The sequence below is a fragment of the Amphiprion ocellaris genome, chromosome 9 (assembly GCF_022539595.1).
Source record: "Amphiprion ocellaris isolate individual 3 ecotype Okinawa chromosome 9, ASM2253959v1, whole genome shotgun sequence".
NCBI lineage: Eukaryota > Metazoa > Chordata > Actinopteri > Pomacentridae > Amphiprion > Amphiprion ocellaris.
Genome location: NC_072774.1, coordinates 19,916,961 through 19,971,232, shown reverse-complemented (window position 1 = coordinate 19,971,232; position 54,272 = coordinate 19,916,961). Strand labels below are relative to the sequence as shown.

General features: G+C 39.6%; 2 protein-coding genes and 1 long non-coding RNA gene across 3 annotated transcripts; 2 read left to right on the top strand and 1 right to left on the bottom strand.

The window, feature by feature from the left end:
- Positions 1-6,165: 6,165 nt before the first annotated feature.
- Positions 6,166-34,266, bottom strand: fhl3a (four and a half LIM domains 3a). The gene is made up of 6 exons (XM_055014002.1): positions 34,064-34,266; positions 12,210-12,382; positions 11,006-11,180; positions 8,692-8,861; positions 8,360-8,546; positions 6,166-7,650 (listed from the first exon to the last, which is right to left on the bottom strand). Exons 2-6 carry the CDS (start codon positions 12,363-12,365, stop codon positions 7,499-7,501), a joined length of 840 nt encoding a protein of 279 aa, XP_054869977.1. The 5' UTR covers positions 12,366-12,382; positions 34,064-34,266; the 3' UTR covers positions 6,166-7,498.
- A 6,660-nt stretch (positions 34,267-40,926) lies between these two features.
- utp11 (UTP11 small subunit processome component) lies at positions 40,927-44,715 on the top strand. Its single transcript, XM_023278786.3, has 8 exons — positions 40,927-41,121; positions 41,235-41,296; positions 41,397-41,499; positions 41,622-41,741; positions 43,657-43,750; positions 43,932-44,062; positions 44,230-44,340; positions 44,436-44,715. Exons 1-8 carry the CDS (start codon positions 41,062-41,064, stop codon positions 44,517-44,519), a joined length of 765 nt encoding a protein of 254 aa, XP_023134554.1. The 5' UTR covers positions 40,927-41,061; the 3' UTR covers positions 44,520-44,715.
- Positions 44,716-48,519: 3,804 nt separating this feature from the next.
- LOC129349611 (uncharacterized) lies at positions 48,520-53,590 on the top strand. Its single transcript, XR_008602671.1, has 3 exons — positions 48,520-48,631; positions 49,531-49,631; positions 51,481-53,590. It is a non-coding gene; the product is annotated as an uncharacterized LOC129349611 (long non-coding RNA).
- The last annotated feature ends 682 nt before the right edge of the window (positions 53,591-54,272 follow it).

Genomic DNA, 54,272 nt, shown 5'->3' with positions numbered 1-54,272 from the left:
CAATTTCAAAGTGAAATTTCCATAAAGAATAAAACTTTACTGTGATAAAAACAGACACTAACCATTTAGATTAATGATACTCACGAATATTGACTGTAACCCAGGTTAATGGGAGCTGAAGTTGCTTTGAAGAGATTTTTGTAAAACCGGCAGCATCAGACAGCAGCATGATAGATAGATTATAGAGCAGTGTCAGACCTAAACGAACATGTTGAGTCTAATAATTAAATATGCAACATCAAGTTTATTAGCTCTAATGCACAGCTGCCACATTAGAAATAGACAGCTGTATGAAGGGTGGTAAAATAAATTTATTGACTAATGAGTTTACACAATGAATAATGTTTTTGTCACCATTTCTGTGTTGTCTAATTAGGAGCAACACTGTTGCTTTTTAGCAAGGATTTTTTTTAATCCTGTTTTAATTGTTCCTCATTCCTTTTTTTTATACCGTAGACAGCATACAATCTGTCCTTTTTTGTGAGACGTGTCAGATGATACATCAATCACCTCCTTTGTAAGAACTTGCACACAGAATGATGGCAGAAGCCTGGATAAACACAGAAAGTGGATATCCATTATTTTTGATTGGGGATTTAGGATATGTTGAGCCAGCTAACACAAACAAAGCCTGGCTCTGTCGAACTTGCTTTATAGTATACCCCTATCAACATCTAATTGAGACACACTTTCAGTTCTATCTAGTAAGGAAAGAAATGAGGCGATGGTCTTTAATCATATTCTGTGGGTTTTCCATAATAGGACCATTGTAAGCAAGTCCAGTGTTCACGTAGATCTTCTTAGTTATAGCCTGTTAGCATGCAGACGTTTGCTAATTAAATTAGACAGTTGGACAAAATGCATCTTTAGTTGAACAATAATGTCTGTACCCAATTTCAAATATTATTCAACCAAACTGCTATAGATTCACTGACAGCCAGAAAAGTGATCACATTTTAATAATAGTATGTTTCCTCTAAAAACAGCACAACAAAAACTGTACGGGTGAGTAAGCAGTGGGCGACAGTGAGTTATCAGTTTGTGAAACCATTGTTTGGATTTCATTTTTACTATATCTAAGCTATCATAGCTTACCCAATGGGGATATTTTAATACCTCTGTGAAACTCTGAACTGCTATGACTGATAACTCAATTTTATTCTGACTCTGCATCACCCCATTCTCCAATGTCTCCAGTGGCAGACGTGTAGTTAAGTAGTCGCTGAGGCATGCTGAATTACCACTGAAAGCATAATCTCTCAGACATTTAGGGTTAACCTGTGTCTGCTGAGGTTACATGCTACAGACTTGACTGCGGTGGACCAGCACGCTTTGTCAAGTGGACGCAAACGCTAAACTGAATAATACACAGACCAGCAGAGAGTAGGAACAAATCACTGAAATGTATGGTTCCGATTTTATGTTCTGTCTTTGGACAAGCTGTGGCAGCTTCCAGGCTCCACTGTGGAAAATATTCCAAAGCTATTTTTCTGTCAAAAGCCATTGTTTTTGTCTATGAAACTGCACAAACACAAAATATATTTCATGATGAACTAACATGAACTGATGCTTATTTTATTTTGCACACTTTGCGGACTTTATTCTTAGCTGCTGTCTTCAGGCCACTTCGTCAGCGGACTCATGGTTGTTCCACAATACAATGATACATTCTGGGTAACTCGCTGTTTTAGATTTTCCTTATATATGAAATACTAGTAAGAAGATTTGGCTATGAAACTAAGGTCAAAACACATCAAACATTGCAAAATGACCACATTTTTAAATCCCCACATGCATTAGAGCATTAGAGCTTTAATCTATAACATATAAATAAATGTCTGGTAAGCCCTTGTCAAATTCACAGTTCACATATTGCTAACTAACTGTTAGCACCAGATAAATCTGTGTATTGCAGTATACCACAGTTTTCAATCTGACTTCTGTAGTGACAGTCCAAAGCTGGCGTACCAATTAGGATGTGTTTAAATCAACTAACAATGGTAGGTTTGTTAGAGCTGAAAAGGGAGATAGCAGCAGATAGAGATTAGAGCAACTAGTGTCTATCACAGAGAACACAAGTCCAGGTCCAGGTAGAAGAGGATTACCATCTAAAAAACAAAGCCATCAGCAGCGAGGCATGTGTTTGTGTAATTACTCTTACTACCAGAAGGGGGAAATAAAAGTTTTTCACTGCACATTTAAACTTGTCACAAACTTGCACCAGCTCACACAAACATACATACATGTATGTTGGTTTGCTATTTTTGTGAGGGACAGATATTCATACAATGCATTCCCAAGCCCCTGACCTAATTCTAACCTTAACCCTAAAATCTAGTCCCCCCCCCCATATTTTCAAATTGCCCTTTAAAGTTGCGCAAACCAACATAAAGTTTCCCACAACCTGAGAAATATCCTCACAGATGTGATTCTGAGCCAAAATTTGTCCACACAATGACAGCGAAACACACACACACACACACGCACACACACACACACACACACACACACACGCACACACACACACGCACACACACACGCACACACACACACGCACACACACACACGCACACACACACACACACACACACACACACACACACACACACACACACACGCACACACACACGCACACACACACACACACACACACACACACACACACACACACACACACAAAACAGAGTCCCACTGATGAGTCTGGTGTGAAGGAAGAGACCTTGACCCCTCATGGGCTACTTTTCAACTTTAGTTGTGTTCTAGCTGTGGACTCACACTTTTATCGCACTCTCTGTGTTTGGATTGATAAAGCGTTTATATGATACTCCAGAAGATTGGGATCCCTATTTTATGAGAGTTAGGACAAACAATTTTCATCTTGGCCTCATATTAAGTGTAATAATATGGTTAAACGTACTATTGCCCTTACACATATATCTGCAGAAAGATCTGTATTTGTCAAATATTAACTTTAATTGAGATTGGTCACAAAAAGGCCTGGACTCTGGCATGGACAAGGAATGGTTTAGTCATCTGATGTCTAAGACTATGAAATTTCAATCCCACATGTACTGTTAATGATATTACATACTGATAATATTTGAATGTTGGTGTGTTTTTAAAACAACAGTCAAGTTGCAGCTGATCTTCAAAACATTAATATTGACTGCAACTGAGTGTGAGCACACCCCAGACATTAATTGTGCATGAGGATTCCAGATTTCAAAAGCTCTAATGCCACCCCATATTAGGAAGATGTTGTCCATCGGATGAAATTCCCCAAATTGCTCAAACTCCTCAGCCAAAACCACATCAAGGAAAACTTAAAATTCAGTTTCTTGGGTCAGGCCTTTTTAGGTAGCAAGAATAACAACTCACACTCATCCGGATTTAGACACCTTATCACTCACCATATGTGTGTTTCCCAATCAGTAATCAGCAGGTGAGACACAGTTGACACAATTATTGTTCCTACCAGGTGTGTCTGTTGCTACCACTGCAGCCAGACAGGAGCCAGATGGTCTGAAATCAATGATGCAAATGATTGAAATTAACAAGTATTTCAATTGCTTAAAGTTGGCAAGCATAAGAAATACAAGGGTGTCCAAGTCTGGTCCATTCACACATTTTTTTCACCCTGATTAACAAAACCAATGAGACATATTGTCTACATGTGATACAGCACACTGCAGGATGAACAGTAGTTCGGTCCAACTGACTCATACTTTGTGCTTGTCTAAACATTGTACAGGACGTGACCTCAGGTTGCTGCAACACTCATTCATTCCAGGTTCAAGTTTGATCAAGTTTGTCTGATTACGTCTACCTTGAGTCTAATTTCTGCCATAGGGCTGGCAGCGCTGAAAGGTTTACCATACTGTCACAAAGTGATGAGCATATATAGACATAACAATCCTGTTTTAAGGAGAAGAAAAGTAAACTTCATATGATTTAAAGACAAAGGTTACAGTGATCACAAGTACACTAGAAATCCTGGACTAGGCTGATATAAGACAGTACATAAAAAAATGTCTATATATTTTACTAAATTTCTCCCCCCCTCAGCAATTTTTTAAAAAATGAAAAAAAAGAAAATGAAAAATCGCTATGGGAAGTAACAGTATAGCCAGAAAGTGTGAGCTACAGGTTGAGTTATCTGGAAAAGGATTGTGTCACCAGGAGGTACACACCCATGCATGCCTACACACTCACACAGGCGTTTATTGCCACTGATTCTTTTGTTTGCTGTTGCATAAAACAAATACTTTTATTAAGTCACATGTACTTAAAATTCTGAGAATTTACCCTCCTCTGAAAACTTGACAGGTGCTTTCTGTAAAAATGGGAATTTTATCTCAATTATCACACCTCTCCTGACATGCTTTATGGACCATGCAAGTAGTCTTAACTTGTACTATTCAGGAGCAATGGTTCATGCTACAATGTGTCATTTCTAAAAGCTTGGTGATGCACTGTGTGGTAAAGAGAAGTGAATATAACATTCATTGTAACATCTATTCTCTACTACAGATTTTGCACCAGAAGAACAGATGGCATTGCCTTTTATAAACACAAAGCACTAAAATACGCAATTAGGTATAGCTTTGGCTTATTTTGTGCACTAGATACTTACTGGTTCCCAAATGAACACAGGATGTAATCGCATGTTGGAATTAAATCCTGTAAAATCGTATCTTTTAACAATCTGAGATCATCACGTCATACAAAAGAACACAACTGATGGTAAGGACTTTATGCTGCTGCAGTACGTAATTATTACAGTTCTTGTTTCAGTGAACATTTTACAGGAAATCTCTGATTTTTAAAAAGCCAACAAAGATTATCTACCACTTTCACAGTGAAATTCCACTTTGTGATTTAACCCTAGCTTTACATAAGCCAGGCACTTTGACTTGTGCAGCTTTGATGAATACAATCTGTGTTTAGTGTGTGGATGCGATTAGGTGAGGAGTTCTGGCTATGCTATGACAGTCCTTAACTTAGATTACATTACATGTGGGTTGATGTTTTAGTGTAATGCTAGGCCTTACAGCAAAAACTGTGAGCCTGCAATTTTTTGTATTAAAGCATCAAGCATGTGGGAACAAAGCTACGCTGCTGTCTGCACACTTTAGGCCAAACATAAGGTGATTCTGGGTGACAGAGACAACAAAGACAGAGAGAAAAAGAGGACATCAAATCAATGAGTACATCTCTCTCCTCTCACTTGTAAAAACTGTAAATGACTGACCCACTTGTACAGTGTACGTACCATACAATACAGTTAACTGTCTGCCTCTGACCCTTCCTGCTGGCCCTCACCTCACTTCTAATAAATCCAAGGGGAGCCATGAGTGGAGCTCACCCCCCAGTGAAAGTGTCATGGAGCAACTCCAGATGTGAACATCCTCCCTCTCTTTCTCTCTCCTCTCTGTCTCCCACACTCTTTACGCTCCCACTTCCACCACCAGTCCACCCGCCCTCCCCCATGCAACTACGAGTTTTCCATTTCCTTTTTTGGTGAAAAAATCTGAAACAGAGGCAGGGAGGAGGACATTTCACCAACGCCGACAGGAGAGTGTATCTGGTGGTCTGTGTATGTGTGCTTCATCAAGGCCATGAAACAGTCGAATCAGCATAAACAGTAGAGTATGTCTACCCAGTCAGGGACATATATATATACAGATGAGAGCTCACTTTCCCTTTTCCTCTGCTTTTCACACAAAAATATCCTTAAAAAGTCTTAAACTACAGAAACACTTTTTTTTTTTTTTTTAACTCAGGCATGGTTTCTCTCTCCAACACTTTCTCGCAGTCAAACACATTTTCATGCACTTCCCCCTTGGATTTACACACACACACGCATGCACGCACGCACACTCACACACACACACACACACACACACACACACACACACACACCCACACACACACACACACACACACACACACACACACACACACACACACACACACACACACACACACACATATGCGCTGATCTTTCCTAGAAAGCCATTTAAAACACACCAAAGGGGTTTTCTCTGGCTTAGACAGTAAACACAAGTTCACAGAAAGCTACGAGCTCTTAAACCAGTAATGGATATTTCACTACAACCACAAAGACACACATAATATAAAAAAAAACAAAAACTGCTCAGCAAAGACCCTTCAGTGTAAAGTTATTTAATAAGGCTTCAAAATAAAACTAACCATTAAGCCATATCAATCATCATCTCATTTACAGTAAGTTCATTCGGTTATCATCTTGATGGGCTATTTTCCATCGTAAAAAGTATATCTGCCAACTCTGACTCACCAGCATCAAAGCTGAAATAATGAAATTATAATAGCCATTTTTATATATAATTTTTCACATACATGATAAAAACTAACAATGAGAAACAAAACACTGACAGCGCTAACAGCAACAAAATAATTATTGAGGCAAATCAAGGCAGATGAACACATGCATATTCCTGCAATACACATTTTATATCAGCGTCTTTTGGATTATAAATGCTGTCTCTTTGCAGAAATAACGATAAAAAAGATGTATTACAACAGTTGAGAAAGAGAAACAAGATAAACTTTATATAAAGTAAGTGTCATTGCAAAGTTCATCATAAGCAGATACATGACAAAAAAGTGGTCTGTGTGTGTCTTGTGCCATGTCTTTGAATTGTGTGTTTTATGTGCACATAACATGTAGCAACAGGATATCTTACCCAAAGTGCAAATGAATTGTATTGACTACCAAAACTGACTACCTCATGGAAGGTATAATCAGCAAATTCTTAGTTTTTTTCTCTCAGCTTTATTTTGATATTTTAATTTAATAAAACTGGTGTAATTTTGCCACTTTTCACAAAAGTGTCACAACTCCCTCTAAGTCATTATATACAGTAACTTGTTCAAGATGCATAAAGCGAGACATACATTATAGAAAGATAACTGACACGTGAGGAAAAGCAACATTCAAAATGCATAAAACTGCAGTTATAAGAGCATTTAAACAGTAACTCCACCATACTTTTGAAATACAGACTGTAAGGTTTATATACTATACTGCATCAGTGTTTGGTGCCTTCTCTTCAGAGCCTGTCTTCTACCTGAAGTGACATTTTAAGTATATAAAACTTACCTTTTGGGTTTTTTTTTTTTTTTTGCAAAGTGACAAGCGTTTTGCTTTTCTTTGCTTCAACAGTACATAGAGTACAAGTAATGTTGTTATTAAGGCATTCCATGAACAAAATCCTTAACTTTTTGGTCGAAGAGGAAACCTTTGCGGTGGTTCATGCAAAAATGCAGCATCAAAACAGGATTTGTGAACTAAACCCTTGTGAAAGTACAATACAGACACGAGGAACCGATGTCTGCATAAATGACCTGAGGCAGCATTTGTTTGCCTGTGATGCCAAGCCTGTAATGACTTGGCGTTCTTGAAAAGCTATACCAAAGAGTGAATCAAGGGAAGGATGAGAACAGGGTGACTGCTCTATAGGCTGCTGTGGCAATCACGGCACAAGATCCTGTCACCATCGGGGAAAAAGCCAGCGCCCACAAGTGAAACAGAGCACTGGGAGCAGGTGAAACATGGCTGATGCCACTGCCGTTCTTCAAATGAGATGTATTTTCCACCTCCAAAACCTGGGACACGAGCACAATAAGAAAGAGATGTAAGCATTTCAAGCTATAGATGACTAACTTTTAATTTACTGCACTGAAGTTGCAAATCTTGTGTGTTTCAAAACATCCCCTTTCAAAACAAAATGTTTTCAATCCAGACTATAGCCTGTGAAAACCTGGCTTCAAATCAAGAGTATTTTGTCAGTAACACTAATAATGAGGACAAAAAAATACTGTGCTCAGTTCTGATTTGTAGTGCCCTATCATTATATTCTAATCAAAATCCTGTTCAATTTGTATGGGTGCACAGAAGTATGAGGCATCACCTTTTCCTGCCAACTTCAAACGAGAACAAGAATTTGATGAGAGATAACTGAAAGTATGACAAAAAAAAGTGTCATTGTTCACTCATAGTAAGAAGCTGATTGAGAAAATAGGTTCCCAAGGCCTTTCAAGGTCTTTTCCTATAAATGCTTTGTTTACCGGAAAGGAATTGCAATAAACATAAGGCTGTGATCCATTAACTGGTAGGGTCCTGCAAACCAAACTTCTGTGCTAGACGAAAAGTATGAACAGAATTCAACCGGATGGCACATGGTGTAACAATGCAGCATACCGTGATAGCTGCCAACCTTACACTCAGTCTTGTTTGCAGTAATAATAGTATTTTCCGTCGTCACAAATTCACAAAACATTATCATAAAGTTTTAATACAGTGATGTCATCTTGCCTGTGATTGGTTTGCTGCAGGCTTCGCACTTCTTGGCATACAAGCTGCCAAAGCACTTGAGGCAGTACGGGCTCTCCTCTCGGGAGGTGAAATGTTGACCAGCCAGCTGCGTCTTACAGCTGGTGCACACGAAGCACTCCTTATGCCACGGCTCATCCCGATAGGTCACGCCACCTTTAGCCAGGGTCTTAAAAAAGAAAGTTAAAGGTCATGTGGTCGCCAGTCGAATTCATGTCTAAAATCATCCTCGGGCACATTCCTACAGAACTTCAATCTCACTTGTGTCACCCAAAGAACATGTCTTTAGGCGGTTAACTGGCAGATCTACCGACCTTTTTACAGCGCGTGCAGCGTGGAGCGAACTTGTCCTCATAGCAGGGCACACAGTAGTGCTCATCCTTGTCAGGAATGAAAGACTTTGAGCCAATTGGTTGTTCACAGCTGTGACAGATGAAGCAGCCCTCGTGCCATGTAGAACCTGCATACTCCAGCTTTCTTGTACCTACAGTAGCAGAAGGAAAAGAGACAGAAAAAGAAGGATGGAAAGAATGATTAAAAAGGGGCTGGGTTAGCACAATTTACACATCTTAATAGGATTGCGACAATCATTTTGGTAATTTTTGTGGCGGTGTTATTGAACTAGGAAATAAAAACTTGAGTTGTATATGAAGGCATATAAAAGTAATTTTGTTTCACTCAGGTTTATTTTATTTTAAATCATAATACCACAGGCCCCACACTTCTTTTCAGCTGCTGGAAACTGGCAGCAGGCGTTAGAAGAAAAGCGATGATGCCATTTCCCCCTCTGTGTCCCCAACCAATCCATCTTATATCCCCCGGCTGTTGAGTTTTTTATTCTACTGGTTGGTTTACTCTACAGTGATGCAGTGGTTTGTGTGGGGACGACATTTTGTGGAACTGCTCTCTGCAGATTGCTAACGTTTCACTGCTTCAGGCGGTGTGCAGTGGTGTTCTCTAATCAAAAACACAAAAATCCCCCTGCAAAAACTTTCCAGATTATATGCACACAGGAATTACTGTCGCTCGAGAAGGACAATATTAGCTGTTAGGTATGTCTATTTGACAAATATATTGAAAGTGGACAAACGGCAAAATTCAGTTCAAGCATTCCAACACTTTTAAAGGACTTTAAAAGCATACACTGTGATGCCAACAAAGCACAACATTTCTGCACAGAAAGCATTTGTGCAAAACAGAATTTTTATTATCGTCATCAAGCATTTAATTGGGTTTATTTCTTCCTTTTACATACCACAATCCTTACATTGCAAATGCTGCTATTACACTTGGAAGAAAATCCTACAGCACTGTTTCTGCATGTATTCTAATGTCTGTTTGCTGTAAACTGTCTCTTTGCTCTATGGGCCCTCCTGCCCTTACACATACTATTATGTTCTCTGTTGCTACAGTATGTATTGTAGGTTTCCATTGCAAAATAAACTGTGTCAGCCTTTAAAAGAAAGCTCAACCTAGCAAATAAATTTAATCACAGTGATTAGTTTCAACAATAGAAGTATTTTCCAATATAGTAAACAGAGTCAGTAAGAGGACCACCGTCTGCAACTGTGCAACAATGAAACATCTGTTTGACCATCTCTGGCAATGAGAGCGTTTGAGCAGCTTTATCAGAACAATCTTGTTCACTGAAAAAGCTTCTGAGGTCTCTGTTTGACTTGACTGTAAATTACTTTTCTCCTTATGTCAGCAATGCAAGCCACTGAGCTTAACATCCAGCTATTGCACAAAGATCCATGTGTAAGCCTCTTTTTGAGCAAGTTTGTGTTTTTATATGATGATTAAGGATATTCTTGCAGTTTCTTTCATTAGAGAAAAAGGCTGTACTCTTTCCACAGTCTTCCTAAATTTGTCTTTCATAATCCAAGAGTTTGCAGTACGACATAAGATCATATAAATCCCACAAGCTTTTGTCATTACTATCTGGCCTAGTAGCAAGATCACTCTCTATAATAGTTTTGCTTCTCAAGATAACTCATGAATTTATCTCATCTACAGTAGAAATTAAGAGGAAAGTCGTGCTTTCCCTGGAATCATTTGTAGCTTTATGAGGGCTGTGTCAGCTGCTGCAGGGCCGCTGGAATAACCGACTTGCTTATCTATTGTTATCATCAGTTTGCTGGCAGCCTGCCAGCCTTGGGGATCTAGCATATAGACAACAAGTAAAGCAGACTGGCAATTACTCTGTCACATTCACCCCTGGCTGCTGCTCAACCGTGGCCTTTGCCTCTTCGGTTTCTCTATCTGCTTGAATGCTTACTTTATACTTTTCGTTTGTATGTTCTTCCTAAAGTTTGCCACGTCGTCATTTTCCAAAGTCATTTGCCTATTTTAAAATAGGACAAAGAGGCTCAAGCTTATTGGGTGAGTAAAGTACCATAATGTCTGGCACTATCTTATAACTCTCTCTTCAGTCCATGATTCAAAATGTAATAGTCTATCCAGAAGTTTAATTCTCTCACCTTTACTGAAAGACTATTTTAGAAATACAAAAAAACCTTCAAAAACCAATGAAATTACTGCAGACAGAGCAAAGATAAATAGAAGGAACACCATCCTCCAAATTTCAACATCAGAGTCCCTGAGTGCAAAGCCCTTTTCCACATTTACCTGGCATGACAATCTTGTCACAGGCTACACACTTGGAGGAGAATTCATTACAGTAGCAGTCATTGCAGAGCAAGGCGTCATCCTGGCTGGTGAAGGGCTCATCTGCCAATGAGCGATCACAGCGGAAACAGCGGAAGCAGTGCTCGTGGTAATGCCGGTCTTCATAGAAGAGCTCCTGGCAGCACAACAAAAGGATACTAAAGGTAATTTCATGCAGTTATAAATGCGTCACAGAAATAGCCACGATAATCACATTAATCACGATGTGCTTCCTTCAACATGCTTCTCTATGTATGTTTCAAAGTTTCAGAACTGCTGTCATTTAAAGGAACCAACGCAGTGGATGACTGCAAGACTAAACACCAAGTAGGTTCTATGTTAACAACAGGTACAGAGAGGGGTGTAGGAGTGTTCTGGGTCAAACTGACACGGTATGTCTGCAGACGAAGTAACAAGTATGTCGCACATACATATGCACGTTTATATGCATGCTTCTGTCTTACAAGGATGGGAGTGAGTTTATTGTCTACAAGATAGTGTGCCAAGAAAATACTAGTTTAATAATAAATTTGTCTCCTTAGCTAAACAAACTACCAAGCACTGTAGCATGCCCCATTCTGTAGACTCCACTGAGAAACATGCTGCTATTAAATGATCCACATCATGTTAGTGTTTTCCATTAAGGAAAGATTACGTCTTAACTCGATTGTGGGAAGAGGGAGACGTTCCCTCATGCTGCATTTTTACAATTTTCGGCAAATTTAGTCTGTTGGCTTACATGGACTTGGTGGAAATTTCCTGCATAATTGCACGTTAAATTAGCCTTTACAGTGTCTTGCCACACAAAATATATAGAACACGCCTCATTTACGACGAATTATGCATCATTAACATGACATGACTTCTGTTTTTGCTATCAAAAGCCATTTCAATACATTGTAAAAATGGCTTGCAGCTAATTAGAGTAGTTCTTAGATGTGTTTTATCTTTGTCTAAACTATTAATGGGTGGTGCGCAGGGTGGAGAGAGAGAGATCATACGTGGGATTTATTGCCGTAGGAAAAAGGTTTCACAGAAAATCTCCTTTTTTTATTTCATCACAACTAAACAATCTTTTTTTAATTGCAATTCTGAATGTACTGCACTTGTTACTGCTGTTGTGTAGCTGATTACATGTGTGGCCATGTCAAAATAGGTGCCTCACCCTTGCATCGTGGCCAATCAGTTCTTTGCACTCATCACATGTGTTTGAGAAGAGACTGTCATAGCAGGGGATGCAGTACGGACTGTCATCTGACTGGATGTACTTGCGGCCATACAGGGATTCTTTGCAATTGTCACAGTCGAATCGGTCAGCCATTGTAATTTTCCACGAGTCTGTAACAGAGAAACAAGCAACTCAGGTCAGCAATGTTTTAAAAAATAAATGGCACCAAATTCAAATCAGGACAAGCGATAAGCACAAAATGAGAGAAGAGATTCCAATAGGGTGTACGTGAAAAGGAGCGAGTCTTGAAGAATGATTCAGTCACCTTTTCCATCACAGCAGTTGGACATCAGTATAGATTTTCACTGCCAATATTTATGTTGTAAATATTTCAGCTTGTGCCAACAATGGAGCTGAGCTCAAACAAAACACACAGTGCAAATGGGTGCAAGTGGAAATAGAAAGAGAGGCAGAAAAGACGGTGAGCGGGGGAGGCTACACAAAATGCCTATTAACTTTTACTGCCGTGTGATGAAAGTGAGGTAGATGTTAAGGGAGGGGACAGAAGAGGGAGCTGTCATTTGTTCTCTTTCAGTAACTAATATAACGCCTTGCTGTCGCTGTCAACTGCTTAAAATCTGCAAACTAAAGATTAAAGCACCAATACAAAGGGAACAAACTCTGCCATGACTAAGTGCTAATGAAGTAGCATTTCCTTGCACATGAAGCCCACACATCATACACACCTGCAAATATTTATGAGGCAAGAATCTATTTGTGATTAAAGCATGGACCACCAACGGATCCAGAAACCCTGTGATGCATTTGAGTGTGTGCGAGTGTCAAAAGCGCAGACTGCTGAAGCTGTCTGAACACGACTTCTGAGCAAGTGGCTTCCTTTCAGGATAAAGACGCAGCTACAGTGTGTGCACATACAGATACAGGAGTTTTGCTGTCTAAGAACATAGTTTCCGCTGTGCAAAAGACCCCTTGATCACGACTGAGCACACAACAAAGTGACAGAATAATATTGTGAGAGCATTATGGCAACAGTATCAGGTTGACAAAACATTACAGCATGGTTGGAGGAAAGCCCAGTGGTAAGTGATAGGCCTCTGGCAGGGTACATTACAGGCTATTCACTCCCACCACCCAGTAATAATAATCACCACTGATATAATAATCAATCAAATTTCAAACTGGCCCAGAGCTGCCTGTCTTACACCCACACATAGAAAAATATCCACTGATGCATGCACATAAAACATATTGGAGGCATGCAAGTGCACACTCCCCCACAAAGACAGGGTAACAGAACATGGTAATGCAAAAAAGGAACAAAGAATAATATAAGCCAAATCACACAGGATCCATCATCAAAGAAAACATCAGCCCCAGACTCTCAGGTTTCACAATTCATCCCAAAAGCTCCTAACGAGTCGGGGTGAGAAAGTAAAGATCCAACAGATTTCACCTGCTTGCAGCGCTCCTGTGTAACCGGCAAGCTTTTTTGCTACCATAACATTGCTTTCCCAAACTGGAGAAGTACTTTCTCCCCCTTTAACGACCATATTACATAAATGACAAAGTGCAAATGCTTGACAGCCCTGTGGCCATCTGAACACACCAGCTCACATCACTGAACTGCCACATCTTTCTATTTTATGACTGAATGTAATGGATACATCTTAAGTATCTGATGTCTTACATTATAGTATCCATCTGGATGGTATGGCAAAATATCAGAATAAGCAGCTGCGGTGGGCCTGCGTAATGTACGGCAAGGTGCTGAACTTGCAATTCTGTGTTTTAACATCAATTTCTGCACATTTGACACACCATCCGTCAGAAAATTCCAGCAACGTTGCCATTAGCCCACAAACCACAATGTCAAGATTAGATCAACAAAGTATAGAGCTGGAAAGGAACACTACGACCTTAATGTTATCTGCAGCACCAGGTAGGTACAGTATGTGCTGCCTTTGCTTGCCAGGTAACGGAACGAGATGAGGCATGACTCATAAAGCCAGGAAGACAGGACTATGATGTCTGATGTCAGATTTCATTTCCAAAGCAAATTGGGCAGCTGTTTATCGCTTTCCTTGAATTCATATATATTCAACTACATATCCATGTATGAAAAGGGTTTGTTAGGATCTTTAGAAAAACAGGTCTTGACAAAAATTCAAACATAGATGCTTAAATAACGCACATCCCTGTTCCAGAGATGAATGACACTAAAGTCCCATGCAGCCTTCGCTTAGTTTGCCTCTAGCATTTCATGATCTCCAGAGAGATGTGCATTTGAACAAACCCTAGTCTGTGAAGGCTCTGGTTAAGATTGAGTAAAAAAGAAAGAATATTATTAAAAATTGCACAAGATTTCACAACTTTAGAAATCAGAAGAAAGACTTGTTTTGGCTTCCAGGCCTTGTAGTGTTTCTATTTGAGAGATTTATTTTAAATATCAGTGTTCGAATGGCCACTGCAGAGTCTGAAATGAACTTCTGATGGCACACAATCTCACAGAGAGGGGCATGACATCAGTGTACTGCCCCTGGGGTGATGGAGTAAGATGAAATTATTTACCCAAATCCCCACTGCGCAAAAGTGGAAAGAAGCGAGAAGAGAAGAGAAGAGAAGAGAAGAGAAGAGAAGAGAAGAGAAGAGAAGAGAAGAGAAGAGAAGAGAAGAGAAGAGAAGAGAAGAGAAGAGAAGAGAAGAGAAGAGAAGAGAAGAGAAGAGAAGAGAAGAGAAGAGAAGAGAAGAGAAGTGATCTAGGTCACAGTGAACTCCAGTCCAGGGGTCATTTCTCATTGGGTTGTGTATCTACTACTGTATATACTAGCTTCCCGGCAGAGATCCATCTCTTTTGAGTCCAGTGCCCAGTGACTAAGAACCACACTTTGGGTTAATAACGTTCCCAAATACCAAAGCTGTGACCAAATTCAGCCCCCTGGGAAAAATGTGGGCTTCTCAAGGAAATGATCACTGTATCCACACAGGACAATGGGCCAGAAGCGTTGTCCTATGTTTAATGATATAATTGCTGCAGAAAGCAGGGGTCTCAGTTTAATATAGGCAGTGCATTCCATTTGCGACACTAATTCGTAGGGAGTTCAGCTGAGAGAGAGGATAAGATTATTAGTCAGAATGACAGAAAAGTTCCAAACTTGTTATCTTAACCCACTAGTAAAAGGCTGAAGAATTGTATTGTTGATCAGTTGATTTATTTGTTCAAAGCAAGATATTGTCAAAATGGATGGCCAGATCCGCGTCAGCTTTTTAGCATGTATTAACAGGAGTATTCACCTGTTTTTCTAACTACTGGCACCATCACAACAAAATTTTTTAAATTAAAATCTAAACTGCTGGCGTAAAATTAAATGCAAATTGGAAAATTGTGATCATTCCTTTTGTACAAACCTCAAGACAAAACTCTACACAGATGATATCTCACAATCAGTACAACTGGCTTGGACCACACTTCCGGGGCCCTGTGGATTTTCCCCCAAGGTAAACATAATATTATTAACCCCCGCATAAAGGCTTACAAAAAAAAAAGCAAAGCAAGTTCCTCAGCATTCATTTAATATAACTCTTGACAGGTATGAGGAATGAAACTTGCATCCCCTTCAGGCTGCAAATGGGACTCAAGACTTTTTGGTTGTTTCTACACATCCCACTATAAGATAGCTGAGGAATGCCAAGGTTACATTCTACCAGTCATCACAACCCTCCCTGACTGGCAGAAGGAGGTCAAGTTCAGGGACAACTCTGAGACACCACAAAACAACAGACCAATGCAAGCAAGCAGGCGGCATGTTGTTGCTGGGCAACACAGTCATGGTTGGTTACTGAAGGGCTAGCAGATACCCTGTCCAGTCCGGTCCCACAGGCGAAACTGTTAATCCCCAGCCCAAACTTTGCTCACGCTCTGGTTAATTCCAAATGGACAGTCCGCACAGCCTGCTGGGAACAGATCTGCCAGCTCTCTTCTCTCCACTGCTGTCCGTTAGAAGAACATGCTTGTAAAACGTCCGTTTGACTGAGGCTAGACAGAGCACTTGACATCATGTTACACCAACAGAGGACAGCGATCGTCTTCCACACAAGCAGATGTCTGTGTAATGCAGAACGAAAATAAATTGCTACAAACTGTGTCACATACACTCACATATGCAAATTTCTCCACTGTGGGACTAAAAGGGTTATCTTATCTTATACCTGATTTTTATTTAAAAATATATATTTTTTTTATCCGTGATCATGAGATATTTTTATTCATGTATTTTTTAAAAAAATTTTTTCCTGAAAATACTTTCTATTTCTAAATTTAAACTTGACATTAATAGATGAAAACCTATTGATTGTTATAAAGCAGCCGCACGGTTTACAGAAGGTAAAAAATAATTAAACTGCGAGAGGCTATAAAAAAATGTCTCCATTGACAAAGTGATACAAAAAATATTTCCTGAATGCTTTGAGCCTATTTTTTAGTTTTGTAATACACAGTGGTGCAGTGAAGTGAAGTTTAATTTACTTCAGGTATTTAAATGTTAAAGACTTTCCATGAGTCTACGATATCATGGTTGGGAGTAGAACAGTTGCCTGTGTTATTTGGTGACAATATGCTAATAAGGGTCAATGACTAACTGTGTTTTTATTCTTCTTGTCACCAAAATAACATGTCTTGTGTTTATGACGTTGCGTGGTTAATGTGGGAATGTCATATCTCATATGTAAGGAAGTCACAGTGTGGAAGTGGTGCCACTGTATTCACCCTGATAAAACAGCACAACCACTGGTGGAAAGACCATCACAGTTTGCAAACGCTGCATTGGCAGCTGATGTTAAAATGGTTTAGTTTATTGCCATGTGGGAGATTATAAAGGAGTTGTGGCCATGCCATAGCAATGCAGTTAAGAAGAACTCATTTCCAACTGCTGTATTTGTTAGGTGTGTGTTTATACGTCCATCTTGACTAGTGTACTTTTATATCCAAGTGGATACTTCAAAAAGTGTGGATTTTACTGCATATAGTAAGGTCTGATTTACTTTAAAAGGTAGCAGCTACAAAAGCCACTCGATCACCCATAACTGTCTGGATCTTTTGGCAGCAAATACACTCACACTCCAGGAAGGAGTGTGCTGCTTAACAGGTCGCCTTCAAGTGCATGACCGTTTCCTTTTATACAGGTCCCAGTGATTGCAATGAAGGAATGGAAATCAAACACAAGAAAAAAAAAGTGAAAAAAGAGAAAGAAAATGAGTGAGGAAGGTGACATTTACGGGAAAATGCATGCTGGAGCAGGATGTTAGACCTATGACAAGTTTTAAATCAAATTAGAGGAAAAGTGAAACAGCTGCATTTGGATAAACACATACCATCACATTGTGTCCTGTCTGGTGCCTGGACGTCCTCCAGACCCAGTAAAGCCCTTTGGCTGGCTTTGAGATGGAGAAAAAGTACAGCACTGCACACTTAAGTATATCATTCTAGGGCCTGGTTGAGCATATCAAAAATAAAACACAATATCAAAAACCCACTTTAAAAAAAGTTCATTTGTGTCTCAGTCCAGTGACCACTTGAAAGGAGCCCGATGGAAACGCCGTCTGATCTTATTTATTCCAGTGCCTCATGACCATGGAAGAATTTCCATTTGGTGACTACAGCAGGCAAAGGCATGAATTGCACAATGAAGACTTTTTTAATGATTCAGAACCTAAGTTTATGACACAGTGTCAGAGGGATTACATTCATGTTTTTCTTCAAGGGACTGGCAACCAAGGTCAGGCCCTTTGGGAGAAGTTTCCAGATCCACATATTCTCTGAGACGAGTCACTCCACAAACTAAATCACATCAACATGACTGATTGTTTTCATGAGCATTATCGAAAGTGGTCAGAACCATTTAGGTCACAATAAATCAACACCGGAATTGGACACTGAAACATATTTGTTACAAATTAGTCAAATGTTTAGTGCGCTGTTCCTGTTGGCTTTCGCCTGATCAGATAAATGAAGTCCAGTAATCAAAAGGACACACTGAGGCAATGAATCTTATCACAGGAAGGAGAGGAAATTGCTCATGAAGGAGAGATAGTGCTGCAGTCCTATTCATAGACAGATGTGCTTATTTAAACATGCTTACATGTGCCGGATCTGGAGATACAAAAAACATTTTAATTCCAATGTTAAGCGAGAATCTTGCTTACTTGAAAGGGGAAAAAATGGACCACAATATACTACCAGTTTAGTTAAACATCAGGCAGTTTAGTGTAGATGTGACACAGATTCTAAGCCAAAAAACCAAAACTGCAATCATCTTCATAACATTTAAGGCTTTGAGCAATCTGTGGTCGTCATAGTTTACATGATGGGGTCGGCACTCAGCCACTGTTGAGATGCTATTGGTAAATAATCAGTGGCGCTCCACTATGAGTGTTGTCATTTTTTGGTACTCTCTTCTGTCTTACATTAGAGGAAAACCTGGGCCACCCACATTCTCAGTACATTAGATGAGCACATGACCAGAGAGCTATACTGAGGAAAGTTCCATCTGCTGAGTTTCTTTAAACAACATTAACGAATAAGTTGGAGAGGAGTAGGTGGGGGTTGGAGCAGGGGCACCTAAGACTGCTCTTCTGTGGGAGCCTGGGTCAGACTTGACGACAGAGTACAGGCTGCAGGACCAGACACTGGAACGCTAACCTGTTATTGTCCCTGAGCATTTAAACACCGCCTGGTGTAGAGTGGGAGGTGACGGAAGGCTCAAATCAAAGCCAACATCATAAACATAAAGGAGGAAAATGAATACCTGCAGCAGAAAATGTCACCGTGGCCTTTGTAATTTGTCCCTTCTTGGCAACTTTTAATGATCATGCAAGTGTGGGGATATGACTTGATGTCTTTTAATATCAGGCTTCATTCTGTTGTGTGGTGCACACTGCGGCATTAGAGGAAAGCTACGAGTGAGCATCAGCCGGTTTGAAAGAACCTTACCTCCAACCTTCTGGACTCACTTATTAAAAGGATTTGATCTGGTGATTCAAATGTGTACAAAAAGATAAACAAAAGCACAACACATATTGCACTGATGTTTCTTTAGCTATACTTAAAACACACATTTTTTATAATCTGACATTCTACTGGCGAGCTGAAAGAGTTCTGCATGAGCACATAGATGAAGAGGAGAGCAGTTGAAAATGCAATTGTCATATGTCATCTCTCCCCTTCCAGAAGCCCCTCTCAATCCCAAATGTTCCATAATACTCCACAACACCAAACAATAACATTGCAATTACTCTAAATCATACAGTACTGTCCCAACCACTCTGAGGCAAAGTTTGGAACTGAAATGAATCTGAATTTATTTTTGTATCACTGTGTGCAGATGGCCAAAAGACTACATTTTTGGCCTACATTTGTCTTCCTTTGAAGAAAAAAAATGCTGCCATACATTAGTGCTTCACATCTGGTTTGCATTGGGGAAACTATGCAGTTAACTCCTGTGTGCCAGTGGAGGTTTTTGGAGAGTCATTGCCTTGAGAATGCAAGAAAGGTTGTCTTTTTTTCTTTCTTTCTCTGTGCTGGTATTTGCTGGTAAATGTTTAGATGGCAGAGGGAAAACTGGAGCGAGGGTGAGAAAGGAGAAAGCAAATCTTGAAAGTTGGCAAGAAAAAAAAAGTCTTGACAGTCTGGTAGTTGATCTTCGGAGACACTCTGAGGCGGAAAACAGTGTGATGAGAGGAGAGGAAGGTGAGGAATGCAGAGACAATGGACCTAAAAAGAATGCTTGATGAACAGACAGTATTCAACAAATGGACTAAAAGCTGATGTCTGCAGAAAAACACTGCAGTCATAAAGATAAGCATATTGTATACAGTGAAAGGAAACCAAAGAAAAGTGCTGAAAGATCTCAGGGTAACAGTTACATTTTCTGGGAGTCTTACTCAGTGATTTGAGGTGGCTGCTGGTTTTAGAATAAAAAAGTTCAATAGGTTTGTTCTAAGGCTTCTGTCTAGCTGTATGAGTGGATTTAGTATTGCTGGAAAGGTTTGGAGGCAGAGTGGTCTAACCCACTTTCTGAAGTTTTTGAGAAAAATGGGTTAAAAGTTTAGTGTTTTCAAGACTGGTCTAACGTTTGAAGCGCCACTGTAATGCTATATTTGGGTTCTGAGTTAGACCACTTTGTCACTAAAATCTAGACCTTGAAATAGTACAAAAATTATTTTTAAAAAACTCAGTTTGGATTTTTTGTGGGTTAGACCACTCTGCTTCTAACCTCCTCACTTATCTTTGAACAAACGCAGCCATTAAGCCCAGGAACCCTGTTACTCCAAAGTTTCCCATGGCAGGTTTGTGCCCAAACATGGCTATCTTAGTCACTATCCTGCTATCTTAACATCCTCTCTGTCATTCTCAACCCCTTTGAAATCTGAAGCGTTCACTGTTTGGTAGATAGTGATCTCAATTTTAACACCTGCTTTGTTTTGCTAAGAAAATGTGGACCTGCATATTGTTTGAATGAATGTTTTCCTTATTTAAAGTGCCATTCTTTACACATATATTCAGCATGTGGAACACAGCCCAGCCTCCATTCAAAGCTGAGTAGACTGAGGAGTATGAATAGTGAGGTCAGGGTACTTCCACTTGCAAGCTGGATGATTCAGTTACTGGTTTGCAAGCCCCAGGAGAGGATGTTATTTTCACAAGACCAACCTCCAGAGGGGGAACAGAAAGAGCCCTTCTGATGCAATATCTTCAGTAGTAAAAGAAAAAGATAATTTTGTCTGGGTCTTTGTGCCATTACTACATAGCCAGGCAGAGTCAGCATATGTCTCTCAAGTCACTCCAATGGAAAAACACCTCTTAACTGTCCCCATAAATAAAATCAGCTCCTTTAAACTGTCAAAGCCATGAGATTTAGAGGGAAATTTGGCAAACTGCTTCTATTTACACAGGTCCTAACGTGGATTTGTGGCACGTGCATTTGACCTATTGCTATGAAGCTTTAAACTGTCAAATCAGATCACAGAGCACTTTGGATGTTTTGACTTTGTTGTCTGTGCTTCCTGATATAATAGAAAACTGGTCATGGTGTCATGGACATTTCTCTCTTTCTTGTCTTTCTGCTGTGTCTTTATTGTTAAACTTTGGTACAAGTATGTGTTGTACAACTTTTGGCCTTGAAATAACCATAAATACTGTCTTTGCTTTGGTTAAAGTGGAAAATTGAGGCATTTCACTCACATTTCATGGTGAGACATTTTTCCATAACTAAAATTTAAAAATAGAAGCATAACCAAATATGTACAAACACATAAAAGCACTTGCACTTCTGGCTTTGCAAGGGTTCTTACTGACACAATGTATTCCTTTACCCTTCTTCCCAAACTTAATAATCACAAAAAATGCTTAACCTGAACATTTACCTTTGGTTAATTTTGACCATAACAATAAAATGAAGTCTTAATAGGAGCATGTATACATGTGTAAGAGAGAGAAAGTGAGTTAGACAGAGACAAGTCTTTCACTAGAGGGAGATAAAGAAGAAAAAAACCCTAATTTCACCTTTAAAGCTCAGTTGCTTCCTGTTTACACTGAATACACACTCATTTGATCCTGGTTACAGTGTGATCCAGCACTGTTCCTTATGAAATTAACTAATTTTATAGTAGCATGTAATTTAAAACTTAGTACATAAACATAACCTAACAGCTGAGAAAGCAGAGAGAGCCTAAATATAATGGCTGCGTCACTATTTTGACTTTAATGCATTCTAACTACTGTTGTTTACACTCTAGTTTTGGGATTATTAGTCACACCCAGGGCTGAACACCACTGTGAGCCAAATGACACAAAATGGCTCCTACAGACTCCTGGTCATTCCCAGGTGGTCTCCCAACGCCGCTGAGTCAGCACAACTAGCCAGGACATCAAAGAAGCGGGCTAAGGTTTTGCAGGCCGCACACTCAGCAATCTAAGCATGCCACACACAACTGTGCATTACACACCCACAACTGCAAGCAATTATTTATAACTCATTCAGACTTGTGGCTCGTGGCTGCAGTGATGGCACCTGACCTTGAGGTTAATGCCCAGACAAGAAGGTGTTTTTTTTCTTCCTTTGTTTAAATATACATCCCAACATCCCCAGACATGAATATTCAGAATGTTGTTAGAAGCAGGTGGATGTTTCCGGTTACTGTGTCCAGAGGGTTTTCATGGGTATTATGCATTATAAGCAAGTAACAACAATCTACATTCTCGACAACAGCTGCACAAATTATTTTCCACAATTGCAACAGACTAAAATACTCATCCCTTCGCTTTCTTTTTCTTCTTTTTTTTTTTTTATTTTTTAAAAGAAAGCATTATGCTGGCTAAGAAAAGTGAGAGGAACCTGCCAAATGTGAACCGGCTGGGATAAATATCTTAGAAGTCATTTCCAGTATATGTAGCCATTTTTTCCCTTCTCAGATACATCTCCATGGCAACTTATAAACAGTGCCCTGATTCTGCAGGACCATAAACCTCCTGGCAGAGACGTGTTGCTCTTGTTTCCTCCTGCAGAGCGATGACTGAAGGCAGAAAGCAGCGTTTTAATAAGGATGCTGTGGCAATGTGAAAACTGATGTGCTACACCATAAAAAATATGAACTCCATCAGGAAACGCAGATATCATGTCAACTCTTCACAAACTTCGATCATTCAGGCAGATTTTAGACTCTTGGCTATCTACACAATGAAGCGTATAATGCAAATGTAAAAAACTGTGCCAAGAATAAAACAATTTAACCGTAGAGTTAAATATATACTGTCATACTGTATACTGTGCATAAAACCAGTGATCTAAAAATAGGAAGGATAATGTGGGTTGACCTCTGAAACATCGCTGTACACCATTTTCCTGCCATAAAAACAGAATGTCTACTTCCTTTTGGTCTGAGAACCAAATGCAGGTTCATTTCCTACTGGGCAATGACCCCTTTCTCCAGAGTGGGGTTGATAACAATGAGAAGTCCAGGACAGCATGCAAACACTCCGTGCTTCTTCCTGCTACCCCAAACACAGAGATCTCTGGGACTTCTCAAAAAGATGGTAACACATTTTGCAAACACGCAGTCACAATGAAAAACAGCCGTATTATGTCTAAACACACTGACACAGTTCCGCAGAAGGACAAAGTCACGGAGACACAGACACACCTGCAGCCACTTGCAGAAGTAGAAGTCACACACCTACAGTATTATGCATGCACACACACACATGAACACGCAAAGCTGAGGGTAGACAGAGGGATCAAAGAAAAAATAAACACAGCAGCCAAACAGGGGGACAATGAGTGACTTGTACACAAAGAGCACACACAGCGAGCAGCTGCATACACACACCCGCGGTTTGTTCAAGTCTGTTTGTGGGGACTTCCTGTTGAGCGTAATTACCGCTCATGCTCACAGTCCCTGGCTATTTTGCTGACATAAATGAATCTGATATGATCAAACAATCTGATGTATTTGGGAAATTAGTTTCAAACAAAAAAGGGAGGATCTTGGTAACAACAATCTAAACACATAAAGTAGATGATGTGCTCTGGGGCTGACTACTCCATAGTCCTCAACTAAAATGACCAAAAGATGGAAGCCTTTTGAAGCAATGATGTCATCTGTGTTAAGACTAGAGACCGGAGATGGAGATTTAAACTGCAAGGGATGACAAAAATCAGTTTCCCTTCAGACCCACTGGAGATACAATAAATTTTCCTTGATTATTCTGCATACTAATGCAAAAAAAAACAAGTGCATAGGAACAAATCTCTCGTCACCCAATTTTTATGATCCAGAGAGGGACCACCTCCTTTTTCCTCTCTTTCAGTCTCCATGTTTGCTTTGACCTTCAAATAGGTTACTGGGAAGCAAGTCACATGTACAATGGATGTCCTGGCAGTACCTTTTTGCTTGTTGGAAACCAAACGCACACTGATGAATCACTACAAAATCAGGAAGTGTATATATGTGCGCGGTAGGCTTGTGGAGGTTAGTGACCTAGAGGTCATTCATCCCCCTCGCCATGCTGCCAGGAGAATGTCTCGGTGCTGAAATGCTGCAGGCTGGCGGTGCGGCTGCAATGAGCTCACTTCAAAGGTGTCCATAAATCATGCTGCCATACATCCAGGACGGCCTCCACCCTCGGCTCCCCGTGTCCCTCACTCGCTCTCCCACCTACCCTTTTCTCCTTTTCTCTGCTGCCTTCCAGTAGAGGTTGAGATCTTGTGCTAGAGTGCATTACATGTTCTTACTTGTCATTTGTGTTTTGAGCATTCGCATCCAGCCACAGCATCAGAATAGGATAGTTAGGGGAATTTAATTGTGTAGTGACCTAGCACTGAGCATGTCATGTTAAATCAATCATAGCAGAAGATCGGGGAAGTGGTGGAGTGATAGCAGTGGATGTAAACATGTTCTCATCTAAAACTGATTAGCATCGGTATCAAAAAACAGTGTTCCCTTTGATAGACAGTAGATCTCAGTGGATTTATCGGAGGCTAATTTAAGTCTCAATGAGAGCTGCAAGTTCAGAAATCCTATAGCTAGTTTCTCGACTTTGCCAGAAGAGAGCTGCAATCCGTCAGGTCCTTATCTCAGGGTGTCACACACTGGGATCTCTTTATCATGCAGCCATGCAAAACACCATTCGTCTTCCCCACCTAATTCATTATCAGTGATAAAATGCAAAGTCTCAGCAGCAGTTGTTAAATGGAGAGACGACGTGAAAACAGGTGCTTTGGTAAACACTGATAGCGTGGCTGAATTATGTTGCTTCCCAAGCAGACCTGTCTATCTCTTTCAATCTATTAACCACGACTCTCACCCGACTCTTGTCCGACCTCATTCTGCTTTTATCCTGCTCCTCTTTCCTATACGGGAGAATTCTCGGCTTAGAGGGATTTGGAAACAACGCTGAACACAAAGCAGACACAAACAAAGTGAGAAGCTAGCTGAAACCACAAGGTTCTTGTCACGGCTCTACAGTCTGTTCATCAATCAAGTGAAGTGTAAATGCATGTCACGCACCGTGTAAATTAACAGCTTATATGCTCCACCTTGAATATTGGACGAGCAGGATCCAGTGGTGCAGGTAGAAGAAGGTTCAAAGCTACATGTTCTACTGTGAAGAGGCAGTGTGATATACTTCAACCCAGTCGCTACAAGCAAGACATGATGTGACCAATCATCGTCATCACCTATGATTTCTCACACTATCAGACGCTTTTTGCTCCATTCAGCAATCATTAAACCTTAAACAGTTTCCACTCACCAGTGTTGGGAAAGCGTGCAATGGGATGAGGGATGGGGGTTTTTAAGGGGGGTTGAATACTTCCACAATGAAGTCATGGTGCTTGTGTCATTGGCCCTCTGCTGTGCTTTGCTCACCGTCTGGCCCGCATTTTACTCATTGATCTAATTTCCACTGCCAACACTGGATGTGGTTGTGTTTGAAGCTGAATGCTAAGGCCCATTAAAGCACTGACAGAATTGCAAACGTATGGTGGACCTTAGGACAACTAAAGAAGAAAACAACTCAGAGATGGTTGCCAGACTCCTGTGAGGAATGGAGTAAACAGAACGTAAAGTTTTGAGTGACGTTCAGTGGGGTGGGAAAATGTGCAACCGTGTGCACACCAGGTGTTAACCAGCTTCTTGCATCCTAGTGCTGTGCTGGTCTAAATTGATACATATTAAAATGTCAATAAATCTGAATTTTCTTTTCTTGGTGAGATCACAAATATCCCGTCTTATTAGACTGAGATGCACTCTGATCTACTTTAAATGATTTTTTGATTATGTATGAACAGCCTCCTACTTGTTTGAACTGCTTGTGCTTCTCATTGGCCCAGCATTTAACAGTTGATGTCCACCTATATAGCATCTGTGTGTAGACTGGTGGTAGAGATGTGTTACATTTGCACTTTGCTGCCGCTAATGTGGTCAAGCGTCATCTCTGTAGGTGGTTTGGCTGAATGCCCGAGACATGTACACTACATCAAGCTGCTGGTTTTAATGGGGGTTCATGTCTGTCATATGATTTCTTCAACATCACAGAGACTTTATTTCTCGATATAGTGGCAGAGAGCCGCACAGTAACTCAATGCTTAAATACAATCATGTACATCACACTACGGTTATTTGCAAGAAGCGTAATCCCTGCCCAAGTAAAAACTTTAAACAGGTCAAGTTCCACAGCCATAACAACACATTTCTTTAAGACTGATGACAATGAGGCACAGATATCTGCTTTTTTTTATCCTCAAATAGAATTAAATTGCTACAAAAACACACTGAGTTGCCATTCTTCTATAACACTTCACTTTGCCTGTGGTATACGTATTGCAGTATCATATGCACAGCAGCAAGGGCTATTCTGTAAGGCTACCTATGCTTTACCACTTGTAGCAACGAGACAGAGCTTGGGTTTTTCTTCATATATAATAAGCATTGTGATTATCAAGAAGTTTTTTGTGGGTTTTGTTGTAATTTAGGGAACTGTTGTAGCAATTGAACATGAAAATGGCCATACCACAGGACTGTAATCTTGAATAGAAATCTAATAAAAGTAAATGTACTTGAAAATGTTTGTAAAATATATGAAAATTCTATTTTGTTTCTTACTGCCTATGTATTTTCCAAGCAGTAGAAATTTCTACTTGCAATTTCTGGGGAAATACGTGAGTTTTCTTCGTATGCTGCAGTTGAACATTAATAGTAGAAATTCATGAGGGAGGGGGAACATTGTTGTATGTGAGGACTAATGGTTGGACATGGATGGACAGCCCTGAGGGTTTTTGTATCTAGAGGGTCTTCCAGCACCAGATGATTATGCTAAATACCAGTCAAAGCACAACAACACCAACAGAATTCTCTGGTGCAGGAGGTCTGTGAGTCATTTCGTAACTGTGTTAAATGTAAATGATGGCCCTCTGGACTGAGTTATGTCCGATCACTACAAACATCCTGAGCCCAATACGATCTGCTGGTTGTGAACACACTGTCAAACAAAGCAGTACTTCACTGTAATGATCTCACTTCACCACTTTTAAGGATTTTTATTGCACAAGGTGAATGAAAGATGATGTCAGATGCGTGGGGGGAGTCACAGCATGTTTTTTGGCTTGTGTACATGTATTGTGATAACAGTAAATAGTTGAATTTTCTGTAAATTTATAGAACTTTTTCAAGATGGAAAGGTGGCACACGGAGTAAACTATACACAGCAGGGACTTGCATTTGTCTTCGATTACACCTTCCTGTGACAGCTCATTGAGTGATGTGCCTGTAAACCATAATAATGTGCTCGGGCCACTCCTCTCCATCTTATCCTTTCTCTTCAGCTTCAACTTAAGAAGCCACAATATTCCTCCTTAGTTCTCTCTTACTTGTCCCTGTCGTACATCACTGTCCTCTTCTCATTGAAGGAGCTGACATCCTTTTATAGCCACGTGAAGGCCACTTTCTGCCATTTATGGCTCCTCCAAGGCACTACATGGAGGCCGGTCAGTATCCCATGAAGGTGACAGAAGACAGGAAGGCAAAGGAGGCCAAGAGACCGCCTGCCTACATCCTACTTCTAATCACTGCACTTTGGCAGCTTTACAAATCAATGCCAAAGTGTGCCTAAGCAGTGCCAAGCACATTCTTCCTTGTGTATTTTTAAAATTGTCATATACATTTCAGTTTAGTCACTGACATAAATCCACACCTCAGCATATGTAGCAAGTCTGGCTTGTCTCAGCCTGTCGCCTGTGAAGACTCTACAATTGTCTCTCCAACGGAGCCATAGAAACAAAAGTGAGAGGCTGAAACAATGTAAGCATGCATGCATGCCAGTAAATACTAGTGAGAAAAAGACATAAAAGAACGATGATGGAGAGAGATGGTGCAAGACATTCTCGGTAAGGAGTCACATTCTTGATCACTTGCTAGTTTCATCATGCAGAGCAGGCATTTTTACAGTGTTTACTTTTAGCGAGGGGAATGCTCTGTCTCACAGCTGCACTCTAAATAAACAGCGCTGTATTTATCGGAGACAAGAAAATACACTTCTAATCTGAACAAGTAACAGCTTTTCATGCACTCCAACATGTCAGATCCATGTAGTTCATTCCTGAAAGAAAGTTGTGCAACAACACAGAGAACATTTGTGCACATTCAAATAAAAAAAAGTGCACGTGCTAAACACCAGTGCTTTGCCTACACCCAAGCTGTCTTGATTGCACTTTGCTGTGATATCACAGCCTGGGTTCATTCCTAGCAAATGTGGGAACCAATCCTATTAAATATTTGGAAAGCAATCAACACCAATGCAGTTGGCATTGTGGCAAACTGAAGTTACGAGCCATATAAAGACACAACTGCCACAGCAGCAGGGGATGAAGGTGGAAATGCGGTAGTAGCGTGGTGAAGCAAACATTGCACGTACACAGAGCCAAGGTTTAATTACCTCTCCAAGACATCTGTTTTGAGAAGTCCTGCTAGCAAGTTGTTGGAGAGAAATACTTTGTTAACAGCACACTCTCTCTAGGGCTTACAGTGTTTTGAAAGGTGGCATTTTGAGCTTCAGGCATTGTGCCCTTGTTTGATGCCTGCTGTGTATCACTGTGTGGTTAAGAACTGCTGGCCACATGCTTTCAGATTATTGCCCAATTAAGCTAGTGTACAAGAACATTCAATGGGAAGGATGACGACATTGTTGCTTCCACAAAAAACAAAACCACTCTGTCGGTTCTACGTGGGCTGATGCTTGCTGTTTAAATGATTGTACACTTACTCATACTGTAGCTATTTTTTATAACATGTCCCAACTTAAAGAAACCCTAGTGGGTTGGGGTGTCAGCCAGCCTCAATGATTTGTTGTTGAATTCTTTACTACGCTTACAATAAGTATGAAAACAGCATTTTAATGGTGATCCTTCTCTGACAGAAGCCATGGTAATCATCATAATGGTTAGTGGACCCATCAATAAAATATTATCCAGAAGATCTCTCTCTTATCCCAGACATAAAGATGTGGTGTTACAGTATGAAGTGTAATCCTTGGCTCTTTATTTTGTCATCTGTCTTAGCAGAGACATATCAGGGTAGAATAACATCTTATTACCGTGTGTTCTGGAGAAGTTCTCCTCACTCCACATTCTTCTCCTCAAGTGCCTCCATTACCAAAGGCTATCCTATGATTTAGCCACATCCCAACATAACCATTAGTTATATGAATTTATAATGCACATTGCATTACCAGTTGTATAAAACCACTGCAATTTGTCTACAGACTTTAAATTTGTGTGTGTCTCTCTCAGTCCTTCCTTCTCCCTGCTCCTCCATGTGACTTGCAACATTTATTCCCTGTATAGACATGCACTGTTTTGCCAAGGGAACAACTTTTATGGTGCCAGTATATTGAGCAAACTATGACATTATGCAACTGCGTACACATTTTGGCAGAGGTTTATTTATCCTGCAACAGAGGTGAAGGAGTTCCTGTTCCCACGAACAGACCTGTGCAGGTTAGGCACGTTATAGAGGACTTAGTAATCGTTGCATTCTTTCCCTCAAATCCTGTGAATTTGTACGTGCCATACACTTCTGTTGCATGACACTACCTTCCTCCCTTTAGGCGAGGGTGCAGGGAAACAGTCACGGCTGACTCACACATTTCTGTAACGCAAGACGAAGTGTGATGATGCAGCAGTGAATCGAAAAGATCCCTGCACCCAAACAACATCTGTTTTATGTGAGACAGTACAGAGGAAACACTGATAAGGTAGAAACAGGTTCCATTAATTCAGTGCGTAATAAATATAACAGACAGCTGCAGAAAAATGGAGTCAATCAGGTGAAAGGAGGAGTGAGGCAAAATATAGCCTCATTCTTTCATGGCATATAATTAGTTTGTATTAAACAAGTAGGTGTGTAGTTATGAGGCATCTGCAATTCTGAGCTTACAATTTGGTATTTCCTCTGAAAACATAATTTCCTTTGAGAGCAGCAGGTAAATGCTAGGTATAGACCTGTAATTGTATCCCTCAAGGAACATAATTACCCCATTAGCACAGAGTCAGTTACCTTTCACACTCCTTAGCTGCCCATATAAACTTTATGTTCTCTTTACATAAAATCTCACATAGAGTAAACGCTGTGGCGGAGAGTGCTGAGAAAGAAGAGAGGGAAAGCACGTGAGGCGAGATGACTGGATCGTGAGGGGGGCATATTACCTCCCACAGGGGCCCTGGCTCAAAGGATCAAGTTTCAGACGTTTACCAACAAAGCATCCATGGAGGAAGTTTTGCGACCCTCACAATAACACCACAGCACCTGGCCATCCCTACACAGGAAACCTGAGGTCACTTCCCCCCTTTCAGGGAATGCAGACACACTCCTGCTGCCAGCCACGCGCCCCCACATCCTATTGAGGAGGAAGCTGACTACCAGTGGGAAAGACACACATTCAGACCAAAAAGAAAATATAAACATGTATATCTAAATTATAAATACATATATGTAGTCTAGACCAAATAAATTTTAAAGTTTTTTCTGCATATTTCATTCACAGACACACATAAAGATGGGCTAGACAGGTTCTGTTAACACTGAAGCAGAAAGGGTTTCAATTTTCCTTATTTGGTCTTGTGTTTAACACAGGTGGGATGCTTTTTTTCAGCAGTCGAAACAACTAAAAGCTGGATTGGGTTGCATTTTTAAAATTGTGATTTGAATTACCCAGATAAGAGTTTGAAAACACTCTAACAGCAGCACTGGAGCGTTCAACCCATCAGAAAGTCATCAAAAAAATAGACAACAGGAGCATGCAAAGACAAAACAGCAAAAAACGACTATTTGAGCAGTTAATTACGAAGACACCATTATATATTTGAAGATCTGAAAATGCATGTGTTAACAAGCTTAACCGTCTTAACTAAGCAGTATCACATTCTCAGATTTCTCAAACTGCACCCTTTGAAACGATGTGGCATAAAGAAATTACAAAAATACAAACTATGCCCAGTGCCCTCTGTCACACCACAGACTGACGGACAGCTGCATAATGTCAAAAAGAAAACTACTTCAATGCAAATCTAAATTCTGCTCCCAAACCACCTGCAAACACTTGACCGCTGATTCCTCCATCATTATCATTGGCCCGGTTTCAAATAGTGCCAGCACATAAAACCAGCCACAACCAGTCCGAGTCATTTAGTTGCAGTTCCACTGCAGTTTAAAGCTGGCTGGGGTCCAACCGCCAACCTAACCTTTGGAAAACATAGAGACCTCCGAAGAATGTGACCATGGTCAATGAAACAGAGAGAGAGAGGGGAAGAGGGAAAAAAGCAAACAAATACATTATACAGCCCGTGGGCTCCGTCAAGGCAAACTTCCCAGATGTTAAATGGGACAGAATGACTGGCTTTTGGCTGCTAGGGCATTATTTCTGTTTGTTACTCTGACCAAGAGTTTCTGTAAAAATAACCTGTCAGTGGTGGAAGCACAGCATAATTTCTCACAGGCCAGATCCCTTTAAGGTGTAAATTCTGCAGTGTCAAACAGAAAAGAGAAGCGCTGTAGTGAATTTTACTGTAGTGATTTGTTAACTTGTTATCTTCAAGTTCAATCATAGATTATTCAAGATTTCGGCTACGACTACTACACAGAAGATTTGTTAAATGGCTAAGGGACTTAAATAATTACATTTTTGGGTCAAACTTTCATTCTAAATCAAATCTTTGCCATTTAACAATGGATCAAGTGATTGCATGTACATGAAAGGGTTTGCTCATTGAGATGAGCCCACAGAGAATTAGCAGCCAACTCCACAGGTTCCCTTAGCCATGGAGCACGTAAACATACTTCAGTTCATCGTTTTGGTCTGATCCATAACTGTATTCCATTTGTTGGACCTCTTCAGTCTCACCTGCATGGAGATGTTTTTAGCAAAACAAGCACTGATATACTAAGAACACACAATGTGTAAGGACTGAATAAACAATAAACAAGTTAGAGTAACAGATGTTTTTCAATCAAAAGCGAGCAGAGAGCAAAACTGAGCTAAAACAAAAGTGAATATTGCAGCTACATTCACTGGGTGGCCTGCAACATGACTCCAAATCAAGAGCTTGGTTGCTTCCTACCTACTGGATGTGTAAAACATGCAGCTGTCTAACCATTCAAATTATATGCTGATGATAAGCAAATGTTGTGCACAGATGTGGTTTACAGTTTGTTTCTGCTGTCGCCAAGTGATCATGAACTCAGTTAATTCAGATTTAATGGTTGAAAAAATGCTTAAATGTGTGACCCTTTCACTTTAAACCAAACCTGATCAAGTGTCTGTAAGTCGAAGGTCCATTAAAATCACTGAAATTTACTGAATATCCTTCCTGACTCAGTGGAACTACACTTAACTCAGTTTGTCAGAATAAAAGTGTCCCACTTCAGATTCTAAGATGACAGTAAATGTATTATCCGTACAAAGTGCAAAAGAATTTCCTATTCTTAACACTTCCCAAATACACTGTATCTAGTCTGCTTGTCCATCTAAATTCCACGTCAGATGTCGCTGAAAGTTATATCAGCTGGAGCCGAGATAAAAGATGTTACTATTCTGTGTGTTAAATGTAGACATGGATTTTTTTTTTAAAAAAAGGAAAGAAAAAAGAAAAAAACCCAATACATCTATCTTTTATCCTTGTTGTCAAACTATATCTCACGTCAGGCTGCTTTACTTTCCCACCGATGCAACAGGTGAAACGTCAAACATATCGTCACGGGGATGACAGTACTACTCTGGGCTGTGATGTGATGAGGTACGCCCAAAACAAACCCAGGAGCCGCAGCTTTGCACACCCATCCCAGACGCACACTAGCATATCCCACTTCCTCCTGCCTGCTGAAGAAAAGACAAGTTTAGCCTGAGGGACATTGCTCTCTGAGGCATTCACACGTTGCTCAGCTGGGAGCTTCTGTGACACAACAGTTGTTCCTTAATCCTTCCTCCACACAGTTCAGTGGGTCATACAAGCTAATACAGTCTGTTCCTGCACTGAGGTGGACCTGTTTATTAGTGTTTTTGCCTCAATTGCATCTGTATATATACAGTATACTGCACAGGGACATAAGTGCAGGAGAGACACTGATCTGAGCGGCAGAGAATGAAGAAAAAGGCAAAGAAATCAGAAAAGCACATCGACAGACAGAAAATGTCCAGACCCCCTCACTTGTCTCAGTGTTTGTCTTTGCAGGCTTTTCCCCAGGCAGCGTGTTTAACTGAGGAGAGGAGTATCAACACTTGTCATGATGTCAAGCCCACGCCTGCTGTAATCTTAACACACACCGATTTTTACTGGACAGATAACACTACATAAAACGCACACTGCAAATGTGATCTTAAGGTGTTACATTATAGATTTAAAGATCATGAGAAGTGTGCAACCCCTTTCACCACTACTGAAAGCAACCATTAAAATAATGACACCTCAAAATGATATGGGTGGTTAAATTTTTTTTTAAGACAATGATTTCTATTATTTGTAGATATAAGACGTAATCAAACATCTTAACTTATTAGAATTTTGAGTTCATTGATTATTTCTGACATTCATTTTCAGGTGAATACATCATCCACAGCCACTATTATGACTATGATTAAATAGCAAGCCTATATTCTCATAACATAAAACATTTTCCTAATCAATTTTGACTTTTCAGGGGAGTTTTCATTGTTTTGTAAACTTCCTCTGAGGCCCTGTGAGAGGTTAACACTGTGAAACGTGACAAGAAAAAAAAAAGTGGAGTCCTACCAGGAGTAATGTCTGAAGTCTGGAAGCACCTTTGCAACTTGACAGTGGTAACCCGCCTCCTTCTCTCTGTCAGATCAGGATCAGATCGGAGATCGCTCCTCCGACGGCTCAGGATCGTCAGCTGTAAAACTTTTTTTGTGTGTGTTTCTTCTGACTGTAGTCAAACCTCTGCGGCGAAGAGGGATGCAGCTTGCCGGCTACTTTTGTCCTACTACTGAGGAAGTTGCTGGTGAGTCACAAGATCCCGCCCCCCCAAAAAACATTCCTCCCTCCCTCCCTCCCTCCCTCGATCCAGCGACTTCAAACGAGCCCAGAGAGAAGTCCAGGCAGTGCAGGGTAGATCCCAGCAGGGCCCTTTGTCTATAATGCGGTTTATTTTCTCTCACTTTCAACAGAATTATGTAGCTCAGTCGCATCAGTCTGCTTGAACATGCTGAACTTGCATTTATCAAGTTTTCTGTACAAGGGAGTGTTGGCTGATTAGTACTTTGCAGCTCTTAAATTACTTTTTTCGATCAATCAATCAACTAATCAATGAATCAACAGAGATAGACATAAAGAAAATTACCAGACAACCACAAATACTTGCAATCTTTGTATAAAATACGTACAATTAATACATGTGGTGAGTCAACTTGGTCTTATTAGCCATAAAATAATTTTGAGTAATAACTTAGAGTTTATATGTCCTTTAGTCTAAATGCTGTTTCAGACTCAGCGCTTATTTGGCTGAAACATTGCTAATGTTCAGATAAATTAGTGAAAGTGGACAACAGCAAGTAGGCTTGCTCAAAAAACATGACAAAACATCACTTGATCTTTAAGTGACATTTGTTGAAATGCTCTGACATTACCCAACAGGCTAAAGACCAACCCAGCTGTTACATTACACTTCTCCATTTTACAGTGCAGGTCCCTTCTCAGTCCTCAGGTTTCATTTTTTGCCGTGACTCAACAAGTGGGAGTGACGGTTTCCCTGGATTCAGCGGTTTGTCATATGTAAAAGCTTAAGCCTTCTGAACATCTGATGAAATCACCAGGTGTTAGGACGGTGTAAGTCACTGCTGTTAATCAGTAAATGCCTGTCGCATTAAAACACAATACTGTTGACAGAAGCACCACCCTGTGAGATAGGCAGCATTTGTTCCTGTGCCTCTGGTGATATTAAGGAGTGATATCCAGCTTGCCACCATGCACTTTCTGTGGTTGGTGTTTTCAGCCTTATCTGCTGCAGTTCAAACAGCATATGATTGGAGTTTGGTCAATAAGAAGCTTTGTAAGTGCTAACCAAGACTGTGGTCACTGACTGGAAATGACGAAGTTCTGTTTTGTTGTTCTTTATGAGGAAATCCTTGTCTTACATAAAATAAATAGTAATAACAATAATAATAATAACAATAGCAACAATAATAATTATCTACAAGACCAATATGACTAGTAGGTTGAAGCTTGAAACAAACTATTCCTAACTGTTATAAGAATTTCATTTCAGGTTCATTCATTATCTGAATCACGAATCTTTTCACATTTTTTTCACATAACTTTTGTGAAAAAGGTTTTAATGTCTATTGCAGTGCACTATTTTATGCTTCTATTTGAGAAAGGCTACAATCAAGGCCGACCAAAAGTGCTCAGAGAGGAGGATGAGGTGTAATCATTGTTGATAAAATGTGGATGGGATTTTTCAGGCACTTTCCCCTGGGAGACCTTCATAACGTTACACTCATACGTACACATCTGTACTAAAGAAATTGTTGTGTAAACAAAAAAACAGAGCTTTAGGGAGAATTTAAAGCTACATGGATAATTCTTGGCATGAAGTGGGAATGTGAATATCAGATTGACTGTTTCGGTAAAGTGTCAGTGAGGAAGTTTCAGATACTGGTCAAGTATCTGACAAGCACATTGGAGCAAACTGACACCTTACAACTATACTGAAACTCAAAATGAATGGCTAATTTAACAAGAAAAAAGTGTCCATCTGCAACTATATTGGCAGTGGGAACACTGATAATCAGTTAGCTATTTAAATCAATAAATCGATAGTTCGGGTAATAAATTTGTCTGTTTTAATGCAGACTTAGACAAGAAGGTCACAACTCTCATGTCTGTATGACAAACAAGATCCTGAATGCATATATCAGTGAGTTGCTTCTGGGAAACAGCTGTATGGCGATCCATCAAACACACATAGAAAAGAACAGTAATACAACTCAAATCACTGAATGAAATCACTCATATAAGACTTTTTAAAGATGTCAGTGCTACAAAGTATTACAAATGACAAAAAGTCGCTGTTTAAGTACTTCATGAAAAATGGTATTTCTCTCTAAACTAACAGCCCTTTTCCACTACATTGCTATGATTGGATTAAACCTTTTGCTTTGTGCCTGAAACTTTACATTCAATATCTGTGTAAATTCTGGAAAGCACACAGGGCATGCTAAAAATTAAAAGCATTAAACACTACTAAGTACATTTTTGCTAATTAGATTAATGTGATTTTTTTGTATGTTTGTTTCTTTAAATGCAAAAGAGGGTACAAAATACTATACATAAGTATCTCATTGAATACATAATTGCCCCAACATGTGCCTCTCGTTTTTCATGGTTCTGTTACAACTAACAGAGTGTGATCTGTACTGGTCTGACCCCTCAATTCTCCACAACCCCCTAATTATAAATTCTAATTTTACACTCCGAGGCGTGGTCCTGTCAGACTGTGTGCAACAAATTAGAGGATATCTGCCTGTCAATTCATCATGGCGGAAACGGCCTGACGACTCCTTCAGTTTTTCAGTCTTCAGTCGTTCTTGTAAAAAGGTCAAGGGTAGCTCTCCTTACCTTATACATGAACCATTTCTCCGTTTTAGTTTTGAAAGACTGGCTGTGATTGGTTAATAGTAGTTAACTGAAGAAAACATATACAACAAAGACAACAAGTGTCAGAACAGGGTATGTAAAGGGTAACAAAAACTCAACTTTTTTTAAGCTGTTTTTCAACCAGGGGGAGGAAGACAATACAACTTTGGACATATTTTACCTTTTTTCAGCAGGATGTGAACAGACATCATAACATCACAGGTGACTGTCTTGCTCTGCTAAATGAAATTTAAATGCTACACTGTCAACCTCAAACTCCCCTTGGATATGTGCGTTGAGTAAAAGTACCTCTAATGAGCATCATGACCCCGAGCACCAGACTAATGGGGCAATTAAGTTGTTAAATGTCCCACTTAAGTAATATGTAGATATGGCTTGAAACATTGGCTTGTGTCTGCTTTCAACACATACATAATAGCAACTGGAAATTGTGGTATCGTGCCACAATGTAACGAAAACGTTATTTATGGTGGTGTGATACACAAAACCTCACACAGTCAAAGGGTGTAAAGACACTAAAAATACATTTAGGATGTGTTTGTAACTTTAGATGCAAGGACATGTGGAGTAATGTGCTGGTTTTCAAAGATAAGCTCACAGCAATCCATCAAAACACCGTCAATTTAAAGAAGCTTTAGATATCAGCAATTATAGCTTTTTTAATATACAGAGCACTTCAAGTGTACTACTGCAACATCTAAAAACCCGTCTGCTCCTTTGCACTTTGCTGCTGTGATTATTTTGAGTGTAAAACCAGTCGTGGTACAATATATACTCTCAAAACTCAAGCAGAGAGAATAAGCACTTAATTGTAGACAATTTTGTTTTACAAGAGTTTGTGGTTATGGGACTACGGTGAGAATCCCACCCAGGATTGCACCTATACTGTTGTCTGTTGGGGATCGAACATCAAGGAGCAGAGTGTAACAACACTGTAATACACAGGAACGGCTCTGCATTCAAAACCTAATGGCGAATATAGTTATTAGACTGTCAGTACTGATTTGTCAATACATAAGCATCACTTTACGGTTGTAGCAGGTTGTGGTGAAGCTAATTTTAACTGCACTTGGTTTGGTCCAGTGGTTCCCAATCTGGGGGTCATGAGGTGATTAATGAAGGAGGAAGGACAAAAACACAAGTTTCTGCTTCACAACTTTGTTTTTAGTTTCCTAATCTTGAGTTTTTTTGTGCAATCACTTTGCCTGCTTAGTGATAAAAATTAAAGCAGCTCAGGGATTAGGAGGAAAACCTTCTTGGCGAGATGGCTAACATCAGACACATCAGAAATCTGTACAAGCAAGACACTGCGTGTGAAGTCACAAGCCAAAATGGCTGGAAAACCCTGGAGAAAATGTTCAAATGCATTGTGTTTTAGAAGATTATATTATTTCTTTCAGGAAATTCTTAATCTTGAAAGTAATTATTTTGTGGCTGTAGCTGTCAAATAAATATAGGTGAGTAAAAAGTACATTATTTCTCTCTGAAAGCGTAACGTCAGTATAAAGTAGTAGAGTAGAGTAAAAGGCTCAATCTTTAACGACATATTTAACACCCAGATTTCTGAATTTAAGGAAATACAACTAAATAATCTCACAGGAGGAACTTCTGGTTCATGCATTTTTCGACTGGGCTGGCCAGGCAGCTCGCTGCAGATGAGGACCAACCATGGTCAGGGCAGACATACCAAAGTCCTGAGCTCAGCCCAAGTGCAGCAGTATGTCAGCAGTGTTATTTTTACAGGGTCATATTAGAAAACCGAATGGCTCTGCATCTGCCCCACAAGGGCATTCCTCCATTGCTGACCCTGAACAAACCCACAAGCATTTGTGCTTCTGTTCTTGCATTAGCTTGTTACAAGCCCCTGATTTCCAAAGTAGTATTTACCCCCGCCGTGGCTCACCAGGCATTTCACTTGTAATGATAAATACTCACATGAATTAAACAGCACGGAGCCCAGTAAGTCAGAACGCAGACATTTAACCCGTAAATCCTGGCTGCCGTCTGTGTTTGCCTCGTTAAACATATGTTAGTGGGTGAGTGGATCAGTCAGGCCTTGGGCTGAAACTTTCACAGGAATCAGGGTCATTAGCCATCAGACTGATAAACAAGCCTGTCACATAATGTGGAAACACTGATCCCATTCATAGGTCTCATCACCCGCAAAACATTCTGCATGCCGGGCAAATCTCACACATATAAAACAAGTTCCTTGTGGTCGGTGGGGGGATAGTGAGCTGCATGGGGGGAAAAAATGGCTGTTTAGTGGAATATCACTCTCTGTCTTACTGGCTTCTCACATCCACAAAGAGATGGAAGTCTGGGTGAGATTAGGAGACTGGTGCCGCTGTGGCTTTGTCTTTGTCTCTCTTCTCCCCAAAATATCATGTCAGGAAGTGGAGATCCTTTTCTTCCAGGGAGGAGTGGTCACCCCCTCATCTTCTGAGTTCCTGCTGCACATTTTTTCTCTCAAAACGGAGAGAAAAACAGTCCAGAAGAGCTTTATGTCTATATTAAAGTTCTCTGCATGTGAGCTAGAATCATCTGTTAGTTCTACCTGTAGGACACACAGCATAATGTTTGCGTTTAAATCAAATGGTGGCAGTTTGTTTCCTGTGTGAGTGTGTGTAATTTTTTTTAAAGAAATATTACAGTTTCTGCATAATCTCTTTTAGGGCTGTTGATTTGGACATAAATCTAAATAGAGGTTTGGAACCCCAAAGGAAACGTGTAGTAAATGTTCATGTTGGAAAAACATGAACTTGTTAGTGATTAGTATAAACTGTGTGCTCTGGCAAATGTTGGCCCTTATTATCATGACCAAAACAGCTTGGTGTATTACACAGTGCAGCCAGAAGATATTAAATCAGCAGTGCTATGATCCTCACTTGTTTTACGCCAAGCCTGACTTACATATGGCTTGAGAATGTCAGGCACCAATTGCACTGGACTCCTAGTTTGACAAATGTGATTAATCCCCTTTCCCTTTGCCAGTAACCCTTATCATGCAACATTTGTAGTGCTGAATTTTTAAGGCCAAAATAAGTATTACGGGGCCTTGAACTTACATTATTATCTAAAAAAAAAAACACATTATTAAGGATATTGGCTGATTAAGTTGTTTTAAATTTATTGTATTTCCATCTGTGCACTCATTTCTCATTATTATATTACCAGTGAAGAAATTAGTATTTGGATTCTTTCTCATTAAGAGCAATGCAACACTAAAAATACTCCCTTACATCTGAATCTTCTGCACTCACACATGCAGGGCTATTACTGGAAAAATACAAATGCTTAAAGTATTATTTCACAAGAAGGGCCTTTGTAAATATTAAACAATTACAGATTCCAGTATTACATGAACAGGACTAATGCATAAACACAAAATAATAATTTTAGGGTTGTAGCTGGTAAGCATGCTACCAATTTTAGCCAATTTGTATCATAAAGATTAGCTTAGTCTGTAAAGATGCTTTATATATTCTAAACTGGCAACATGCTTTGATTAGAAAATATTAAACTATCAAAAAATGTATGTTTAGTACATTTGCCATTGGCATTGCAGGGTAATGGAACAATAAAACAGTGTCAAATGGAAATAATCAAATAAAGTTTAAGTGCCTCAAACTGTACTTAACTGCTATGCTTATACCACCTTTGTATAACACTACTACTATGTCAGCCAAAGGACACAAACTCCCATAAAGACACATTATAAAATATACATCTATACAACAGTGCCCCCTAGTGTTAGACCGTACGACTACATTGAGGCTTCATCCAAAACATTTCAATTTATCGAAAATGAATTTACGATGCTTCATTTTTTATTTAAACAATGAATAAAAAATTGTACAATATTTTGTATTTGTAAAATATCCATTAGGCTCATTATTTGTAACTTCTGTTTAAAAAAAACTAAGCTCAGTTGCGAATCTGCGGCAGAGAAATGAAATTCGATCCGCTCGGAAGCAGGCAGGAACCCACGTGTTCAGCTCCAGGGAAGCAGCAGAACTGAAGCAAACTACAGGGAGGCTGCAGTGTCTGTGTATGCTATAGCAGCTCTTTTAATTATATTTAGGCAATATTGCTCCCGGAGACAGTTTTCTACAATGTCCTCGTTCAGGAAAGCGCTGAAATCCCGACAGAAAAACCACCATGAAAGATCTCAGGTGAGCATTTCACTGGTTCGTTAGCTAGCATGTAGGCTAACTAGCTGGCCAAACAGTGGTAGCTACCAAACTTATATGTGTCGTCTCGTATCTGTGTCGTTTTATTCCAACAGCCTGGCTTCAGAAAACATTTGGGATTACTGGAGAAGAAGAAAGACTACAAACTCCGAGCAGAGTAAGTTAATACAAGTTAAAGGGATAGTCTTTTTTTTTAAATGGTAATAAAACAACCATTGCCAAACGTATCTGATGAATATGCGTCTGTTATTATATAGTGACTATCACAAGAAACAAAACACGCTTGCTGCTCTCCGAAAGAAAGCTCTGGAGAAGAACCCAGATGAGTTTTACTATAAGATGATCAACTCTCAACTGCAGGTAAGATCCACATCATTATCAGCATCACTACCAGAGAAACATCACCTCACTTTACAGATTGAGACACATGGTTTTAGCATCTCACCTGTCTGCCTTATTTTGTAATGTTGTTATGTCGACAGGATGGAGTTCACGTGATGAAGAAACAGAATGAAGAGGTGGAGGTAACCGAGGAGCAGAAGAAAGTGATGAGGACACAGGATGTCAAATATGTAGAGATGAAAAGGGTTGCAGAAGCTAAGGTATGTTTAGTTTCTCCATAATCAGTCAATGTTGTATACAGGGAAAAAACTGACATTTCTAATTTGGATGAAATTTTCAGGGAAGGTCAGAAATGACACAAGGACCACCTCAGATTAGATTTTGGCAGTGATGCGGCTTATAGTCTGGATCCACGGATTTGTTAATGATTTCTGTATCATTGCGAGATAACATCGCAGCGTCACTGTAGCTATGACAACGAGTGAACACTACGATCACATGATTGCGATCCTACTACAAATTGACTGCTGAGGACTGATTAAGACTTATCCGTCAGAAATGACAGAAGGAACAATTGATTAAATTGTGGGGGTGTTTTTGAGTCCCATTAATTCCCGCCACCCGCTACACATTTAGGTCATGCGATGTGGTATCCATACATAAAGTGCACATGCATAACACACGCCTGTGCTCAGTGCAAGGTCATTTTTTATTAAAGATTTCATCCGTCGGAAATGATACAAAGACTGAGCAGCCTTAGCGGAGTACTGCGCTCTCTGAGTGGCTTTCTTGTTTGTTTTTTAAATGTTGGGGAAAAAAACTAAAGTCAAAACGGAAAGATTGTAGATCCAAGTGCTCCCAGGTGTTATCACTTCTGAAAAAAAATGATTCGTCTAAATCATACAGATAGTTTGCTACTTACATTTTGAATGTGTTCCTGTATTTGTCGCCCACCTGATCTGTGTCAGCCTGCAGTTCAGTCAAATAATCCCTGAATCTTTGTCATTTTACTCATTGTTGGGTTTTTGGTTGTACTGAGGAACACAGAATATTTTTTTATTTTTATTTTTTTACATAATCTGATAAGTGCATATGATTTATAATTGAGATGTGTGAAATAAAGTAATTTTGATTAAATAATTTTAGGCTTGCATTAAATCAAGAGTTTTTACATTTGCCAAAAAAAGCTTTCTAAAGATAACTTTCAAACCTACCAGATGGTTTTAGGGTTCAGAGGTTCTCCAACTTAAAGTTGTGTTGCTGCTCTTTCTAGAAGTAGTTGTGAAAACCAGTCATCCTCTATTTTTCCTATTTCATTCTCTCATGTGATCTGGTGCCATTAGCTTTAAACTCAGCTAAAGTTTTTACATGTCTCTCAAGCTTCGATAGCAAGGCTTTAAAGCTAAAGACGTGGACACAGAAGCTTTTCAGATGCCAGGAACAATCATAAAACATTTAATAAAACTAAGAGTGGCGGTCAAGATAGCTGTCTTCAGTAATGAATCAAATGGCACTGTGTCATGTGTCCAGTAGTTTCAAGACCACCCCTGGTGAAAATTGAGCTTTTTACCTTTTGAATGTATCCATATGTTGTTCTTTTTTTGTTTGCATTTTAATATAAGATAAAAGACATAAATGCCATTGCGTGAGAATTTCTTCTTTGAATGTGCTGATGACAATCTCAAGAACAGGGTTTCAGACTTTATTTAATTCATACAAACCAAAGGAACCAATCCCATCAGCTTGCATGTTGGAACCGTTTGTGTCATAATCCTTCAGAGTTGGGTTTCAGTTCCAACATGTGTGCTTGAATTACTCAGTACACTATTACAACTTGTCATTGTGTAGTGTAGAGTACATTGATAGTGCTTGAGCAGAGTCGTAGGTGAGCTGGTGTGTCTGAGTGCTAAGGCGGGGATGACAGTAGAAATAGGGGCTTCACAGGAATTCACATTCTAAAGAAAGCAACAGTGCACCACTACATTTAGGCCATTTTAATGCAGGAAGGTGTAAAGGAAAGTATAAATATGTAACTTTAATACACTCGGATTCTTCTTGAGGGATATAATCAATGACCAAAGAGGGACTTAGAGTGTAGCGGCGGTGCATACAGAAAGCGAAGCTGTCAGTGTTACTGCCTTCTGTGATCGTCCTCTGTGTATAACTTGCTTTCAGAAAATCGAGAGGCTGAAAGGAGAGCTCCATCTTCTGGATGCAGACAGCAAACCAAAAAACACCCACACGTTTTTTGTGGATTCTAAAAAGGAAGGTAAATATAAATGTTTGGTAGATGATGCATAGTAGTGAGTGCTCAGAAAACAAATGTTCTGAAGTAAGATTTTTAGAATATTGTGCTCAGACATTGTCATTTTTTATCTTGGTTTTCCAGGATATTGAGATTACCTGAGCAGTTAAACGGTTTGAGTAATTTTTTGACTGTGTCCCCTCAGTGCAGTCATTTAACCTGGCAACCCACCTCAACACGGCTCCACAGCTGGTGGATAGAGTGTACAACAGACCAACTCTGCAAACCCTGGAGACTAAGAGCATCCAAGGAGCTGTAGAGCCTCGCAGTATGAAGGTCTGTGGTTGTAATGAATGTAAATTACATATATTTTATAGTCACAATATTGAAATCTTTACTGACAAATGTCTGTGCCATTCTAGGCTCCAAAATTCAAATCTTCAGAATCCATATTTCAACTCTTTGATATTTTTTCCTCTTCCTTTCTTTTGCTGTACCTGCAGAAGCTGGCCAAGCAAAGGAAGCACCAGTATAAGATCCTTTCCCAGAGGATTGACAGAGAAAAGAAAATGTTTGTCATCAGTCAGAAAATTCAGACCCGCAAGGACTTACAGGTAAGGAGGTGGACTTCAGACACAAAAATAATTTTGGTGTCGCTTTGTTATGACTGTCATTATTGCAGTGTTTTTATGTTTCCTTGATGCTCTAGGATAAAAATAAGAAAGTGAAGGTTAAAAAGGAAACACCTAATGCTGCAGCTATCTACAAATTTGCGACCAAGAGGAAACGTTGAGGAGGAAGTGGGAAAAAATCACTTCAGGGATGTAACTGTAAAATTTTGGACTTCTACCCTATGGATCTGCACAGCTCTGGTCACAACAGAGACACTTGATAATTGTTTTTCTCTCATCATTGTTGCAACTTTGCAGTTTTGTACATATTTATCAAAGACATGCATTTTTTTTCAAATAAATATGAGAAGACATGCACTTTGGTGTGATTTCTTGGAGATAACTTGGGGAGACAACTTTTGGGAACAGTAGTTTAAATTTTAAATTTGAATTTTAAGTTGTATTTTTAAGTGGAGAATGGGAAAAGGGGATGATTCAGGAAAAGCCTCGGGCTGAATTTGAAGCAAGAATGTGGTGTGTGCTCTGGTCAGTGGAGCCATAAGAAATGTGGTGGTGAATTTTCTTGCTCCTGTACCACCACTAGGGGGCATTAGTGTTCTTTATGACACGTAGAAAAACACCGATGCAGTCTTAAGACACTGGAACATAGATCGCAGAGCTTCCAAATGTGACCCACTGTTTAGACTTTAGAGTTAAATCACTACCAGGTCTGTGATTCAGTGTGTGGACATCTGTGGGGTTGGACCCCTTGATTTACATTTTTAACCTGTCAGGAATGACAGTGATGCATTTCAAAGCTGTCTTAGAGGTAGCAAATTAATTCCTCTGATTTCAAAGGAAAAAAGAACTTTAGAGGCCCTCTACAATCCACAAGGAATTCCAAGAGTTACTAAATGCTGCATTTAGGTTTTCCTCAGCACCTTGTAAACTCTGGAAATAATAAATGTCCATGCCAAATTTATCAGGCATTTTCACTAAATCATTGACACCTGACATGCGAATCAATGAAAATCATACCAGGCTGTAAAAAATATTCGCAGCTTGGATGCTGTATTATAAAAACCGATGTTTGATGTATGTAATCTTACCATTAAAATGGTGCATTGCCAGTCATCCATGTTTTGAAGCGAAGCATCACACCTGGCTTGTGTCCTGTGAAGACACAGGTTCAGCCTTCAGAGCCTCTGAAGGACACATCTTTGTTGCAGCACACTTCTAACAAATCCCTTTCAAGTGTCACAGCAGGATAGACACAGCTGCAGCTAATAAAATTAAATATGATTTAGGTGTCAGTTAGCAAGCATTGATAACAATAACATTATTGTCGATGCTTGCTCATTAACTCACTTTAATCAGAATTACCCATTATTAATTTTATTAGCTGCAGCTGTGCTTATGCAATGACACCTCTGTTAAAAGGCTCCCTTGAGAGACAAATTGTTACAGCTATATCAGTTTCGATAGTTTAATCCTATTTAGGGAGTTATCCTGATAAAAAGCTGCCTTGGACTGTCATCAGGCATCCAAATTTATTTTTGAACTGAATCACTACTCACATTTAACTTTACAATATGGTGATAGTGCATTTTTACAGCGGATGTTTTGACTTGTCATCGCAGAAAAAGCACAGGTGTTTGTATTAACATTAACAGTTGCTTCATTTTATTCAGGTATCCCATTAACTTATGACAGCGAGGCGGCATGCACAGCACCACGACCCAGAAACTGTAGCAGCTAAATGGATATTCAGCTGTTGTTCATTTTATTATTTACACCTGTGCTTCTCTTGCTGCGACAGCTCAAAATGTACACTGTAAAAAAAATTTTTTTAAAAAAGAGGTGTGCAAAGGCTGTCATTTCCAATGTCTTCCTCACATTCCCACAGGATTGTGGTGTTTGGCTCTTTAGATATCTCAGGAAAATGTGTGCCAGGCCTGGTTTGCCTGGATGTCATAGTGGAGCAACAGTTAGCTGTTAGTTATCATTGTGCTCTTCTTCAACTCTTCTGTTGATCCCCTTGCAGTTGGTCCTTGCTGTCAATTTCCTGTGTGGACAATCAAAGCTGGTTGAGTCAAGATTTTTATGGTCCCTGTAATTACAATGAAGCACCACATTTCAGATTTTTAGAATAATGCAGCACTTCCCTGGTTTTCATTGTGTCATCTTTCTCCGTCAGCTTTTGTGTGGTCATCTATGTGCTTGTGGCAAGCGCTCCCATAGTTTATATGTGCTCACTTCCTTCAGCTTGTAGCATGAAATTGACCAAAGGACTGGTGCCAAGAAGCAGATCACAGTGACCCAGGCTTGATTGATCATTGTGTTGGCAGCAGCTTCATAAACAGGCTCCATCCATCAGCCTCTCCTGGAGGAGAAGAGGGAGAGAGTCGGATGTGTCACCAGGCATAGCGAGAGGTGGAGGGGATGCAGGAGAGGGACCAGAGGCCTTGGCCCGAACACTGCTGACCAGAGCAAAGGTGAGCCAACAGCTCAGGATGGGCCAAAATAGGGCAAGAGTGACACTGGGAGTCCACTTTGGCTTAGTTGGTCTCATTTAAATCTTATGACAAAGCCCCCCACTTTAACCCTTTAAGACCCACCATTGTGCAAGTCCGCCAGGACATATTTTTACATTTTTACATGCTGTAGTGCCATTTTTTGGAGTATTTTTATTTGCTTTACATCAAAATAACCCTGATATCCCAAATTTTAATAATATGTATTGACTTATGTCTTAACTATTACAAAAAAATTGCTTAAAAGTGCAATAAACAAAAGAATGAAAATAGTTTTTGTTTTTTTCACATATATTTCAAAATACAGAAATTGCATAGCCATATCCCTCAAATTTGTAAATGTAAAAAAAGTTGCACGATATCCTTTGGAACCACAGGAAATTTATTTGGAGTCTGTACATTATTTGCTTTTTGAGATATGGTCAATTTTGTAACCTGTAAAAAAAAAAAAAAACGAAAATAAATTTGCAAAGAGACATCAACATCAAAACAAATTATTTACAATAGTGCAATCAATTTTCTAAGTGTGCCAGATACTTATGAACACACATATTTTACGTACAAAACCACGGTCAGACCATAAAAAGTGCATTTGAAAATAAAAGAAAATCGTTTTTACTGAGTTGAATCAGAAACAGTATTTTGATGGTCTCCTGGTCCAAGTACTTGGACAGGTCTGATGGAGAAGGGCTGTCCACATATTCTGACAGAGGTGGCTGGACACCTGGCCTCCTTTTCGGCAGGCAGGAAATGTGGCAGAGAAGGTAAGCTGTCAGGTTCCTTCTCAGTTTTCCAGCCAGCTGTAGGGAGCGCCTCTGGCCCGGAGCGCTCGCTGGTGGAGCGGCTGCTGCAGCGTCTCCTGGCTGGAGGACGGTCTGTCCCTCTACATCTCGCTGGGGTACCAGGACAGCAGGAGACCTCCATTCTCTCCTCTTCCTCCTCCTCCTCCTTCCCAACATTGTAAATGCTGCACACAGAAAAAGTTACGTGGTACGTTAGCTGTGTGCAGCACATGACTTGTAAAAATGATGCGTATTTTGCGCGGAATGCTTTCGGCGGCGTTCCATGTATATTATACTTTCTTTACTTTTCTTCAACTCAAAACAAACAACTTCTCATGAATACAGACTTACATGTCACTGGAATGATCAATTCCTTCGATAAGATCGGCTTCATCCGCGCTGGTGGCAGAATCCGGGCCAGACGAGTGGATGAACTCTTCATCCGACGCTGTAGTTTGCTGGAGAGCTTCACGCCAGATGTAAAATAGTTTGGCTCGACCAGGTTTTCGCGGCTCCTCATCTAATGTGTGGAAGTGTGTCAAAGGTGTGTGTGGTGGGTCTGTGTACGGATCTGGTAAAAAACAAAAAACGAGTGGTTATTTGATTTTCGTTTTAAAATACAAAAATTAAAATTGAAATACAAGGCGTTTTCCTTTTCATGATCAAAAAGGGATATACGATTTTTTTTTTTTTTTTTTTAAATGCTTTGATTTTCGTTTTACATTTAGAATAACAAGAAAGTAAAATCAGTAAAAAGGTCCGTTTTTTCATTTTCTGAGACCGGAAGTGGTCATCTGCAAGTGTGCAGACAAACGACAACAAGATTCTCAGAGGGCGGAGCCAGAGAGCAGCGATTGGTCAGACCATAGATAATATAGAAGACAGCGCGCTAGCGTATCTAGTCTTCTATATATCTATGGTCTGCACGTCTGGTAGCGTTTCTGGATGCTGTTGACCTTGTTTTTGGAGTAAAACACGGTAAGAAGATAAATACTTCTAACCAGTAGCGTTGTTTTGTTGTACGTGAAGTCAGCGACTTGTGAAGAGTTGTGTTTTGTCGTGTTTGAGCAGTTGGTCCGGACGCGTTAGCTAGCTAAACGGCTAAGTTAGCTAGCGGGCTAATTAACACAGGTGGCTAACTTACCGCTGAACACCTGTGTTAGTTGCTGCTGCAGCTGTCCGTCATTATTAGAATGACATTCTCAACCTGTATTTCTCTGCTGTGTATTTTAACTTTTAAAAAAGTTATTTTACTTTAAGGTTAACTGAAACCCGTTGAGCTGCACTGAAGTTTAACATCCAGCTGGTTTGAATTAAACCGCGCTTATCTTAACATTGCGTAACATTACCTCTCTGAATCTCCATAATTTCATTAAATTCCTTCTCTTCCACTGCTCAAGTTCAATCCAGTATATAAAATGACATTAATAGTGAATAAACTAACAACCAACCATTGTATTTATTTATTACTGTATGTATTTGTAGTAAAACATGAGATAAAACATCCTACTTTTGGATCTAGAACTGCACAAGCCGTTCATTTTCAGTCACCTGACGAGTTAAACTCCCCTTTTTATGTGAGGTTAAAGCAGAAAGTCTGAGTTAACAAAGAAAGTTCTTTATAATTTGTGATACCTGTTGTCTCTGACTGAGGCTTTAGTTTTTGTTGAGCTGATTTACACGTAGAAACTTTGTTCAGGAAAATTTCTCAGTAGCTCAGAGGACAGGCTGCTTTTTACACAACCTTGTAAGAGAATGTCTGTCAATGCTTTCAGCAGAATTTAGAAACACAACACTTCCAAAACATATTTTGAGGCTGTGAGGTTCAACGTTTGAGAGTATATCAGTGTGTTTGTTTGTGGTCTTTGTGTTTCTAGGTGGAAGCTGAATTAGTGAGGATGACTCCTGCTCCTGTCATCTCTAAGCTCCTCACACATCTTTACCTGCACATGAGGAAAATCACTCCTGTACAATGCAGGTATGTTTGTCATTATTATAAATAGCTGTTGACTGGTGACCTGTCAGAAACCCATTATACAGAGTTAGCCAAAATAATGTTTATACACATCAGGAAAAGAAAAACTTGTATAAATATTTCAATACCAAATTTATTCAGACATCATGAGATTAATAAAAGTTCTCTTTGGCCTCTACAATTACAAGAGGTGCTCAAAGTGGTGGCTACTGGCTTCCAGACATTTCTGTTGTGTTGTAGACGTCACTTGTTGATGCTCCATTCATGAGGGTAATGCCATCTGTTGGGAAAACATCGTACAACAGGACACAGAGTTGTCATGATTTGATCAAACTTAGAAAGAGGAATCTATATGTATAGAAGTACTTATACAAATGAAATATTTATAAAAGTTTTTCTTTTCCTGATGTGTGTACATTATTTTGGCTGACTCTGTGAACTTCATGAGAACAAAACTGTCATTTAATTGTTGCTTTGAAAGCTTCTTTAGTGAAAACCAGCTGGTGTTCTGCTTTGAAACAAACTGCTGTTGAGGTCTGTGTTTTTAGGTTTAACCCCACAGTTTCTGAATGCACTGATAGTTGTTTTTTTCCTGATCAATGTGGATGTTATAATTGATGGTAACATTTACTGATCATATAATCAGCATGACAATATAACAGTATAACATTCTGACCACCTGACTAATACTGTGTTGGTCCCTTTATGCTGCTAAAACTCCTCTGACCCAGTGGTTCATCAGAACCTCTGGGGATGTCCTGTGGATTCTGTGGATCCTGTGGGTTGCAGGGTGGATCCTACCTAGACCAGGCTGATCCTGGACCATCCCACAGATGCTCAATCAGATGTGGATGTGGGGAGTGTGGAACCCAGGTGAACAGCTTAGCTCTGTCGTGTTCCTCGGACCACTCCTGAGGAATTTTAGTTTGTCCTGCTGAGGGAGGCAGCTGGCATCAAGGACTGCTGTTGCCATGGAGACTAGGGGGTTGTTTGTCCTGCAGTGTTTAGGTGGTGGTACATGTCAAACATCCACATGAATGTCAAGGTTTCCCAGCAGAACGTTACATTAGAACAAGATGACGGATGTTGTTCTCTTCAGCTGTCAGTGGTCAGAATGTTGTGGCTGATCGGTGGATCTGTCTGCCTTTACTCTGACATCCAGAGTTATACAAAAGTGTAGTATGTGTGCAGTGCAGAAGAGATTTACTTTATTGTATGCAGTTTTTTATTTTTTTTAAAGGGAGAGCATTTTTTTTTTCACCTGAAGAAGACCTAATTTTTCCCTTCAAAGGATAGTTAATTGTTACTACGGCTTCCATAGTGGTCCCGTCAGAGAAAATCATCCATATACAGATTTTTATTAATTCCAGGGCTAGTTCAGTAAAGATTATAATAATAACTACATCAGATTATTCTTGGTTGCAGTTGGAATTTTGCAGCCTGAGAGATGGTTGAGAAGGTTTGCAGTTCTTGTTTTAGCAAAATATGTTATAATAGAAGATCTTTATTGTCATTGTACATGAAATTATCTGCAAACCAGCAAAGTGCATCAGTTTGAGGTATCTAAAAATAAATAAGTAAAGAAAAATGCTTCTAAAGCCAATAATAAACAGAATATTTTGAGGGAATATTCTAAAAAGGAAAGAAAAGCTCCATTCTCACTCCTCTCAAGATAAACTGTCATTAAAATTGACTTTAAATTTAGCTTCAACACGAGATAAAAACATTTACTTTCATTACTGATATTGTCAAGTTTTAATAAAGTTCATGCTACTTTTATAAAATGATGAAAGTGAATAAATTGTATTTCTGTGATCTGTGTTTGATTTCTGTCTTTTCTCCTGTCATCCAGATGTTCAGAGGGAGATGATGCCACATCTGGTCCAGCTGATGGAAGGTCTTGAAGTTCTCTGACTGGCCTCGACTGAAGATGGTCGTCTCACTGGATTTAAGGTTCAGATGCTCAGTAACAAACTCCACCAATGAGCCAACAGGGAAGCTTTAGGTTTATTAAATGTTGCTATGAAGGTATCACTGTTTTTCTTTGTGAATGCAATGTGCTCCAACTGAAACCTGAATTAGAACTTAGAAGTAAATCCTTCCATCTGAAAGGATTTAGTTGCATTAATAACCTCATAACATTCTAATTTTTATTCCAGTCTTGGCTGGAAATAGAATCTCTGTATTGATTCAGGTAAAAACTGAACTTCACAGCATGTTGGAGCAAAACAACCAGATAAAAACTGTGATGGTGTTGGATTGTCAGACCGTAATGTTGCAGCTCAAAGCAGCTTTTCTATCTCAGTTCATTCTGACATTCAGCTATGAATCAACACAGCAGATGGTGATCCATGCTGTGGAAGTCTCACATCTCCTGATTTAATGGAGCTGCTTTGCACTTTTTACACTGTTTATTCACCAACACTTTATTTAATAAAAGTCCCATCTAGTTTTTATGAGGAATGTGATGTTTTAATTTCTCTGTGAATAACTGCAGTCTAATGTAACAGCTGGAGTTGTAACATCTGTCCTGATATTGATCATGAAGTATTGATCAGAATACTTATGGTTAGCAGTCATCCCTGAAGTTTTACATTAAAATCTTTACTTGTGTTGTGAACTTTGGTAAGAAGCAGAAACTTTAGCGTTGCCATGGATACATGAGTGTTAAATTCTGTCCACGTGGCCATTTTGGGAAATGCAGTCCAGTTCCAGAATGTGGAGGAATTTAGTCTCACAATCACAGACAACAAATATTATCTGAAAGTCGGGTTATTGTTGTTTATCAGCACAATACAAAAAGATTAATGTTAGAAATATTCCAGTTAAGACTCTAGAATATCATGATTTATGTAAATTTACCTCAATAATATGAATGTTCAGGTTAAGATTGTACAGTGATATTTATTATGTAAGTTTAGCTAATTAAAGTTTATGACTCTGCACTAAAATATTATTAAAATTGACATAATTATTATAATATTAAGGGTCAGACCCTACAGTATTGAGATTAAGAAATCAAATATTCTATAAAATGTAAATACACTGAATTCATTTGGATATATTAGAATCTACAATATTATTTATGACACAAATCTATCGAAATCAAAAATTTAATTATTTTCATGCCAAACATTTACTGGACTGATTTAAATATTAAAATCACTGCTTTCTAATCCTCTGCTGTACGTTCAAACCTGAGGCCTTAAATAGAAACACACAAGTATCTGATTGAAGGAACTTCTGCAGAGTCCTGGTTCCAGAACATGATGATAGAATTATAGACGAACTTTAACAAAAGCTGCCTGAGAGTTTACAGGTTTTTATGTTAGATTTTTTCAGTAATTTAATGAGAGTTATCAGCAAAAATCAAGTGTTTATTTGATGAACTTCATTTCCTAAAACATACATAATTGGAGCTCATATCTTTGGCAGCTGTAAAGTTTCTGCTCCTTCAAAGTTCACAACACAATGAATTAATTCCTAAAACACTCTCAATGCTGGAGAGCGTTTGTGATGCTGAAGCAGTGACCAGTTTTTCTGTTTCTTCTCTGGAGATGCACAATGAGGGACGTCTGCAGAGACTGAGAAAGAGTCTCACCACATCCTGACATGAGGAAAAAGACTTTATTGAAGACTACAATGAGAAAAACTATCAGACAGCAGACAGCTGCATTCAAGGTGAGCTCTGAACATTTGATCTGGAACAGGAATTCAATAACGGCAGCATGAGCTTCATTTCAGTCTGTAGCTGCTGAATTCATGGATGAATCATCTGGCACTAGAGAGGAAGACCATCAAACATCCACGTCAGCTGATGGAGGTCCAAGAGTCTCACCGAACAAACAACCTAGAGTGAAGACCTCTAACCTGATTGGACGGCCTCCTATTCAGCCACGTGTGAACAAATGCTTCTAAGTTGATTTGTTTTCTAAAATAAATCTAGTTTGAGTCCTAATCTATGCCTGTGTGTTTGCTTCTTTACATCGCTGTTAACAGTTTAGGCTCTTAGATTGTTCCAGATAAGACAAGTCCAAGATACTTCAGAGCCGTTCTACCACGAGACTGACAGGAAGAACTCCAACAGCTACTGAATGTTCCTGTGGTTCCCTCAAGGCTACAGGAGGAGCCCTACGACTAAATGACAGAAATCCACAAGTGTAATTTTATTTCAGGACTCGGTTATTAAATGTCAAAACAATCCATGTGACTCTAAAAACTCAACAGCTGTACAAACTCTAAGATTAAACTCTCCACAAGGTTCCAAAATAAGTTGGACTTCTACATGAGAGCTTCAATTATTCTTCATCTACTTCCTGAAAAGTTTGGTCAATAAAAAAGACAAAAACTAATATTTTCAGTTGAACTAAAGACAAACTTTGTGATTTTCTGCTCACACTTTGTGTTGTTGTAAACTTACTCTTTCAAATAAATAGCCGCCTAACCCCCAGGAAACCAGCATATGTCCTGTTTTTGTGTTGCTCCTCGGCAACCCTAGACAGCTGGGTCGTAATGTTTTTGAGCAACACACCATCCTATGACGTTTTTACAATGATGGTTCTACTATGAAACCAGTTTGACATGTTCAGGTGTTCTTTGTGTGAAAACTCAGAGATTTCAGGTATCAGAAGGTGGTTTTCAACT

Bases quoted from the DNA above. Each gene is read 5' to 3' on its own strand.
- utp11 (XM_023278786.3), top strand. From the start codon at position 41,062: ATGTCCTCGTTCAGGAAAGCGCTGAAATCCCGACAGAAAAACCACCAT. The intron at 41,122-41,234 runs GTGAGCATTTCA...TTATTCCAACAG, and splicing joins ACCACCATGAAAGATCTCAG to CCTGGCTTCAGAAAACATTT. The intron at 41,742-43,656 runs GTATGTTTAGTT...ACTTGCTTTCAG, and splicing joins AAAGGGTTGCAGAAGCTAAG to AAAATCGAGAGGCTGAAAGG.
- fhl3a (XM_055014002.1), bottom strand. From the start codon at position 12,365: ATGGCTGACCGATTCGACTGTGACAATTGCAAAGAATCCCTGTATGGC. The intron at 11,181-12,209 runs GTGAGGCACCTA...TTGTGCTGCCAG, and splicing joins TGATTGGCCACGATGCAAGG to GAGCTCTTCTATGAAGACCG. The intron at 8,862-11,005 runs GTAAATGTGGAA...CTGCTACTGTAG, and splicing joins TGACAAGATTGTCATGCCAG to GTACAAGAAAGCTGGAGTAT.